This window comes from Lepus europaeus, chromosome 21, assembly GCF_033115175.1.
Source record: "Lepus europaeus isolate LE1 chromosome 21, mLepTim1.pri, whole genome shotgun sequence".
NCBI lineage: Eukaryota > Metazoa > Chordata > Mammalia > Lagomorpha > Leporidae > Lepus > Lepus europaeus.
Window position 1 is genome coordinate 52,064,001 of NC_084847.1, and position 52,661 is coordinate 52,116,661.

General features: G+C 61.6%; 2 protein-coding genes across 3 annotated transcripts; both read left to right on the forward strand.

Moving 5' to 3' along the window:
- Positions 1-9,627: 9,627 nt before the first annotated feature.
- SRRM3 (serine/arginine repetitive matrix 3) lies at positions 9,628-39,001 on the forward strand. Of its 2 annotated transcripts, XM_062179807.1 has the most exons (15): positions 9,628-9,860; positions 14,691-14,792; positions 21,171-21,299; positions 21,373-21,441; positions 21,699-21,728; positions 21,896-21,958; positions 22,060-22,095; positions 23,980-24,030; positions 24,545-24,649; positions 24,982-25,162; positions 34,284-34,648; positions 35,325-35,549; positions 35,640-35,779; positions 36,024-36,103; positions 37,191-39,001. In XM_062179807.1, exons 1-15 carry the CDS (start codon positions 9,628-9,630, stop codon positions 37,398-37,400), a joined length of 2,019 nt encoding a protein of 672 aa, XP_062035791.1. In that variant the 3' UTR covers positions 37,401-39,001. The 2 variants fall into 2 exon arrangements, with proteins under 2 accessions (XP_062035791.1, XP_062035793.1); XM_062179809.1 differs by lacking the exon at positions 36,024-36,103 and having other exon boundaries at positions 35,640-35,777.
- A 10,917-nt stretch (positions 39,002-49,918) lies between these two features.
- On the forward strand, positions 49,919-51,255 carry HSPB1 (heat shock protein family B (small) member 1). Its single transcript, XM_062179836.1, has 3 exons — positions 49,919-50,394; positions 50,789-50,852; positions 50,964-51,255. The coding sequence occupies exons 1-3, from the start codon at positions 50,034-50,036 to the stop codon at positions 51,151-51,153; spliced, it is 615 nt and encodes a 204-aa protein (XP_062035820.1). The 5' UTR covers positions 49,919-50,033; the 3' UTR covers positions 51,154-51,255.
- Positions 51,256-52,661: the final 1,406 nt, after the last annotated feature.

The following is a 52,661-nucleotide window of genomic DNA, read 5'->3' on the forward strand; positions in this document are numbered from 1 at the left end:
CGGATATGGGACGTGGGTGTCCCAAGGGGTATCTTATCGGCGTCACCAAATGCCAGTATTGCTTGCTGGTGCGACTCATGCCCGTAGCGTGGTGTATTTTATGAGAATCATGGGAGCTGACAGTCACAGAACTCACTGTGGGTTCATTGACTCCTTTGCGCCTCATCACCAGCCTGAGAGGGGATGCTTGTAGGTGCCCCATTTCACAGACTAGGAAACTGAGCCCAGAGGTTCACCCAAGGGCACGCGGCAGGAGGTCTGAGCCCAGGAGCACAGGGCTGGCTGTTCTGCTGCTTGCACACTGCACGGGTCTGTCTCGGTTCCTGCGGGCTGCGCCGTGCTTCAGGATCCGCCTTCTCCCCAAAGGGCACTGGGCGGCAAGGGAGCCCCTTTCCAAAACGCAAAGCTGACCGTGAACTCCCCCCGCCCCACGCTCAACATCCTCTTCTGGCTCCCTGTTGCCCGTGGGGTATGGTCTTAGCTCCTCAGCCTGGACTTGGAGGCACGGCTGGCCTGGCCCTTGCTGTCTTCCTTGTCCCCATGGGCTCAGCGTGCCCAAGCCTATGCTCTCTCCTCTCTCCCTACCCACCCCTCTCCTCTCTGCCAGGACACCTGTCCTCGCCACCTCTGCCCCACCCACTCCAACTCATGCTTCAGGACCCCTTCCTCCAGAAAGCCCTCTGGGCTAGGCTCCTCCCCGCACACTCCAGCTCAGTGCCCGCCTACCTCCCCTGTGCTGGCGTCCTCACACCAGTGCCCCTGCCCCTGCATTCCGCTCTTCTCTGGTGGGCACTAGAGCAGCCACCCACAAAACAGCTGTGACCCAAACGCGTAACCTAACCCGGAGCCGAGGGGTAGCTCCGGGCCCTGTGGCTCTTTCCTGCCAAGGCCACTCCTGTGGGTGGAGAGCACAGGGAGCATCCAGCTCATGGCAGCCCCCTCGGCCCCCTCCCCACGCTCAGGCTCGCAGGCTGGAGGTGAGAGGAAGGGAGGGATGGCAGGTAAATGCCTCAAGGGACATGTCCGTGTCAGGGGTGCAGCCTGGCCTCCATGGCCGGGGGACATGCCTCGACTCCTAGGCCAAACAGGGCGGGGGGGGGCACTTCTTTCCAGCTTTAGGGGACACCTGGCAAACCGCTGCTGTCCACGCTCGCTGTCACCAAGACCCAGTTCTGTTTCACTACCGAAGAACTGGGCTCGTGTGGGTTTGTCAGTTCCGTCAATGACAGGTGCAAAAAAAAAAAAAAACCATCCTCCAGAGAACCCAGGAGGCACATCCCTGCCCCCTCCTCCCTGGGCTCTCTCCAGAAGGTCTCACCCTCAGTGGAAGTGCAGCTTCCTACCACATACGCCCTTCCCACCCCAGCCTCTGGTCCTCAGGTCCCCAACCCTGCCACACCTCAGCCTGCACTGTCCCCCTGCTGGGACTCCCCAGGACTCACATTTTGAGTATCATTCCCTGCCCAGCCCAGGCAAAGGCAGCCCCTCTCCGGTTTCTTTTTGTTGCCCCTAGCACTGAGTTGGGGGCTGGGGTAGGGGGCAGGGCGACAGGGGAGTGGTTGCAGGATCTGTTTTTATGACAGGATTGTCACTGGAGTACTGCATGATCCCACCAAGCTACCAGGTATTGTCTCCATTTTACAGAAGAGAAAACTGAGGCCCCGGGGGTGTGTGATGGCTTTTCCCTGCCACCCATGCAGAAGTGGTAGAGCTGGAATTCAAGCCAACGGCTTCTCTGAGACCAGTGCTCCCTGGCTAACACCCCCTGTCCTGGACCTGCTGGGAGACTGCAGAAAGCACTCAGGGCGGGGAGATGGTTGAGTTGTGTGACCACAGACGGAGAACTTGCTGGAAGCAGTGGGGAGCTGTACCTGAGGGTGTGGAGGCCTGATATCACCCGGGGGAGGTAGGCAGGTCTGCAGCAGGCAGGGCCAGGGAGAGGAGCCCCTGGGGTGTGGGGTGCTGCCCCCAGCAGCAAAGGGGGACCCTAGGTTGGTAGCGTGGGTGCTGTCCGTGGTGCTGGAGACTGGAGTGCTGAGATGGGGAAGGGGGAGGAGGAGTTCGCTGAGGCCAGCAGGGGTGAGGGGAATCGGCCCAGGTCCTCCCAGCAAGCCCTCTGCATGCTGTCCACCCCTGCCCTGGCCCCTTCCCTCACCTTCTCCCTCCTTGCGCCCTCCCCAGTCAGCCACCTTGTGGGCTCTAGGCTTCAGTCCCCAGTTCGGCCCAGACCTGGTCTCTCCAGGGCCAGCCCCATGAGCTGAAGCCTCCTGGAATCCTCTCCTTGGATGTGCAGGGCCTCCTCGCACACACCATGTCCAAAACAGGACGGACAGTGATGACCACCCATGCCATTCAGGACACAAGCACTGGGGTGGCGTTTCACCTGCATTAGAATTTGCAGCACACCTCTCAGGGGGATTGGTTCCACTTGACAGGCAAGAAAACTGAGGTGCAGAGAGGTAAAGTCTCATGCCCAAGGTCACTCAGCTCATGACTGCCCAGGGAGCACAGCTCTGTCTCCCTGCAAACAGGGACTCCCAGGACAGGGCCAGGCCACCCCTTTGGACCTGTCTCTGGTCCGCTACTCAATACAGCCTGGTACCTTTCCTGCAGACCTGGCCAGGACACTGCTGACCTGGGCATCTTCCCCTCAGAGCCCCAGGGTGTGGATGACCTCATTAGGTGAGAGGGCCCCCCCGTGCCCGTCAACAGCTGAGTTTCCAAGCAGACTGGACCTTGCAGGACAGATGGGCAGTTTTACCTTTAGTTAGTCACCAGCAGGCTGGTCTGGCAGGTCCCTGCACCCAGGACGTGGCTCATCACGTCCATGACCAGGCCTGCTCAGGAGACCCAGGCTCGTACCTCCGGGAGGGGGGCAAGACCAGGGCCCCAGATATGAGGCTTGGAAAGCAGGCCCCTGGCCCTTGAACACCTGCTGGCTGGCAGCAGCAGGAGTGCTCCCCGTGGGCAGGCACCAGCACTTTCTGACTGTTATCTGCTTGCGAGTTTTCTGGGCTCAGAATCCAGGCTTGCTCTCGGGACCTGGTCCAGTGCTCGGGACAGCATCAGCTGACCTCCAGCAGTAGCCACTGGCTCTGGCCACTGGCTCCATCCCCCAGGGAGGGGTGGGCTCCAGGTTTGGGGGTGGGCAGTGAAGCTGGTAGGGAAGGATGGGTGGGGTCCTGGAGTCCAGCCTCCTCCTTGTCCAGGGCCTCTCAGCCAATCAGAAGGCACTTGCTTAGGGCCTCGGCCAATCAGCCGTAGACAAAAGGCTTCCCATTTGTTACTCTGCCTCCAGAGAGGAGCAATGTCGGTGGCTCTGAGAACCAAAGCAAGATGGAGTTGGGGATGCATCTTGAGGCTCCGTACCTGCCTGCTAGATCCCCTCAAGCCCCTCGCCCTCAACACACAGTTTTTCCTCCGTGTTCCCCATCACGATAAATGGTCAACCAAGCAGAGATCCAGTGTCATCCAAGACGCCTGCCCCGCCAGTGAACCCCAAGTCCCCAAGTTAACCCATTTACTTCTTGAATCCTGATCCAGGCCCAACCTGCTCTGCGTCACTGTCTCCTCCTGCCCTGACCAAACGTGTGGGGCTACAGACACACCCCACGTCCTGTGTCACAACACGTCACTGCTCTCCTGAGCCACCTGAGAAGTCCAGGGGGCCAGGCTGGGGGCTTTTTCATCTGCAAATCCCTGGCTTTTAAGAGGGTGGGGCCTGGGCAAGACACTGACGAGTGTTTGTTGAGTGAGTGAGTGATGGAGTGCCTCCTGTTTGAATAGCTCCTGGAACGGGAAGCTCACTCATCATAGTAGGAGAAGCCTCTCGGTTTTTAAAGAGTTTTTATCGTTATTAAACAAAACAACCCTTTCCTGGACTGGGCCGGAGTCGACTCCGGGTCCTGACCATCTCCAGCAGCCACCCTAATGCTTGGCTCTGCTTGGTATGGCTCCATGGACCGGCAGCCTTGAGTTCATTCGGGAGCTTGTTAGAAATGCAAATTCTGAGGCCCTATGCCAGCTCTACTGAATCAGAGACTCTGCGAGTGGAACCCAGTGATCTGTGTGTTTGGTTTTTGTATTTGTTTAATTTTTTACTTCAGAGATCCAAACCCAGAACTGGGAACTCCATCCAGGTCTCGCTTATGGGTGGCAGGGACACAACCACTTGAACCATCACCTGCTGCCTCTCAGGACTCAGGGCCCAGAGCCAAGGATGTGTGAGAAGGCGTCCCAGGTGGCATCTTTTTTTTTAAATTTTTGACAGGCAGAGTGGACAGTGAGAGAGAGAGAGACAGAGAGAAAGGTCTTCCTTTGCCGTTGGTTCACCCTCCAATGGCCGCTGCGGCCGGCGCACTGTGCTGATCTGAAGCCAGGAGCCAGGTGCTTCTCCTGGTCTCCCATGCGGGTGCAGGGCCCAAGCACTCGGGCCATCCTCCACTTCACTCCCGGGCCACAGCAGAGAGCTGGAAGAGGGACAACCGGGACAGAATCCGGTGCCCAGACTGGGACTAGAACCCGGTGTGCCGGCGCCGCTAGGCGGAGGATTAGCCTATTGAGCCACGGCGCCGGCCCCCCAGGTGGCATCTTAATGGCTAAGCCACACACATGCTGGGCAGTTCTGTTGCTCAACAACCTTCCCCACGGGTGATTCTGAAACCCAGTAAAGTTTCAGAAGGTCTGCTCTGGCCACCTGCTCCCCATCGTGGTGCCCAGGTGGGCTGTATCAGAATCCCCTGGGGAACCTCAGCACGCTCTCTCCGAGATTTCCATTCGGTGCATCTGGGAGAGGCCCAGGTTGGATTGACGTATCAAATATAGGACACCCAATTACATTTGAATTTCAGATCAACAGTGAATAATTTTTTGGTTGAAGTGTGTCCCAAATATTAAATTCAATTTCCATTGGACTGGGCATTCCATATTTGGCTCTGCCACGTCGGACAAGCCCCTTGTGACAAACTTCTCAGCGGATTCAGCCAGGCCCGACCTAAGCATTCTTCTGACCCTATGTGTTCTCCCACTTGCCCCCTCCCAGGCTTCGTGTTTCGGTCGACATCGCCCAAGATAACGCGCACTCCTGGCAGTCACACCATGATCTTGACTCCAATTGAGTCTGTGATCGCCGAAAATCCCTAAATCCGTCCTAAAAATACTGCTGCTCCACCACGTCTACCCAACTCCCATTTTAGAAAGTTGGTTTGGGACTCGCGCTGTCCTGTTTCCCCTTCCGATTCCTCCCGTCTTTCCTGTGCGTTGAGTTCCTCTGGATTCCGACCCCAGGTTTACAACCCCAGGTGGAATCCCCAGCGAATCTGCTCCTCAGGCTAGGAGTGTTGCCCCAGTTAGTCGTGAACAGACGGGACCAGACTAGGGAGAGGACAGAGCCCTGTGGCTCTCCGCTAACCACCTGTGTCTAATTTGACATTGATACATTAGCTCCTTGTGAGGATAGGTCGATCAATCAACCAATTACAACAGCACAGGATATTAGCACCGCCCACACAAGGTTGCCTTCTCCTTCTCCTTTTTTTTTTTTTTTTAAGATTTCTTTATTTATTTGAAAGGCAGAGTTACAGAGAGGCAGAGGCAGAGAGAGAGAGAGGTCTTCCATCCGCTGGTTCACTCCCAGATAGCCACAACGGCTGGAGCTGCACCGATCTGAAGCCAAAAGCCAGGAGCTTCTTCTAGGTGTCCCACATGGGTGCAGGGGCCCAAGGACTTGGGCCATCTTTTATTGCTTTCCCAGGCCATAGCAGAGAGCTGGATTGGAAGTGGAGCAGCCAGGACTTGAAACAGTGCCGGCCCTACAGGCAGCGGCTTTACTCGCTATGCTACAGCCCCAGCCCCGCCTTCTTCTGAACTCTTACTGTGGTCTCATAAAACCAGGGGACTGCTGCTTATGATGTTGGCACCCCATGTCGGAACACCAGTTCAAGTCCTGGCTGCAGCACTTCTGATCCAGCTCCCTGCTAATGCACCTGAGAAAGCAGCAGTAGATGGCCAAGTGTTTGGGCCCCTGGCATCCCATGTGGGAGACCAGGATGGAGTTCCTGGCTCCTGGCTTCAACCTGGCCCAGTCCCGGTCCTTGCATTGCAGCCATTTAGGGAGAGAATTCTCTCTCTCTCTCTCTCTCTCTCTCTCTCTCTCTCTCTCTCTCCCCCTCCCTCTCTCTCTCTCTCCCCCTCCTGTCAATGACTGCCTAGTTTCCTGCCTGGCGCCTCTGCAGCACACCAGGTGAGACCGACAGAATCCACTGTGCTGGCCGCATCCAGACTGCCTCTGCCAGCTCCCGTCTTCACCCCCTCTCTCCCCTCCAGGTCAACCAGCTCTGCAAAGAGAGCCCTCGGCAGCCAAGCAGCGTCGCCCCAGCACCCTCTGGGGCCAGAGAGAGACTTGCTTGGGGCTTGGAGATCTGCGTGCTCTCAAAACTACTCTGCAGCCTCCCCTCCCGCTCCCCAGGAGCCTGGGCCAAGTTCTAGGCTGCGTACAGAGCAGCGTTGCTCAGCACCTGGCTCCAAGGGCTCTCGCTGGAGCCGGAGTCCTTTCTCCCACACTTCCCCTTCCCCAGAGCAGCCCCCGCATTGCCTGTGCTGGGGCTCAGAGGAGCCAGGGTGAAGGCATGGCCCCGTCCCGCCAAGGGCTCACCCCTCTAGAGTGGCAGTCGGAGGCAGCGACCAGCATCTGACTGTTCTACCAGAGAGGCAGGGCCAGGGCTGCAGGAGCACAGGGAAGGGATGGCTCGTCCTTCCTGGAGGAGGCGATTTCTGAGCTGGGCCCCGAAGGGGAAGCTGAAGTCTCTTTGATGGAGAAGCAGGGACAGGGGGATTCCAGCCAGAGGAGGTGTGTGAACAAAGGCGCAAGGGCAGGAAGCAACAGCGCTTGTCTGGGGACTGCTGGCCCAAGCTGTGGGGCTGGGGGTGGGCGGAGGAAGGGGTGGACCCAGGGGGTAAAGTTGTGAGAGAGCAGCAGGGGCCACCTGGCCCTTTACCCCACCTCCTCTGCCGCTGTCTTTGACGTTAGGCAGGTACCTGCTAGGCACTTGGCTGGCACCGGGAGCTGAAAGCTGACCGGTCCTCAGTCCATGGAGAGCCAGACTGTGAAACGCAGTGACAATGGCAAGGGGCAAGAACTGTGAGAGTGTTTGGCCGGTGCCGTGGCTCAACAGGCTAATCCTCCGCCTTGCGGCGCCGGCACACCGGGTTCTAGTCCCGGTCTGGGCACCGGATTCTGTCCCGGTTGCCCCTCTTCCAGGCCAGCTCTCTGCTATGGCCCGGGAAGGCAGTGGAGGATGGCCCAAGTGCTTGGGCCCTGCACCCCATGGGAGACCAGGAGAAGCACCTGGCTCCTGGCTTCGGATCAGTGCGGTGCGCCGGCCACAGTGCGCCAGCCGCGGCGGCCATTGGAGGGTGAACCAACAGCAAAGGAAGACCTTTCTCTCTGTCTCTCTCTCTCTCACTGTCCACTCTGCCTGTCAAAAAAAAAAAAAAAAAGAACTGTGAGAGGCTGGCACCAGCCAGAATGGGGAGGGAAGGCCCACGGGCAGTGAGGAGTCAGGTGGGACCCCAGGGAGAGTCTGGAGGCTGTGACCCAGGGCACGACACAGTCTGATGTGTTCCTGGGTGGACGCGCCAAGCTGCCGACGGGGCAGAGGACGGAGAGGCCAGGCAGGACCTTGTGCTGGGGCCTGGACTGAGGCCGCGACTTGGGAGGGGCTGTGCTGAGAAGAGGAGAGAAGGGGCCAAGCTCAATGAGGGCTGGGCCGCAGGAAGCCAAGAGTCACACATGTCCCTGGCTCAAGGGGCCAACGGATGGAGCGGGCCCCCGTGAACCATGCTCTGTGGCCAGGGCAGGCAGGAAGCAGGGCTCCCGGGCCTCTGCTTTGGGCCTAGTGAGCGGTGGTATTTGTGGACCTTCCCAAGAAAAGCAAGCGGCAGCAGGTGCAGGGCCGGCGAGAGACAGAGACAGGAAGGACCCTGAGCCCAAGGACCCCCTGAGCTGAGGAGTTGGGGCAATGGTGCTCCTGGGCGCAGGTGGCCATCTGAGGTTCAGAGAGGGGCAGTAGCATCCTCAGGGTCACACAGCGAGTGGAGGGGATCCTTGGGAAAGGACGGATGAGAGGAGCTCGTGTCCTCATCACTCCTGTCTCCTCCTGCCGCTCTGTCCCCTGAAGAGCCTCGGGTGCCTCTCACAGTCCTCCCCCGACTTCCAGTGTCCGTGGCCCTGAGCCCTGCCCACTCTGAGGCCAGTAAAGGCGCAGGCAAGGCCCCATCCGGGAGGTCTGAGCACGCCTGGTCCTTGCCTCTCTTCCCCCCTCCCTCCATCCCACTCTCGGGGAAGGAGGCCTTCCTGTTGCTTAGCAACCAGAACCTTGGAGAAAGGAGATGAAAATAGCTCAGGAGGCGCCTCCCCTCCGTGAAGACAGAGGTCCTTGGGGTTTGTGTGTCTGTCTGTCTGTCTGCTCTACATCAGGGCTGCTCACCTCCAAGCCATGTTGACTCTCACCCCACCCACCTGAGCCCACAGGAGGACACGGCGGCCTGGAAAGCCGATGTCCGTCACCTTTGGTCACATCGACAGGGGCAGTGTCTCCAGAACAGAGCAGGGGACAGTCCTGTGGCCTTGGGAATGCTGACTTTGGAGACATCAGCCAGCAGCTGGTGAAAACTGTGTCTGTGTGGCAGCCCGGGTGCCGCCTGGGAACCTGCATCCCACATTGGAGGGCCTGGGTTGAGCTCCAGCTCCACTTCCGGTCCAGCTGCCTGCCAATATGCACCCTGGGAGGCCTCTGGTTATGGCTCAGGTACTCAGGTGGCTACCACCTCCGTGGGAGACTGGATTGAGTTCTGGCCCCTCGACTTTGGCCTGGCCCAGCGCTGGCTGGTGCAGGCATTTGTGGAGGTAACCAGGGACTGAGTGATCTTTGTCTCTCTGCATTTCAAATACCTAAAGCTCTTTGAAAGATTTATTTGAAAGGCAGAGTTACAGAGAGGAAGAGACAGAGAGAGAGAGAGAAGAAGGAAGAGAGAGAGAAAGTCTTCCATCCACTGGTTCACTCCCCAGATGGCCGCAATGGCCTGAGCTGCGCGGATTGGAAGCCAGGAGCTTCTTCTGGTCTCCCACGTGGGTGCAGGGGCCCAAGCACTTGGGCCATCAGAAGTGGAACAGCCCGGACTCGAACCGGCGCCCATATGGGATACTGGTGCTGCAGGAGGCGGCTTGACCCCGGTAAATGAATTTTTAAAAAGAAGAACAGATTTCGGGAGATGCAGGGATCAGGTATATGACGTGTTCCTACAGGGGCTGCAGACAGAGAGGTTTCTCCTAACTAGGACCCTGGAGATGACACGGTTCCAAAATGGGGAAAATGACACGGTTACAGACGGGGAGGGTCCGGTGTCCGACCCTGCCCAGGCCGGAGGTGTGACCCAGAGGTGCAAACCTGCCGTCTGCCCCCCTCTGCGGGCTGAGGGGAAGCGGATTAGAGCCACGCGTGGGCTTTTAAATCCCCGGGATTAACCTGTGCAGAGAGGGGCTTAGCAGGTGGCCCAGAAGTGACCACCCTCTTGGTGTCTGTGTCCGCAGGGCGGGCGGCCGAGGCCAGCGGTCCGGGGTCAGGCGCCATGTCCTCCACCGTGAACAACGGTGCAGCCGGCATGCCGTCCCCGCCCGACGCCGCCAACGGCTTCCCGCAGCCCGGCGCCTCTTCGGGGGCCTGGCCCCGAGCCGACGAGGAGCTGCGCGCCGCGGAGCCGGGCCTGGTGAAGCGCGCGCACCGCGAGATCCTGGACCACGAGCGCAAGCGGCGCGTGGAGCTCAAGTGCATGGAGCTGCAAGAGATGATGGAGGAGCAGGGGTGAGCGGGGCGGGGCGGGGGCGGGCGGGGGCGGAGTCTGGCTCGCGGGGGCGGGGGACGGGGGTGGGGGGAGGGGAGCCGGAGGGCCTTCCAGGCCAGGGGCTGGAATCTGGGCCAGTGGGGGTGGGACCCTGGCGAGTCCAGCCCACTTTTCATTCGTGGATTTATTCAACCGAGAAGCTGACCTTGAAGGCCAGCTCTGTCATGCTCTGGTCTGGGCTGCGACTCACTCCGTGCCCTCTGGAAACAGCCGTTCCAGGGCCAGGCAAGGCCTCAGTATCCCATTCTGTGAAATGGCTCTGAGCCGGTGCTCAGCCAGGTAAGAAAGCATAACAGGCCCTCCATTGTGTGTGAGGGAAGCCTGTGGGCTCTTCCTGGACAGAGCCAGGCACCGTGTTTGCAGGACAAGGCAGGGCCCAGAGCTGGAGTTCACTTTCTGTCATCAAAGACCACCCCGCACCCACTCGCCAGCTCAGAACAGAAAGCGACACGTTAGCAGCCAGCTCCGCCACCACACGGATTAGACACACAGCTGCAGGACAGGGCAGGAGCCGGCCCAGGGGCTTCAGGAGCTCGGGGGAGAGGCTGGGAAGGGGAGGGAGGGGCTGCCAGGGGAGGAGGCATTTGAGCGGGCTCTGAAGCATGAATAGGAGTTTGTGGGATTGAGAAGGAGGAAGTGTGTGTGATGCCCGGCCCCCAGTACATCCATCAGGCAGTGGGGTTTAGGACCCCTTTCCCAAGCCTAACAGAGGCAGAGAAGCGAGTAAGGCTGTCCCCGTGTGGGCGGCTCTCAGGAACCCCAAAAGAGTGGGGCACAGGGCCTGTTGCCCGACTTACACTGTCCAGGAGCTGGGGAATCAGAAGCCCTCGTGCCTGGGGCCACCTGGGGGCCGGGCCAGCCGTGTACAGCTGTCCTCCCAAGCCGCACCTGTGTCTGCCCCCCACCAGGCCTCGTGGGCTCCCCAGGAGACAGCCAAGCCGGGGGCCACCGTCTCTGTGAGGCTTGGGAAGACACCGAGGTTCACTTGCTAAAGGCCAGCAGGAAGGCAAGGCTGAGGTGAGCTGCTCCCAGAGACCTGGTGGTCACCTGCAGCTGTGGGCCAGGTAGCGGAGGAGGCGGGGAGGCTCCCTGCAGAGAGGGATGGACGCTGAGGTTGGCGAGGAGAGCAGCGGGTCTGGTGCACTGTGGGTGTGGGAAGAGGAACTGAGCACCCACGGGCCTGCAAACCCCGCTGAGTTGGGAGACTCAGGAGTGTGGCAGGTGCCCTAAGCAGAGAGCAAGAGAGGCAGAGACAAACAGGACCCCTCCCCCTCCCCCGGTCCCCCCTCCCCACCTTCCCACCCTGAACACCCTCCCCCTGGCAAAACCCCACCCTCTCACCACACGCTACTGGCCCTTCTGCCCCCTGGCAGAGGGCTAAGGCCTTTGGCCATGTCCTGATGTGGGGCCCTAGGGGCTGCCTCTCTGTAAAAACACCCACAAGGTCTCCAGACATTCAGCCAAGGCCCCCTCCCACCCCCAGGTCCTCACTGGAGGGGGTCTTCAGCCTGGAACCTGCCCCGCCCACCAAAGCGCTCCCCTCCCCTCCCTTCACAGCAGTCGGCTGAGGGGGTCCCTGCTGCACTGAGACCCTGCCCCCCAGTTTCCTCACCTGCGAACCAGGGACACCTGCCTCCTGGGGTTGTCCCGAGGATCCCCGCCCAGTGCCCCGTCCCCACCTGTCCCCACAAAGGGCTCCAAAGCACCCGGCCCCCTTGCTGCTTTATCAGCTCTGGTCATTCATAACCCACTCCCAGAAGCCCTGGCTTGCTGGCATTTATTTCCTGGGTTCTCGGGCATTTGACAAATATCCCCGCCAGTCACAGGAGCACCCTCTCTCTGGCCCCATTAAAAAGCAATCCTTTCCCTTAATAGTGACGGATGGCGGCCGACTCAGTGGGGACTGACGCTGCACGTGCAGCCTGCAATCGTGGGAGACGGCACGGACACGGCCCCCGCCTTCGTGCCGGGTGTGCCCACCCCAGTCCCCAACCCCGCACCCGTCTTCTTAGGAGTGACAGAGAACGGCTCTGTCCCCGGGTAGAGTGGAGCTCTGAGCCCTCCCCGCTCCTGGTCCAGTCTGCCCCTCAATGAAATGGGAACAACAAAGGGCACCTCCCCCCAACTTGGGGCTGTGGTGAACAGAGCCCTGGGTTCGGGTGAGGAGAAGCAGAAGTCAGCATTTTCTACTCCAGGGACTCCCAGAACTGCCCCCAGAGAGGTCCCCAAAACCACAGTAGGATGGGGACCGAGGGAGCCAGACAGGCGAGGGGAACATTGAGGAGCTAGGGGCAGGGACACAGATGCTGCTGCCCCACCTCCCGCCCCCTGCAGCCTTCGCCTTTGAGTCTGAGGTGTTGGCTCTGCCATCTCCCAAGGGAGCAGCCTCCCGCTCCATCTCAGCCTTCACCCCCTGGGAAAGCAGGGAGAAGCAGCCCAGGTGGTTCCCAGAGCCTCAGCCGGGAGGGTTGGCCTTGAGGGGTCTCAGCATGGTGGTCACATTGAGACCTCCTGGCTCAATAACCAGATGTCATCCCTGGGTCCCCTGAGGCAGGGATGCCCTCCACACTCCTCTGAGTTGGTCATGGAACCTCACCCCCTGCCGAGTCTGGGCTGCCCCAGGTCTTGCTGGGATCCCACATTCCACTGACCACACCCCAGGCTTGGGGACTTGGACCCTGGCTTGACCCCACTCTGTGTTGCTGGTGAATTGACCTGGGCTTGTCCTTAGCCGTCTCCTCCCCAGCCCTGCCAGGCCCAAGGCCTCACGCCATGAGCTGCCAGCCTCTGTCTTCCTCCCAGGGTTCTGAATCAGGGGCTGAGCAGGGTTCAGGGCCAGTGCTGTGTTGGTCCTTGTGTGGGTGACAATGACAAGCCAGTCTGCTGAGGAGCAGGTGAGGTGGGAGCCATTGTTCTCTGCCTCTACTGTTCAGAGAGGGGCCACCAGCACTTCTTTTTGGGGCTCCGGCTGAGGGGGGCCTGCACTCCCCAGAGAGCAAACCAGGTCAAGGGACCTCCGAGCAAATGCCGAGGGTCTGAGGTGACACAGAGGAGCAGGGGTCAGAGCTTGGAGAAGCTGGGGTGGAGTCCCCAGCACCGGGTGGCCCAAGCCACATGGGAGTAGGAGGTTGGAAGAATAGTGCCCCAACCAACCAAGCCAGGACCCAGCCCTCCCCATGCAGCTACGCAGGAGCCAGAATCCACAGTCGGGCTCCAGCTGGGGGTCCAAGGAAGCCAGCTCAGAGGCAGGGGTGCCCCTTACCCAACCCCAACAGATTCAACTGGACCCCAAGCCCCAGCCCTGCCCTTCCCTGGAAGATGTTAGGCCCAAAGCCGGGCTCCTGGCCTGCAGGCCGCTCTCCTCCTACCTGCAGCCACCAGAGTTGTCTTTCCAAGATGAGAATCCAACCTCCAGTGCCACTCCATCACCAAACACCGAACTGCCAAAGATTTTTGGATGCCCCCAACGTGGCAGGCTCGATGCCAGGCACTGAGGACGCCACAACAAACCAGACAGACAAGGCCCCTGCCCTCTGGCAGGGACCTCCAGGCCAGCACAGGATACAGGCGAGTCAACAGATAATCAGCAGAGCATAACCACCTGCCGGGAACCGGGAGGCATCGGTTGCCATGGAAACACACGCGCTGGCACTGCACCGAGGCCAGCCGGGAGGCATCTGTCCTGCCGTAAACATCCAATGAGTCAAGTCTCAGTGCTTAGCCATGAGCTTCTCCACAGGGTACACCTGCGAGTGAGCTGACGCGCCAAAGGATGTGTTTGTCTTCCCAAGGCTTTGCAGCAGGACTGCCAAGCCGCTCCCCTGCACTTGCTTGCTGAAAGAGTGCAAGGAAGAAAGGCAGAGAGAGGTGGAGGGGGAAGAGGGAGGGGACAGTGTCCCATTTTCATGGACAGGCTGAGTGGGGAGGGCTGGGCCTGCTGTGTGGACAGGCAGTGGATAGTGAACGGACGACCGGGACAAAATAGGACCCCATCCCTTTTCTGCCGCCAGAAATGGACGGTCCACTGTCCAGGACCACGACCTGCAGACCCGGGAGGGCAGCGGGACTCCAAGATTCATTCAGTAACAGCCACTAGCCACGTGCTGTGTGGCAGGCACAGGATGGGGGGCTGTGTGAGGGGGCAGCGTGGACACCACAGGGCCTGGGAGGCCAGGGCAGTGGCTGTCACTGTGATGCAATGCCTCGGAGAGGGTAGTGACTGACGCCAGGGTAGGAGATGAGGAATGAGGAAGAGATATTCTGGAGTTTGGTCCCTAGCCGGAGACTGGGCTCAGGGAGGCAGGGAGAGCCAGCAGCAGACTCAGTGGATCTAGCGCCGGAACCCCAGGTCAACTGCTTGACAACCTTGATCCCACTGGGGTGGGGGTGCTTTGAGGACCTCCCAAGGCTGGATCAAAGACGAGACAGCAGAAAAAGGCTGTGTCTGCCTTGAAGCCGGGCTTCTCACTTCTCCCCGCCATCTCTAGAGAGAGGCTGCACCCAGACGTGGGAGGGAACAGGGCTCAGCCTCCCCGGAGCCATCTCTCGCCACCTCCTTTGCTTTATTTATTTGGTTGGTTATTTGTTTAGTCGTGTGCTTGTGCAAAGTGAGCAGCTCTGGAGCAGCCTCAGGGCCCGGGGCTGCCTTGGTCCTGTGACCTCGGGCAAGTTATCACAAGCTGGAGTGTGGGCTTCTGACGTGGAGGTGGGGGCCCGGGCTTGGGCGGGGAGGGCACTCAGGAGGGGACCAGAGCCTGGAGAGCAGTGATCATGGAGTGTGCCCCCCGCAGGTACTCAGAAGAGGAGATCCGGCAGAAGGTTGGGACCTTTCGGCAGATGCTGATGGAGAAGGAGGGAGTGCTCACCAGGGACGATCGGCCTGGGGCCCACCTGTGAGTGCAGGCTTGTGGGGGCGGGTCAGGGGTGGGGCTGGGGCGGGACAGGGGCGGGGCCAGCACCAGGGCCCCTGGCAGTGCAGGAGGCAGTCTGGGCACTTCTTCAGGTGACTGCACATGGCAAGAAGAGGCGAGGACTCCGGGCCTGGCCCAGGATGCGAGGCCGGGCTCCAAGGACCATCGAGGGCCTCGCTGTGGCTGCCCCCGGGGCTTTGTCTGTGGCTCAGCTGAGGAAGGTTGGAGGGGGCAGCCTAGATCTCAGCGTGCAAGTCGGGAAACCTCAGAACTACCCCTGACTGACAGCGCGAGCCTCCTGACCTAATTCCTCTGCGCCCTGGCTATTGCCACCTGTAAAATGGGCTCAGCAAAGTTGGAGCCCCCTCACAGTGCCCTTGCTTCAAGGCCAAAGGCGCCAGGCAGAGGGTACGGACTCCAAGGCGGTCGTGTGTCTGTAGCCTGCCACAGGGGCAGGCTTTGGATCAAACGGGGAAGTTATGGGAAGGTGGCTTTTGTCTCAAAGCAGAAGAGCAGCATGGCTGGTCTTTTCCCCATGCATAGCACCATCTGGGGAGCAGGCCCCGAACACAAACCCCCAGCAGCACGGTACCATGGGCGCTTTTACCGCTGCAGCCACCTTAGGGCAAGAGGCATTGTCAGAGCAGACGACCCTCGATGGGAAGCGGGGAAGCCCCCTCTGCAGAGGGTACAGGTGGAGGGTTCCCCACCTTGCCCCCCACTTAGCCCTCATCTCTCTGGCCAGCGCAGGAGGAAAAGCAGTCTGAGGCAGCTTCGGGCTTGTCAGTGAGCTCCCGGGAGACCCAGGGAGCTGGGCTCAGCCTGCCTGGCCTCCTGCTCTCCAGACCCAATGTAGGAGTCCCGGGTTGGCTGCCACCAGCTTCTTCTCAGCCTCCCAGACTCGTGGCAGCCTGAAATTGTGTGAAAATAGCACTCCCAATAGGATGGCAGCAAACCAAAGGGATGGAGGATCCCGTGGATCTCGCCATGGCCCAGGAGCTGTCCTTGGTGCTGAACCTAAAACTGCCGTGGCCTGAGGTTCCTGGGACGGGGCAGGGATTAGGGAGGTCTGGGGAGAGAGCGGTCATCTAACTTCCTGAGGACCTGGTACCTGACCAGGTCTTCATGTCCTAGCTGTGGGGTAGTGGACAGAGCGTGCGGCCTCTGGAGTCAGACACCCCTCCTGTCCAAACCTCTGAATTCAAGGTTAACCCCCTGGACTGTGGCCCCCAACCCCAGTCCAGCCCAGCTGAATGTCTATGTAGAAAATGAGGGTGTTGGCCGGCGCCGTGGCTTAACAGGCTAATCCTCCACCTTGCGGCGCCGGCACACCGGGTTCTAGTCCCGGTCGGGGCACCGGATTCTATCCCGGTTGCCCTTCTTCCAGGCCAGCTCTCTGCTATGGCCCGGGAAGGCAGTGGAGGATGGCCCAAGTGCTTGGGCCCTGCACCCGCATGGGAGACCAGGAGAAGCACCTGGCTCCTGGCTTCGGATCAGCGAGATGTGCCGGCTGCAGCGGCCATTGGAGGGTGAGCCAACAGCAAAGGAAGACCTTTCTCTCTCTCTCTCTCTCTCTCTCTCTCTCTCTCTCACTATCCACTCTGCCTGTCCAAAAAAAAAGAAAAAGAAAATGAGGGTGTTAGTACATACCACTGCAGGAGGTTAAGTGCAACGGTGAGTGTAAGTGCGAGGAGCAGTACCCGGCAATGAACCATAGCCAATGCACACCTCCCGGGTGATCCCGCCACCACTCCTTGGTCCCCCAGCAATGGCGACTGCTCCACTGACCCTGACGTGTTCCCTCTGCCCGGCCATCTCCTTCCCTTATACCAGTCCCTGGGGGCTCCTCACGAGAATGTGAGGCCCTCTGACCACCTCACAGCTTTGCCTCCTGGCCACCATCTTCCCCCAGTTACGAACTGGACTTGGAGATATGCAGAAACCCAGTGCCCTCTCAAAGTGAAATGGCAAAGTCGGGTCCAGGTGGAAGGGTCTCCAGGCTGGGGTTTCTGATGGCCTGAAAGAGCCCCTGCCCCCCCCACCTTCACGACAGGAGTGGGCTCACTGCCAGCGCTTTTTGTCCCCAGAGATCTGGTCATCTCCCTTTCCTTGAGGTCAGTTTACTGGCCTGAGTGACAGTCTCCTGTGACAGTCCCCCCGCAGTCCAGCCTCCACACTGGACACCAGAGTGTCATCCTGCCAGAGTGTAGACAGGACCCCATGTGTGGGTTGGAGGAAGCAGAATGTGATCAGGTATTTGGGGACTGTCCCCTTTGGAAGAGGGATCAATGGGTGAAGTGGCAGGGAGCCCAGTGGTGTGCCCATGGGTTCCAGGGACATTGAGGTTTGACAACCTTTTGTCTTTGGGAACTGACTGGATGCAAGAGTCCCGTTTAGCCACAGAAACTGGTTGTGGTTCCTCAGCATCCAAGTGTGGCTCCTTTGCCTGGCAGCCAGGGCCCCCCACTCCCTGGACCCAGCCTGGCCTCCCACTCGGCCTCACCGGCAGGCACCTGCCAGCCACGTCCCACATGGTCCCACGCCCGGCCTTTGCTCGCAGTGACCCTGAAACACCCTGACCCAGTTCTACACAGGGTCAAGTCCACCCTCCAGTCAAGGCCGCCTCCAAAAGCCCCATTGCTGATATCCCTGGGGTAAAAGTAAGCTCTTCTTCTGGGGTCACACACACAACTCTCTCTCCTTCTTGTGGCCACCACCAAGTCTGTCTCTTTCCAGGCCAATGAGCAACCTTTAAGAACGCTTGTTTTCGTAGTTACATAACAAAACGTTCAGGAGAGAGGCTTCTGGACACCCTGCTTCCCAACACAAACACAGTTGGCAAATCCCAGCCAGCCCTGTAAGGAGCCAGAGAGAAGGCTCCAGGCCTGACCTGTCCCTGAGTCTCCCGCCACTGCCTTGCAGGCCTGGCACGCTGGCCCAGTGAACGAGCAGGGAGAGCTGACCCTTTGCCTGCATCCCCTCCTCTGTCTGGACTCACTCATCCGTCCACTGGTTGTGACGCTCCCGGCTAATGGGAAACAGAACCCATTAATTAACAAAACTGCTGGCGTGAGGAAGCGTCTGCAGCAGGCAGTCCTCACCCAGGTCAGAGCGCTGGCCACGGTAGCTGGTTCATCCCGTGTGCTCTGCCGGGTTCTGGGTTCCACGGTGACACGGCTGTCCTTTGTCTCTCTGCAGCAGGCCCTGTCTGTGCCTACTTCGGTCAGCCCTGGCTACTGCCTACTCCACCACATATAGCACAAAACACAAAACAGTCCAGCACTCAGTGCACAACACCCAGAACTGGATGTATAAAGGAGGGAGGGGACCACCAAGCTATGTAGCAGAGCAGTCAGCCAGCAAGTTCAAGGGCTATCCTGTTCTCAAAGCCAGTCTCATAGCTGAACTTCTATGCTTTACTCAAAGAGCCCAACACCACTGGGGCTACTCCTTTCCCACTCTGAGCCTCAGTGTTCTCATCTGTGAAATGGAAGAGGAGCAATCTCTCTAAATCAAGAAGCAGCTGAAAATGAGATTGTGGACTGCAGGGAGATCTTTTAAAAAAAAGTCATTTGAAAAGCAGAGTTACAGAGACAGAGGGAGATCTTTCATCTGCTGGTTCACTCCCCAAATGGCTGCAACGGCCAGGTCTGCACCAGGTTAGAAATCAGGAACTTGGAACTCCAGCCAGCTTTGCCATGTGGGTGCAGGGGCTCAAGGGCTTGGGCCTCTTCCATTGCTTTCCCAGGCGCGTTAGCAGGGAGCTGGATAGGAAGCGGAAGCAGCCAGGGCTCAAACGGTGCTCATACAGGATGCCAGTGTCACTGACAGCGGCTTCTTCCACCGTGCCACAGCACCGGCCCCCACAGGGAGCTCTTTAAGCATCACAGAACGCTGTTAGCGATGTTGTCATCCAGGAAAACCAGGCTGGGAGAAGCCAGGGCTCTAGACCCCACCAAGGAGACCACTGGTACCAGGCACACACAGTCAGCAAGACGCCTCAGTCCTTACATCTCGGCAGGGCCAGGACAAGTCTTCTCAGAAGACTCGAGAGCTCGCGCTTCCCCTGCCCCAGCCTGCTCCTGGTGCCCTCTGCCCCTGTGCCAGACCTCCCAGCAGGGGCGGGAAAGGGACAGAGACCCTCCTAGGGAGGGAGGCTGGGCAGTGCTGAAGTCAGGAAAGAGGGCCCAGGGAGGGAACAGAGCCGATGAGAGGAGCAGGGAGGAGGCCGCACCCCGTGGTGACCCCAGCTGGGACGTTAGGAGGCAAGAAAGGACCCTGCAGAAGGCACCCCCCAAGGCGAGCGTTTTCATTCTGTAAATAACCTTCACCATTTCTGTGTCCCACTGGCTCACCCGCCCACTCGGCGCGGCACCCTTGGTGGTGCCAATGTCTGTTTGATGCCTTGGGCCTTTGTGTGCTTCCAGAGCTGTGTAGGGGGTGATGGGTCCTGGGAGGATGGGGGTGCTGCACAGGCTCAGGGACCGGAGGTAGGAGGCCCCAGTTTCTAGGGAGGAGCAGAGAGGTTTGCATGAAGGGATGTGGGGGTGTTTGGGTGTGGGGGACAGGAGGATGACAGGAGCCCCTCCTCCTTCACCCCAGAAAACCCTCCCTACTGCCTGTGTGCCCGCCAGGCTGTCCAGGTCAGCTTGGTGTTTGGGAACCAAATGACACTCTTGAAACCAGCCTCAGGGTCTACTAAACTCGTTAGTATTTGGAATGCATTTTTCGTAAACACAAAATCCGTCGTTAAAGAGCGGATTCCTGGGTCCCCTGAAAATTCTCTCCGCCTGGAGCTGTGCTCCGCCTCCCTTGCTTGGTCTCTTTTCTGGACGGTGCTGCAGCCTCATTTCTCCGTGAAGAGGTGTTGGTATGTAAGCACCAAAAAGGCCTGTCTACCAACAGCTACCACGTGGGTGGGGCAGCGGCCACGGGCCAGGCTCCGCGTCATGGACCTCTCGGGCAGAATCCTACTTAATCCCTGAGCTGGGAAGGGCTCTGCCTGGAGATCCAGAGAAGGACCTCAGGGCTCAGGGCAAGCGGTCAAGCCAGATTCAAACCCCAGAATCCAAACCTGTGTCCCTAGCGCCCGGCCATCACAGCCCTGCCTCCCTGGCTCTGGGCAGGGAAGGGGTCATCAGGGAGGGCAGCACCTAAGAGTGAGAGAGCTCTGCAGAGGCCAGGGTAGACAGGACACAGAAGGTGGGGGCCAGCACCCTGGAGCCGGGCCTCCCGAGGGCCCCTTCCTGGCATAGCACCCACAACCTCAGTGAGTTCTCCCAAGAACCCGGTAACACCGTTATGACTCTCAGAAGAGGATTGGGGGGGGGGGGGTGACGGGGTGACTGGCGCTGTGGCAAAGTGGGTTAAGCCACCCCCTGCAGCACTGGCTGAGCCCAGGCTGCTCCACTTCCCATCCAGTTTCCTGCTAACACACCTGGAAAAGCCGCAGAAGATGATTCAAGTGCTTGGGCCCCTGCACCCACCTGGGAGACCCAGAAGTTCTTGGATCCTGGCTTTGGCCTGGCCCAGCCCTGGCTGTTGGACATTTGGGGAGTGAACCAGTGGTTGGGAAGATCTCTCTCTCTCCCTCTCTCTCTCTCTCCCTCTCTCCCTCTCTCCCTCTTTCCCTCTCTCCCTCTCTCCCTCTCTCCTCTCTCCTCTCTCCTTCTCTTTCTGTATTTCTGCCTTTCAAATAAATAAATCTTTTTTAAAAGAGAAAAAAGAGGCCAGGAGAGAGCCGCGAGAGGCACAGTCAGTGACTTGGGGACACAGTGACCAGGCCTGGTCTGGGCCCTCAGAGCTCCTGCTCTCGCCTCAAGACCAGAGGTTGGGAAGAAGCAGCAGCAGCGCTGAGAAGCAAACCTCGGTGGCAGGGGAGGGCGGGGGGCTTCTGAGTAGGAGCAGGGGCAGGAGGCTTCGGTCCCTGGTCCCCTGCGCAAGACGGATGGGCAGGGGGAGGCGGCAGAGCGCTGAGCCGGGCTCCCTCGAGCAGCGGGTGATGGATGAGGACAGCAGCGCAGCCTCTGGAGGCCACAGAGGGGAAGGGGAGGCCATGAATATTTCAGAGAGGGGATCAGGCTGGAGGGGAGGCAGGGCTGGGGGGAAGGGAGAGCTCAGCCAGGGGGAGGGGGCTCAGGGACAGGCAGACCTCAGGGAGGGGGAGGGCCCCTTGCCAGGGTCGGGCGCTTCCCTGTTAACCTGGTTAAGGTGCCCCAGGGCCCAGGGCCCAGTGGGGGACTCAATGGGGGAAGGGCCCGCTCTCTGAGGCACGGTGACCCCCCCCAGGCCAAGGCCAAGGCCAAGGGCACAGGCAGGGTCCGCGGGGCAGGGGGGCTGAACATGTCTGTCTGCCAGCAGCGCGGTGGAGACCCAGCGGCCAACCGAGGGCGTCGAGCCAGGGCTCGAGTACGCGCCCTTCGACGAGGACGACGGCCCGGTGGACTGCGGCTGCCCGGCCGCCTGCTACCGCGGGCACCGGGACTACAGGTCAGCGGGCGCTGGGCGGGGGCAGGCAGGGCGCGGGCTTGGACCCCCCTCATCCCCGCCCCTTCTCGCCCAGGTCCAGCAGCTCTGCGTCACCCCCTCCCAAGAAAAAGAAGAAAAAGAGAGGCAGCCACCGGAGAAACCGGTGAGAGCCCCGAGCACGGGGGGGGGGGGTGCAGGGGGTGCGGGGGACCCCGCGGGGAACACTGGCGAGATCCCCTCCGCCTTCAAGAAGCAAGGACCAGAACCAGGCCTCAGGGTCCTCCTCAATCTGAGTGGCCTGGGGGGAAGGGGGCTTGGCTGGGCCTCATTTGTGGTTCCCCGCACTCACCCTCGTCCTGGACTAACCCCGGCCATCTGTCTGTCTGTCCATCCTCCTTTCTCCCTGGCATCGGCCCTCAGCAAAAAGAGGAGACCAGAGTCTGAATGCAGGTCAGTGCCCACTTGGGCGCAGCCAGGCTGGGGGTGGGAGGGTCTGGGGGTGGGAGAGAGCCCCAGGCCCCCCCCCCAGAGGCAGAAGGTGCGGTGCCTCGGGGCAGGGGCCATTTCCAGCTGCCCCACCCCCCCGCCAGCTCACTAGGGGCCCCCTGTGTCCACAGCTGTGGGAGCTCCTCACCCCTGCGCAAGAAGAAGAAGAGTGTGAAGAAGCATCGCCGAGACAGGTACCCTGGCTGCCCATCCTCCCCGCGCGGGGAACAGGAGCAGGGCTGTGCCCACAGGCCACCCCAGGCAGGCTCAAGAGAACTCCTGTATCGTCCTGCAGGTCTAACTCTGGGTCCAGGAGGAAGAGGCGGCACAGGTGAGGGGTGTTCCGTGCAGGATGTGGACCGAGGCCCCCAGGGGACACAGTGATGGGCAGGCACTAGGAGGCTCGGTCCTCCGACGCCAGGGGCTGTTCCAGAGGGGGGCAGGACCCCGGGCAGGGGAGGAGCACCAAGATTCACTCTTCCTCCGCCTAGCGGCGCCAGCACACCGGGTTCTAGTTCCGGTCGGGGCACCGATCCTGTCCCGGTTGCCCCTCTTCCAGGCCAGCTCTCTGCTGTGGCCAGGGAGTGCAGTGGAGGATGGCCCAAGTGCTTGGGCCCTGCACCCCATGGGAGACCAGGATAAACACCTGGCTCCTGCCATCGGATCGGCGCGGTGCGCCGGCCGCAGCGTGCCAGCCGTGGTGGCCATTGGAGGGTGAACCAACGGCAAAAGGAAGACCTTTCTCTCTGTCTCTCTCTCACTGTCCACTCTGCCTGTCAAAAATTAAAAAAAAAAAAAAAAGATTCACTCTTGGCAACCCTTGCCTGGCCCAGCCTCTGAGGGGGGAACCCCTAGAACTTCAGACGCATGGCAGGTTCAGGTTCAAGGGCATCTGTGGAGGAGTCAGCTAAGGAGGAGGAAGCATCAGACCCTGAATTTGCAGGGCCAAGGCAGGAGGACCTTGTGAGCTGGGAGGCTCCGTGGGTAGGAGACAGGGTGGGCTGGGGCTAGCGGTGGAGTTTTCGGGGATGGGAACAGGTGCCAGCCCCCACAGCCCTGACTGCCAGGCCTTGGAGCTGGCCTCCACCCAGGCAGGGCTGGGAGCCAGCATGGAACTCCAAGCAGAACAAGGACTTGCTCTGGGGAACCCGGGGAGGGAAGAGTCAGGAGCCCAGGTCAAGAAAACAGAGAGGCTGAGGGGTAAAAAGTTAAACAGAGGAGGTTGTGGGTCGTGATCCCGACCTCGGCATCAGGGCCAGAGCCCTCCCAGCAGCCCTGAGGAGGGGCAGGGTCAGCAGTATTTTAACTGTCATGGGAACCACCCCTGCCTATACTCCCCTGTCCCAACCCCCACCACCACCACCACAACCTTCTCAGGCCTGTGGGCTCCTGCTGCCCTCTAGTGACCACCATCCGCATGCACAGACCATCCACCCAGCTTCCATCAGTACCCAAAAGGACCTAGAAGTGAGCTAAGGCTAAGATCAGCTGCAGAATAAAAAGCAGGCAGTGTGGTTCCTGCCCCCCCCCTCCACCGCCGGGGAGCACACTTCAGAGTTCCCGAGCGAGGGTCAAATGCGTGGGAGGAACACGGCGCCGTGGGGGAGGACAGGGTTGAGACACAGGGCTAGGAGCTGGGGGGAGGCCTCGGAGGCCTAATTCAAAGCTCTCAATCCTCTCATCAAAGGTGGGAGGCGGGCTGAGGAGTCCGCCCCAGACCGCTGGTGGGTGGGAAGTTTTGGGGGAGATATGGATCCAGAGTCCCTCAAAGGCAGAGAAATCAAGTCCAAGTGGAAGTACTTCCTCCCTAAACTTTCAGCCTGGTGAGCTAGCCAGGGGCTGGACCCCAGGCTAAGGGCAGGGGCAGGGGAGGCACAAATGGGGCGTGGAGGGGCCATCTCAGCACTGCTGACCCTGTTCCAAGACCCTTTCCGCCTGGCCCACACCTGAGGCCTGAGGCTGCCAGACCTCTGGTGCCTGGCCCACACCCACGGCACTCCTCGAGGGAGCAACATCTGGGGCGCAGGCAGGAGATGCTCGTGGGCCAGGACTCATACGAAAGGCACCAAAGCAGTGGGGGGTGGGATTGGGGCATGGAGCAAGTCCCTGCCCGCCCCAGAAAGGAACAAAGGCCAGGTCCACAGCTGGGTGCAGGCCGCGGCATCCCCTGCCTGCTGAGAGTACCCCACATCACTGCCATCTTCGCTTCTTGCAGATCTCGAAGCCCCAAGAGCAAAAGAAAGGAAAAGAACAAAGAGAGGAAGAGGTGAGCCCCCTCCCCACTGCTCCTGTCCCCTCACAGCAAGCCTGGCCCTTATGGTCTTAGCCTCAGGCCACAGAGGCTCACTGCACCCCCTTGTCCAGATGGAACATTTAAGGCCCAGAGAGGAAGCCGGGAGCCCTCAATGAGCCAGTGGCAGAACTGGAACCGGAACCCAGGCCTCTTGCCTCCCGATCCAGGGTTCTTTCAAGCTCCGTCCTTGTCACTCACCTGACCTCCCCCCTTATCCCCCCAAACCAGTATCCAGGGTGCCTAGTGAGGGGTGATGAGGGCTGACTGGGGCTACCTAGAGGAATCCTCCCTCAATAACCCATAGGGACCAGCTGGGCTCTGCCCCCAGCACCAAACCTTTTAGGTCATTTCTGACCCAGGAGGGGATGGGTCAGGGGTGGCTTCCTTGCATCAGGCCCCATGTCCCAGGATCCCTGCAGGCAAGGCTGGCCCCAGGGACCAGGGCGGGCAGACTCTGGATGCAGGCGGCTTCCCCCTCCCACCCCAGGCCTCACACGGAGTCCCCAGGCCGGCGGTGCCATCGCCATAGCAGCGGCAGTTCCCACAGCCCCTCTCTGTCCTCCCAGTACAGCGGCTCCAGGTCACCCAGCAGGTAGGCCGGCTTCAGCACGTGACTCACATGGGCTGGGGGCAGGGTCGGGGACACCTGCAGATGAACCAGCTCCAGGGGCGGCTCGTGCACGAAGTGTAGCAGGAGGGGTGGGCTGGTGTCCACCTGCAGAGAGAGCAGCCCTGAGGCGCCCCAGACCTGGACCTGGAGAGCAGTATGGGGCCAGCCAGCTGGGCTTGCTCTCTCTGTAAGTGGGCGACGGTCCAGGTTCGGTGACACGACGGGTAAGGGGCTGTCCCCGGTGCTGCGGGGCGGCCGCTTGCGGAGGGGGCGTCCCAGGTTCCCACCCCCAGGCTGAGCTCCACCACCCCCAGGCTGAGCCCCAAACACCGAGACGGCGGGCGGAAGACTGGCAGCCAGCGCTCCAGCGGGAGCCGGTCGGCTTCCCCGTCGGGCGGCAGCGGATGGGGGTCGCCCCAGCAGAACGGTGGCGGCGGCAGGCAGCGGAGCGCAGCGCACGGCGGCCGCCCGGGCCCGGCGCGCAGCCCGCCGGAGGTACGTACGCTTCGCGTTGCCCTGGGTTCCCGCGCCGCAGGTGCGCCGTGCAGGGGCGGGGGCGGCGAACGAGTCTTGGGGAGGTTGTGCCGCGCGCCTCCCTCGAAGCACCGCTTCCCCCGCCCCTGCGCCCGCCTGGCCGGGCGCAGAACTGCTGGGTGGCAGCGTGCCCCCGGCGCCGCTGGCAGGACGAGGGTGGCCCCGCAGGCTTGGGCCACCCTTGAGCTTGGCGAGCTGAAGACCAGGGAGGGGCTGGCCGTGGGGTGCTCGGCTGGGTACAGAGCTGGGGAGGAACCAGGGTCCCCTGCCTCCCCCAGGCATGGACATTGGTAGGGGTCACAGTCAGGAATAGGATTCAAGAGACAGGATCTCCCTCTGGGCAGCTCCTGGGCCCGGAGCCTCCCTCTCCCCACCAGGCCCCTGCCCCCTCCCTGAGCGCCCTCCCCTCCCTCAACTCCCCCTCTAGCCCCTCCCTCTATCTCAGATCCCTCCCGCATCCGGGTGCTGCTGCCGCCTCTGAGTGGCAAGCCCCACTCCCAGAGAACCTGCCCCACACTGGGCAGGAGCTCCCAGCTGCTTGCTCGAGTGCCCATAGCCGTCCCAAGAGACACACCCACTCCCTCGGAGACTCCAACTCCGCCCCCGAAACAGCCCCCCACCCACGCTCCTGGAGGGGCACGCACTTCCGGTCACCCACAGGCAGGCTGGCGCTGCAGGAGACAGGCTTCTCGGGGTGGGTGAGCCGGGCCAGGGTTGGGGCTCTCCTGTCTGTCCAGAGCGCAGGGTTGAGGGCCCTCAGAGAGAGGGGGCTGTACAGTGCTGGCAGGGGCACTGGAGTGGGGAGTGGGAGGCATGGGGCGGGGAGGCCGGTGGCTTCCTCCCCAGACCCGCACAGCACCCAGAAGCCTCAGCCAGGACTGGGAGAGCCGCTGCTCCCCGACCTCAGGTCTCGGCAGCAAACATGTACGTGTCGGTCAGTTTCATTTTGATTTTTGGCTGTGTTCTTTCACTCCCTTTCTTTTCTCAAACACCCCCCCTTACTCCCAGTGGCCTCAGAGAGGACAGTCAAGGGCAGCTGGCCAAACGCTGTGGGAGTCAAGGTCAATGGCTATTGAAGGACATCACCCATCTCTAAGTCGCTCCCCCTGGACAGGGGGCCAGGCCGTGGGGCTGCGGGAGGACAGTTGGGCCACATGGGCAGGCGGGCATGGATCCTGTCTCGGGAGCCAGAGGGCACGCAGAGGCAGCTGAGGGTAGCCACGGCAGGGACCGGTGCCATAGGCCCTGCAGGTGACCGGCACTCCTAGAAGACAGCTCGCCCTCCCCTCCCGGTGAGCACAAGGCCCCAACCCCCTCGAAAGCGTCACAGCCTCCTGGGCCTCCCAACAGGTGCAGGGAGTTGTGAGCTTCCCTGGAGGCCTGAGCAACCCCCCCGCCACTGCAGCCCACCCCTTCTCTCCTGGGCTAATGCTGACCCCATGGCCTGAGAGAGAGCAGCCAGGAAGCATGCCGGGCCTCCAGCAACACCCACACCCCACGTCCCTCCCCCAGGGACACTCCCTCTGCACGGGGCCCCAGGAGGCCCTGGCGACCCCTTCCACAAAGCAGTGTCCCCAGACCCCACCTCGGGACCGCACAACGCTCAGATCCCTTCTTTGCCCAAAAAAGCCCCTTTTCTCAGGTGCAGAGAGGTGAGGCCAGGGCCCCGGTGTCTCAGACTGGACCTTGAACAACAACAAAAATGTCTCTGGGGAAAAGGACTGGGGGCGGTATTCTCGGATGCTACCTTTCTTTTTTTAAAAAAAAAAAAAAGAGAGAGAGAAACAAACGAAAAAGCAAAGGTCAACATTTTTTAACCCCGTCTATGTTTTTGTTTGTTTTTTAGCCTCCTACTTGAAACGTGGTAATATTGTGATTCCATTTCTTGCTTAGCTGGCAAGGGGAGAGGGTGGGAGAATTCATGTGTGTTTTCCAGTTATTTCGTTTCTGTTCGTATTTCTTTTTTTTTTTCTTTTGTAATGTACAGAAATGCAAACTATCTCTCTGGATTGGTTTGTTTTTGTTTTCCTATCTTCTATGTTGTTCTAGAATTTTGCTTTTGTGTGTGTTACTGTGGGAACCTGTGCCTCTTACCGCAGAGAAGAATTTTGGAACTAGCCATGGACATGAACCCCATGCATAGCTCTATATACTTATTGGTTCTCCTTTGTAATCAGAATTTAAAAGGGAAGGTAACTTTCAAAAAAAAAACCCCATAGCTACCGTCCCTGGGGTGGTCTGCCCTCTGACACGCACAGGAGAGCTGCTGCTGTTGCTGCCCCCTGCAAGGGACCTTCTAAGAAAAGCTGGGAGGCCTGGGGAGAGGGGCCCTCGCTTCAGCTCAGTGCGACAGGCCAGGCCCGACAGGGACCGAGGGCCGAGGCCTGGACAGGCTGCTGCACACCTACAGGGCTAGGCCTCAGGTCCTTCAGAAACCCCGGGGGGGGGGGCATGAAGACTCCTGGGAGAGTTTAGAGCAAGGAGAGGCTCCAGGGCCAGGGCCAGATTACAGACAAGAGAGACACAGCATCCTGGCCCCAGCCTGCGGCCACACAGGGTAGCAGCACCCAAGGTTGCTTGCCCAAGGGGAAAGTGCAGCCCAGAGAGGGCAAGAGACTGGCTCCGGGCCACACAGCTCCCCAGGTAGTTTCCCAAAGCAGCTCCACTGTGGGGAGAAGTGCAGATGGAAACCACACAGCAGGAGCCCTGGGCCAAGTCTCAGCTCCCATGTGCCCCCCACCCCAGGACCCCACCATAAGTCTGGGGCTGATATCCAACTCTCTCAACCACCTACACTGAGAGACTGGGGTACAGGTGGCCCCCAGTCATGGAAGCCCACTTGGTACGATTGCTGCTTCAGCAACTCGGCCCTCGTAATTCAGACACACAGGCAGAAATCAACGAGGCCCAGAGAGGGACGGAGGCACCCAGGGGCACACAGCATGGGTGAAAGAGTGGATGCCCAGTGGGAGACCTCACAGGACGTGTGCCTCCATCCAGCCTCCCTCCCACCCCCAAGAGCACTGGCCAGTGCCAGCATGGCCCTCCCGGAGTGCAGAGCACCAGGGCCACCTGCCGTGCCTACACCTGTCTCTCGAACTTCCAGGACCGGTGAGGCCCCGGAGGTGGCAGGCACCACGTGGTGAGGGTGGCAGCGTGACTGATGAGCAAGCCGCTGGACGCACTCTGACCACCTTTCTTCTACTGATTTACTTATTTGTTTTATCTGAGAGGCAGACAGACAGGGCTCCCATCTGCCGGCCCACCCTCCAGATACAATAACCAGGGCTGGACCAATGCAAAGCCAAGATCTGGGAACTCAATCTGAGTCTCCCAGGGAGCTGGCTCCCTGTGCACTTCAGCAAGAAGCTGGAACCCGGAGCAGAGCTGAGACTCAGGCCCACACACAGCGATCGATGCAGGACACAGGTGTGCCACGCAGCGTCTGAACTCTTAGGCCAAAACCTACCCCTTTGGCCCTAATTTCAGCACGTCACGGGCAGCCTAGGGTGACCCCAAGGAGAGGGGCGGCACTCCCTGAGTTGGCTCACCCGGGTGTCCCCAGCACGTACCCCCAGGAAATGGCCGCGAGCACAGCTGCAGCGAGTGGCCGTCTCTCCCAGGGCCAGGCCCTGGAAGTATGCAGACGCCAGGCAGGGGAGGGAGCAATTCTCCAACTTGAACCTGCGGTTGGTTGCCTTCCCTTTTAAACGCACAGTCCCCTGTCCGTCCCATCTGTCCACTCCCACCGGCCTTGTTTAAACGCCTTCTCTCTGTCCTCGACGTCTGGGTCCACCTCTCCACCGTCCCGCCTCTCCCGGTCCGTGTCTCCCCTGGCATTGCATCTTCCTGTTTCCCCTTCTCCCTCTCTCCCTGTTCCTCTTGCTCTGTGGCCGTCTGTCTCTCTCTCTCTCTCGTCCATCTCTCTCCCCTGACCTGGGCCTCTCTCCTGTGCTGCCAGCCCCTTCTCTTTAGCCATCTGTGGCACTGCTTCCATCCGTTGCTTCCCGCATGCCCTATGAAGGTCTTTTGTTAACAGGGAGTTCAGGAAAGCTTGGCTATTAAGGCCTGTGCTTAGGGGAAAAAAAAAAAAAAAAAAAAGCAATCCCTTTTTAAAAAAGCAAACAGAAATAGCAGGGCAAGAGCCCCCTCCCATCCCCGGGACGAGACTGAGAGCCCCCCTGCACACTGGCTGCCCATGTGCTGGCCCAGGGCGGGGGCGCAGATGAGAGCCGCTGTCTCTGCCCCTCCTGCCTTCCCCATGCGGAGACCTTCTTTCTTTTCTGTTTTTGCACTCCTGCCCCTGACCGCGAGAAGGTAGGTACCCAGCTCAGCTGTGTGCGTGCTGCCCCCTCTCCAGACGAGCCCGCCACTCCGCTTGGTTTGAATGTGGTTTTCTTTCTCTCAGCCTCGCTCTGGTTGGTTTTTATCCTCCTTTTTTCTTTCTCTCTTTTAGCGACTACTCATTTGTTAACTCGCACTCTCTCCAAATGAGCTCCAAAGCTGTGTCTCCTGGTTTGTCTCGTTTGGTTTCCTCGACTTCCCCACCCCCGCCCCCGCCCCCTGACGGCCGCTCTGGTCCATCTTCCCGCCCTTCCACCTGCTGCCCGCCCCCAGGCCCCCTGCTCTCCCCCTCTTCCTCATTTTGTTGTCCGGATGCATTTCTGTGTGGTTCAGCATCCCCAAGTTTGTGTCCCCTTCCTGGGTGGAGCCTTTGACTTGTGTTGTCTGGAGAGGCTGCGAAGTCCCTCGCTCTCATCCCTGCCAGCCCCTGGGGATGGGGGTCACGCCCTGGCCCTCAGGGTCCACTTGCGCAGTAAGCAGTGCCGGCGGAGGCCGCGCTGGGCCTCCTGGCCTCCAGATCCCGGGGGACGTTCTGGCTAAGGTCAAGCTCAAGCAAAGGGGCCAGCCCATCCCCCGAGGCCCATTGGGCCGGGCAGAGGCCTGGGCTCCCCCAGCTGGGGGCTGCAGGCACAGGGGCAGCAGCTGGCACCAGGGCTGAGCCTCCCAGCTGCACCTTCTGGGTGGGTCGATCTAGCGGCCTGAGTCGGCCAGCAGGGGGCACTGCAGTTAGAGGGTCTACAGTCTTTGGGGTGACGTGCCCCCCTCCCAGACAGGGGCTCCCCTAAAACTTTGAGCTTCCTTCCATCTCTCAGGGCAGAATGATCCTGAAGGTACAGTCCGTAGGGACCAAACCAGCCCAGATCCTGGGACTGGTGACCCCCAGCTCAGCGCTCATCCAGCTCCACTAAGGGTCCTGGCAGCAGAGGCGAGGCGGCTCCTGAGGACCCACCTCTCCATCCCCACCCTCTCAATGCTTCCTGGGAGCAGCCACGGAAGGTGGGCATCCCAATTCCGTGAGGCCTCCGTGGGCCTCTGTGCTCCTGTGTGAAAGGAGAGCGTTGGCAGGTCACCCCTGCCCCACCCCACGCTTGTCCCAGGTCGGGACCAGGAACCCAGTTCTTTCTCCTCAATGCTGGGTGGTGCTGGGAGGGCCAGGGGAGACCCTACCAGCCTGGTAGGGCAGTGGGGGCTCCAATCCCACCCCCGCCGGGGCCGCCTTGTGTAACCAGGGACTCACAAGCGGGGCCTCGGATGCTGAGTGCCAGGCAGGGAGTATCTGAGCCCTCCGGGTGCTTTCTTGTTCTTGCCCTTGCGAGTACCTGGACCAGGTGAGCACACCCTCCCCACTGCTCCTTTCCCTTGTCGCACACATTTCTTAAGGAGCAAAAGACAAGGCACCAGGTAGCAAATGGGAGCAGGGCTCCGAGGTAGGCCAGGCCCAGCCGTGTGGCTTCCACGCCAGGAGAGGCAGGCTGGGCTCGTGCCCCGCCTCCCGGGCTGCAGGAAGGACAGAGGCCACTCAGCCCCACGACAGCGGGGGAGCTCAAGTGTACAGGAGGAGCACCTGCTGGCCCGGCGGCCCTGGCCCTGGCGGGAGTGCAGATGGAAGGAGGGGATCACCCTGGACGTCAGAGGAGGCCCCTGGAGGGGCGACCTCAAACCCAGGGCGGAGGGGCAGCAGGCATTAGCCAGGCCCTGAGTGGGCAGTCTGGAGAGGGAGAGGGCAGATGGAAGCCAAAGAACAGGCTTCTTGGGGGTTACCAGCACCATGGCCCTGTCCAGCTGTGACATCCCTCAATTCCCGGGAAGAGTGAGAGCCCCAGCCCCGCGGAGGCTCACCCCCGGGGCACCCTTCTCGGGGATCTCCCAGAAAAGCTTGTGAGGTTGGTCCAAGGACTGTTGCCCCAGGGAGGGCCCTGTCTGTCCTCCTGCCCATCTTCCAGGGGCCTCCCAGGGGCCCTCAGGCCTTCCTGCACTGCCCTGTTTATCTTCAAGGGGACCGTAAGTCAGCTGGGTTCTGAAAACAACCTCTCCACCCCTCTAGAGGCCCACCCAGCAAAGGCTCCACTGATCCCCATTTTACCAGTGGGGCGACTGAGCCCCCCACCCCGAGTTAGGACCCTTCCCTGAGGTCACACAGGACAGAGTCCAGGGTGTTTCGCCTTGCTGGTTACTATGGTCTTGGGCCATGGCAGGCCAGGTGGCTTGCAGGAGCTGAGAAGGAAGTGTGTCAAGAGCTTGGACTTTGGAACGTGCCAGGAGACAAGCGGCCAGGCCGGCACAGGGGATCTGGCCCGGGGCTTGGATCTTAGTGGTTGCGGCACCCCCGCTGGCCATAGGCAGCCATCCAACCAAGACCCCCATCTTCCTACTACTCTGCCCCACTCCTAGGCCAAGGCAGGGGCCTGGGAAGTCAAGGGCCTTGGTCTTCCTCCCTTATTGCCAGCCCCTTGGCTTGAGCCCGAAGTCGCTGGCTCAGATCAGAATGTGGGTTGAAACCAGGCTCCATGTCCAGGCCCTGACTGCTAAGCGTAGCACTCTGCCCACTTGCTTGGTGCCCTCTTCTTAAAAGAGGGGATCAGCATCACCAAGTTTTGGGGTACTGTGTGTTGGCTCCCACACCTGTCCACTTTCTACTCTGCAACCCAGGGCGTAGGGTAGAAACCCCAAACTTGAGGTGCCTGGAGCCGTCTTTCTCTTTTGCCTCCTATTCAAGGAAAAGGATGCTGAATGAAAGAACCTAGGGCTGGGGTGGAGGGTCTCCCGGGGATGAAACTGCCACCCCAGGGGGCCGTGGCTGAGCTACCCTGCCTCCAGTACTCCTAGCCTAGACGGAGGGATGACCTGCTGGCCAGGAACGTCATGGGTGCTCAGCGAGGCACCTCACTACCAGATAATACCCACTCTGTCCACCTGCGCCTGCCTCTGCCCCAAACGGAGACATAGCTCCCACTGGCCCGCCCCCCCCCCTTGGCTAGAGCTCATTGGCTAGTACAGCCTTCCATCACGAGCTGCCTGTGCCTCTCCACCAATGGGCCTGACTTCCTGGCTCTCCCTCCCTGCCCAGGTTGGATCTAGGTTTGCAAAGAACACCCAGGGCCATGTCGTGGAAAACAGGACCCTTCCAGTCCCTGGCAGCAAGGCGCTGCTCTGAGGGGTGGCAGCAACTCTTGTCTTCTTATCCACACAGCCCGCCCCACGAGCTCGGTCCGGCCCCCGTCCTGTTTCTGGGACCCCCGGGTCGGCCTGGGCCGTGGTGGTGAGGGCACAGTCTCCTTCCTCAGCAAAGCCTACGGAGGCCTTGATTGGTGACCAAACTCTGAGGTCACAAAGCTGGATCAGGCACCACATCTGCCCTGGAGGGCTCTAAGTCAAGCTGGTGACGGGGTGTGGGGGTGGGGCAGACAGGTGCAAATCCAAACAGCAGGGGACAGGCCTGTGCAGGGAAGGGGCCGGGAAGGGGGCCGAGGGGCACGCAGAGGGGACATCAGGCAGCAGAGGCCGACTCTGTCATTGTGTGGATGGGGAGACAGAGGCCCAGGCTGGGGAAGGGCGCTCGGTGAGGTAGTGGCAGGCTCTCGGACTCCTGGTCCCCAGCCAGGACCCTTCTGACCACACCGCGTGCCCCTTCTGGTTTTCTGCGTCCCGATCCTTGTGTCCACTTTTGGAAGAACACTGGACATCTCTCTCCCACGGTCACCCACGAGGTGCCCGCCCAGGCCCGGGAGCCGGGCACTGCCAGTCCTCCGTGCAGAGGTGGCATGGCCTCCTCTTAGGCCTAGAATGGGGTTGGTTGCGTTTTTCTCTCTCTCTCTCTATCTCTCTTGCATTTTTGTGAATCTAATGATGAACTTATGCTACTACACTTTTCCCTTCTCTTACACACCTTACCTACTAAAGGAGGAAGTGCCACTTTATTGGTAAGTGGACGTTAACCAAGAGGGACTTAAAAAAAAATCAGAACTTTAAAAAAAAAAAAAAGAAAAGAAAAGAAAAAGAAAAAAGCAAAGAGAGAAACAGAAAGACAGTCGGGTGCTACTGAAAGCTCCACAGCTCTCTGCAGGGCCGGAAAACAAAGAAAAATATTAACAGAAAAACGTCAGGTTCCCCAGGAGTTCAGACATTGTTTTTGATTTTGGAATCTAATGACATTTGTGGATTTTTTTTGGTTGTTTTTTTTTTTCTTTCTTTTTTTAATTTGTTTTTCCTCCCTTTCTTCGGTTCAGTTTTGAGTTCAGTTGTCCCGCCCCGCCCCCCCGCCCCATCTGTGTGCCGTGTGATCCCTTCCATCCCCCTCGCCCACCCCCAAGCGCTGGGGGGCCCGGCCCGGTGGGCTGGCCCTGGCCCGGCCTCCCGGTGCCGCCCTCTCTCTTCTCTTTGCCGGGGGATCGTCCGTCCCCGTCCGGGAGGGGGCAACGCCAGCCCCTGCGCCCGTCCTGGAACCCACCCCCCACCCCCACCTCCCTCTTGTGTTTTGCATGCCGAGAACCTTGCATGAGCTGCCCTGTGGAGGCCAGAGGTGGGCACTCAGGAGAGGTAGAGGCAGGGCAGGCGCGGGGACCGTGTGTGCGATGCTCCGGGACCGGCCGCCCCCGACCCGGGCCCGGTGAAAGCCCTCTCTCCCTCTCTCCCCCTTCCCGCCCGCCCGCCCTCCGCCTCCCGCTCTCTCTCTCTCCGTCTGTCCCCCCCCACCTCCGCTGCCTCCCCGCCCGCCCCGTCCCCGCCTCTCCCCCGTCAGAAGCCCAGCTCGCCCTCGCCCAGGGCCCGCGACAAGGCGGCGGCCGCGCCCACGCCGCCCGCCCCCGCGCGGGGGAAGGACAGCCCGAGCCCGCGCTCCGCGCCGTCGTCGCAGGGCCGCGGGGGCCGCGCGGCGGCCGGGCCGGCCCGCAGGAGGCGGCGGCGGCGGCGGCGGCGGCGGCGCTCGCGCTCCTCGGCGTCCGCGCCCCGCCGCAGGGGCCGCCGGCGCGCCCGGCCCGCGCCGCCCCGGGGCTCGTCGCGCTCGCCCAGCAGGGTCCGCTCCAGCAGCGACTCCGGCGGCGGCGGCGCCCCGGGCCCCGGCCCCGAGCCCGGCTCCGAGCGAGGCCACGGCGGACACGGGAAACGGTGAGTGGCGCGGCCCCGGGAGCCCCCCGCGCCGGCCCCACGCTGCCCCTCACGGGACGCGGCCGCCCCGCTGCCCCCTGGCTTCCCCCCGCCACGGAGCCCCCTCGGTGCGCGAGCCCAGCGCCCCCACTGAGCCCACCCCCCCCAGCCGCCCTCCCACCTCATGGAGCCCCCCACTCAGGCCCCTCCCCCCACGTTCTGCTACGCCCACCGAGCGCCCTCTGCCCACTGCGCTACCCCCACCTCGCTGACCACTCCGTTACCACACGGAGGACCCTCGCCCCAAGTTTCCCGCCACCCTCGAACGGTTTGGCCCCGCCCCTATCGCCAGGTCCCGCCCCGCCCCCTGAGCCGTGAGCTTCTCCTCGTGGCCGGCCCCCACCGCGCAGGCCCCGCCCCGCCCCGCCCCCTCAGTACCTCCAGCCACTGAGACGCGAGCATCTCCCTGTGGCCGCGCCCCCACCGCCAGGCCCCGCCCCGCCCCCTGAGCCACTTCCCCGTGGCCGCGCCCCCACCGCCAGACCCCGCTCCCGCCCCGCCCCCTCAGTACCTCCAGCCACCTGAGCCGAGTCTCCCCGTGGCCGCGCCCCTACCGCCAGGCCCCGCCCCCGCCCCGCCCCCTGAGCCGCGAGCCCGCCGCTGAGCCGCCTCCCCGTGGCCGCGCCCCCTCCTGCAGGGCGAAGGAGCGGCCCCCGCGCGCCCGGCCCGGCAGCACCTCGCCGTCCCCCGGCGCTCACGGCAGGCGCGGCGCCCCCGAGGGGAAGAGCTCTTCGCGCAGCCCGGGCCCGCACCCCCGCTCGTGGAGCTCCAGCCGCTCGCCGTCCAAGTCCCGCTCGCGCTCCGCGGAGAAGAGAACCCGCAGCGCAAGCCGCTCGCCGTCACCCAAGAAGCCCGTGGGCCGGTGAGTGCGCAGCCGAGCGCGGGGACCCGCGAGGGGCCGGGCGGCGGGAGCGGACGGCCGCGTCGCTCACCGCAAGGCCGCGCCCCACAGGGACAAGGACGGCGAGGGCCGGGCCAGGCACGCCGAGACCGAGGCCGCCCGCGCGCGGCGCCGCTCCCGCAGCTACTCCCCCATCCGCAAGCGGCGTCGGGACTCGCCCAGCTTCATGGAACCGCGGCGCATCACCAGGTGCGGGGCGGGGGCCCGGGCCGGGGCTGGTCCTGGGGACAGCGGACTGACCCAGGCGCGGCGCGGGCCGGGCCGGGGGACGCCCTCGTCGAGGTGGAGGAGGGGAGGGGTCCGCCCCGGGAGGGAGGACGCGCGGTGCGGGGCAGCAGCTGCAGGCGCCGAGTCCAGCTCCGGAGGATCCTCTCCCGCCCTCCCTCCCCACGGCCGTCTGCCCACAGTGATGTCTGCTTCTCTCCTTCGTCTCAGGGTCCAGCCTGCTGAGTGGCCTGTGGCCAACCCGGGGGCCAGGCGGACCCCTCCCCACAGGCTGCGGGGGAGATGCCCATGTGAGCTGGTCTGGCTCTGGTCAGCCGTCCGTCTGTCTGCCTCTGCTCTTCTCACTAACCTCCCAGCTCCCCACCCCCAGGGACATTGGAGGAGGGGGCACAGCAGTGTGGTCCCCGGGGAGCCTGCCCCTCCCTCTCTCCCCCTCACAGCCCTCCTGGGCTGGGCCCAGGGTGCGGCTGGTTTTGCAGCTCTCTGGTAGGACCGGAGGGGGCTGGGCCTGGGTCTCCAGATGTGAATCCCCTGAAGCCCTTGATGGCCCTGGGGTGGGCTGGAGGGCCACAGGCAGAGTTCTGAGCTGGGCAGCCTTGGGAAATCCATGTCCCTCTCGGATTAGTCCTTGGTGATGGAGGGCACTGCCCCCCACCTCCACCCCAGAGCGGGAGCCAGACCCCCAGGCTCGGGGCACCTCCACAGGACAGTTGGCACAGCACACCGTAGGCTGCAGGGTCCTCAAACGGCCAGACCCCCTATTTTCCAGCCTCAGCCCCTCTCCCAGGCTGCCTCCTCCTCCCACTAACTACGCCTGTTTCTTCCTCAGAATTAACCCCAGATCGGGCCTCGTTGGCTCCTTAACCACTCTCTTCTCTTCTCTCTGGGTTGTAGCCTCCTGCCTTCCACTAACTGCGGGCCAGTGGGAGGTAGCTGAGTGAGGCGTGGGGCCAGCGCGGGGCTGGGCCGCGCTTGGGGAGTGGGCAGCAGTGGCCGGGGTCTCCCCCTCGTTCCCTTGGAGTGATCGGAAAAGCCCAAGCTTTGTTGCATGGGGAATGGGAACTGAGGAGCCGGGCCAGGCTGATACACGGGCACTTCCAGGCCCGGGGCCAGGGCTGGGCTGGGTTGACTGGAGTGACGCATATTTAAACGTTTCACGCATTCCGCTAGTACTTCTGAGCTCAGACTGAATCAGGCAGACGTGGGACTCCTGTCCCTGCACACAGGTGAGGGAAACCAGAATGACCGACGTGGGCCAGTGACAGCTGACCCTCACGGCCCGGAGACCAGGGGAAACTGAGGCAGGAAGCCCCGGCCACTGCTCCGATGGGACCCGGGAGCCCGGCCGGCCCTTAACCCGCTTCTCCCTCTCGGCAGTGCCCGCAAGCGCCCCATCCCCTACTACCGGCCCAGCCCCTCCTCCTCCTCCAGCTGCCTGAGCACCGACTTCTCCAGCCGCAGCCCCAGCCGCAGCCCCAGCCCGGGCCACAGCCACGGAAGCTACAGCAGCCGCAGCCGGACCCGCAGCCGCACGCACAGCCCCTCCCGGACCCCCAGCCCCAGCTACCACAGCCGGAGCAGCTCTGAGAGTGGGGGCTTCTGAGCCTAGACGGACCCAGCCTGATACCCCGCCCCCGCCTGGGGGGGGAGGCGATGTCCCAGGACTCGAGGGGCGAGGGGGCTGCATCCCCGCACCCCTACTGCGACAGAGATCCTGGGGCCAGCGCGGGCAGGGGGCACCCGGGAAGACCCTGAGGGTGGACGAGGAGGAGGAGGCAGCCTGAGCTGCCCACCCCACCTCCGGCCCACACACCGCGTCCAGGGAACAAAGAGCCGTGTGAACACAGGCCTCGCCTGCCCCTTACCGCTTGACGCCAGCTTCCCAGGCTGCGGACACGCTGCCCCACGGCCTGCCGTCTCACTCACAGCTCAGCATCCCCAGGCACACCTCGGAAGGTGCCAGACCTGGGGGCCCCCTTCCCACTCCACTGGCCCCTCCCCTCCTCTCTGCCACCGGGCCGACGAGGAGCTGGACACCAAGCAGGAGCTACGCTAGACACAGGCAGAGCTGCCTGGCTTTGGCGCCCCTCCTCCAGGCCGTTCTGAGCTGGCTAAAGGAGGACCCCGGCTCAGGGCTGGCAGCTGGGCCTACAGCTTCCCAAGCCCTGGTCCTGGCCCGGGCCCAGAAGTACCTGGACTGGGTAGCCCCAAAGTCCCAGCCTGAGGGTCACCCTCACCCCCTGGCCTGGGCCAAGGCCACACCAGCCAGGGTTTCTGCATGACAAGAGGCCCGGGGTGGGGGTGGGGGGGTTCAGGCCACAGCTGCACCTGACCCTGAGGTCAAAAGGGGTCAGGAGGTGGAAGAGGAAGGAAGGGATGGACTGAAAAAGGGAAACACAACGCAGGTGCCCAAAGTGATGAGCGAACAGGCCAGGGGAGCTGACGGGGCGGAAACCAGGTCAGCGCGTCCCGGCCCCAGGACAGCTCAGGGCCACAGGCACAGGAGAACGTGCGCTTTGGGGCCTGGCTGAGGGAGCACCTCCTCCTTGGCCTTGACTGGTCAGCCAGGGAGTCCCAGATCAGAGGAGAGAGGGCGGGTTCCGGGCCCTGGCCTTGGCCTGGGGCTCTGGGGGGAAGTAGCAGCTCCGGTCCTCCTCTGTGGCTCCCAGCCCCCTCCTCCTGGGGCCCTCAGGGATCTCACAAAGTCTTCCTTGGCCCAACAGGGCAGATGCCCTGGGCTCAGTGGGGGGAGGGGTCTGGGGTCTGACCGGGTTTCCCCTCTCTCCATTTCCCCTCCCTCTTTCTCCGCGGTGCGGATAAAAAATAAACACTTGGTGCCCGGATGGCAGGTGGTGAGACCAGGCCTCTGTGATGGGGGGCACCTGGGAGGTTGAGGGGGTCCTGGCGGCTTCCCCTGGAAGAATGAGGGGGACTGGAGGCCCCTGGACGCCAGGGAGAAGAGCCAGGCCCCTGGACGCCGGGGAGAAGAGCCGGCCCCCAGGAGCAGGGGCCTGCGCTCCTTCCTCCTACTCAGTGCTCATGCACGGAGGAAGTCGGCCGTCAAAGACCCACCGTCCTCCCGGGCTGGGGCCCCTGAGGGGTTCAGAACGCTGATGGCCTGGCCCAGCTCACCCAGCCTGGCCTCAGCAGCTGGGGCAGAGGGAGAAGGCAGCGAGGCCCTGCACTGCCCCGTGCAGTGTCCAGAGTGGTCAGAGCACTGTTGGTGTGACCCTGGGGCCCTGGCTTCCCAGCTTTGCAGCACACAGGGCACAGACACTGGCATAGAGCCAGTCTCCGAAAGATGGCCACGGGGGGGGGGGGGGGGGGAGGGACGCTGCCTGGAGGGGAGGGTTTAGAAGCAGGGGTGCAGGGGTTCCCCTTGTTTATTTAACAGCTATTCCCATTGCTTTTCTTTCTTTCTTTTTTTTTTTTTTTGACAGGCAGAGTGGATAGTGAGAGAGAGAGACAGAGAGAAAGGTCTTCCTTTTTGCCGTTGGTTCACCCTCCAATGGCCGCTGCGGCCGGCGCATCTCGCTGATCCGAAGCCAGGAGCCAGGTGCTCCCATGTGGGTGCAGGGCCCAAGGACTTGGGCCATCCTCCACTGCCTTCCCAGGCCATAGCAGAGAGCTGGCCTGGAAAAGGGGCAACCAGGACAGGATCCAGCGCCCTGACCAGGACTAGAACCCAGTGTGCCAGCGCCGCAAGGCGGAGGATTAGCCTGTTGATCCATGGTGCCAGCCCCCATTGCATTTCTTAAATATACATATCGGAGACAGAGATCTCCCATCTGCTGATTCACTCCCCAAGTGGCCACAGCAGCCAGGGCCAGGCCAGGCACTCAGCTAGGTCTCCCACGTGGTGGCAGGGACCCAGGGACTCGAGCCATCCTGTCTCCCAGGTGTGCATTGGCAGGAAGCTGGAATGGAGAGCGGGAGCGGGACTCTGACCCAGGCAGTGCAACGGTGTCCTAACTGCTGCCTGTTGCATTTCTTTCTCCAACAGCAGAGCTACAAACAATCAGTCCTCCTCCTCTTCTTCCCCCGCCCCACCTTTTCTTTCTCCCTTTTTTTCTCTCTCCTAGAAGGGTGACTTTTAAGTGTTTTTTGACCCACATGTCCTTTGCGAATCTGACGAAGGCTGAAAACCCTTCGCCCACGGTTTGGCCTGTCACACTGGGTCTCAGGGTCACTCCGAAGCCCAGGAGGGCCCATGGTTCAAGAGCTCTGGTCCAGGGGCCAGCGCTGTGGCACAGCAGGCAAAACCACCGCTTGCAACTCTGGCATCCCATATGGGTTCCAGTTCAAGTCCTATCTACTCCACTTCCAATCCAGCTCCTTGCCAATGCACCTGGGAAGGGAGTGGAAGATGGCCCAAGTGTTTGGGCCCCACCACCCACATGGGAGACCTGGATGGAGTTCTTGACTCCTGGCTTTGGCTCGGCCTGGGCTGTTGTAGCCATTTGGGGAGTAAACCAGCGGATGGAAGATCTACTCATTCTCTCTCCCCCTACTCTCTTTCTCTGCCTTCCAAATAAATAAATCTTAAAAAAGAAAAAAAAAAAAAAAGTTGTGGTCCACCTCTGCTAAGGGTGCAGCCTGCTTTGACCATGGCCCCTGTCTCTCCATGAGCCATGACATAGGAGACCTCCGTGGCCTGGTCCCAGGTCCCCAGAACCCTAGGCTGTATCAGCTCGTGACCTCCTTTCTAGTTTCTCTACCCTCAAACAAGACAGCACAGGGCACAGCCTCTGGCCAGCTGCTCTGCTTCTGAACCCAGGACACTGTTCCTGGTGATCCCTTCAATCCCTTGTTCAAATTTAGCTAATTGGGGCCAGCATTGTGGCGTAGTGGGTAAAGCCCTGCCTGCAGTGCTCGCATCCCATAGGGGTACCAGTTCAAGTCCCGGCTGCTCCACATCTAATCCAGCTCTCTGCTATGGCCTGGGAAAGCAGTAGAAGATGGTCCAAGTTCTTGGGGCCCTGCATCCACATGGGAGACCCGGAAGAAGCTCCTGGCTCCTGGCTTCAGATCGGCACAGCTCTGGCTGCAGCCAACTGGGGAATGAACAAGCAGATGGAAGACCCCTCTCTCTCTCTGTCTCTCTGTCTCTGTCACTCTCTCTAACTCTGACTTTCAAATAAATAAATACATCTTTTTTAAAAAAGTAACTAAAGTTAAAATCAGTATGTTCTTTAAAAAAATAGGTTAGCATAAAATCAACCCGAGTCCCACAGAGCCTGGCGCTGGCCTCTCTGCTGGTTCCCCCACTCCCAGATCCCGGCCCACCTGCCTTCCTCTTCCACAGCCCACAGCCAGGCTGTGCCGGCAGCTGTGCCTGCTCCCGTCTCTCCCACCCCAGCTCGCGTCTGCCTGCATCTTGCCCTATCCAAGCCCTGCACCAGTGCTACAATGTGAACCACCGTTGATTTGCCGGCTGCACCTGCTACCTGCCAAGCGCTGCCCCTGGCTCTCAGAACACGGTGGTGGATGAAGGGTGGGCCCTGCCTGCCGTGATGTCCACCGGCTCCCGGGCCTTGGCAGGCCCTGCCGGAACGTGCCGTCCTCCACCCTCGGCTCCTACCACTGCCATCTGGCACAGTCCAGCTGGCCACAGTCCCTGCCCCTCCAGCTTTAGGGAGCCCACGGTGTGCAGCCCAGTTTAGCTCCCTCCTACTCCATGGAGCCTTCCTGCCCCCCTGCCCCAGCTGCCACACTGCTCCTGTCTCTGGATTCCTCCTCCAGGAACCTGCTTTTAGGCCCTCAGTGCCTCTCCCTCTCCCTCTCCCTCTCCCTCTCTCTTTTTTGAGAGGTAGAGTCACAGACAGAGGGAGACAGAAAGGTCTTCCATCTGCTGGCTCGCTCCTCAAGTGGCCGCAATGGCTGAAGCTGCGCCGATCTGAAGCCAGGAGCCAGGAGCTTCCTCCAGGTCCCCCTCGAGGGTCCAGGGGCCCCAGCACTCAAGCCATCTCCCGCTGCTTTCCCAGACACATTAGCAGGGACCTGGATTGGAAGAGGAGCAGCCAGGACTAGAACTGATGTCCATAGGGGATGCCAGCGCCACAGGCAAAGGATTAACCTACTACACCACAGCGCCGGCCTTGCCTCTCTCTCTCTCTCTCTCTCTCTCTCTCTCTCTCTCTTTTTAAGATTTATTTATTGGCTGGCGCTGCGGATCAATAGGCTAAATCCTCCGCCTGCAGCGCCAGCACACCGGGTTCTAGTCCCAGTTGGGGCGCCAGATTCTGTCCCGGTTGCCCCTCTTCCAGGCCAGCTCTCTGCTGTGGCCCAGGAGGGCAGTGGAGGATGGCCCAAGTGCCTGGGCCCTGCACCCACGTGGGAGACCAGGAGAAGCACCTGGCTCCTGGCTTTGGATCAGCGTGGTGCGCCGGCCGCAGCGGCCATTGGGGGGTGAACCAATGGAAGGAAGAACTTTCTCTCTGTCTCTCTCTCACTGTCCACTCTGCCTGTAAAAAAAAAAAAAAAAAAAAAAAAATTGAAAGAGTTACACAGAGAGGAAAGACAGAGGGAGAGAGAGAGAGGTCTTCCATCCACTGGTTCATTTCACTCCACAGTTGGCTGCAACAGCTGGAGCTGCGCCAATCCAAAGCCAGGAGCCAGGAACTTCTTCCGGGTCTCCCACGTGGGTGCAGGAGCACAAGGATTTGGGCCATCTTCCACTGCTTTCTCAGGCCATAGCAGAGAGCTGGATGGGAAGTGGAGCAGCCGGGACTAGAACCCTTGCATGCATAGGATGCCGGGGCTTCAGGCCATGGTGTTAACCCGCTGCGCCACAGCGCCGGCCCCAGCCGTGTTTATTTGTTGACACGTCTGTCTCTCCCCCAAAGCTCTGAGCTTCTCGACACCAGGCCATGTCTTTGTTTCTGCCTTCCCCAAACAGGCACCTTTGGAACGTTTGTTGACTGAATGATTGGGAGAGGGAGCCAGGGAGGGAACCGGTCCAGCAACCACATGGGGAGGCCTGAGACCATGGTGGCCGGAGGCAGACACTAGAGGGCGACAGAGAGCGAGGAAACAGACGCAGCTCCCGAGAGACCCCACCACCCGCTACTTGTTGGGGGGAGAGGGGCCGGTTCCCTGGGGAAGGAAGAGGAGCAGCCCGCCCACCAGCCGAGGGCTCAGCTTGAACTCTGCTCCGCAACGTGGGGGAAGGGAGAACAGGCAGGAAAACAGGAAGCCCAGTCTGGCCAGAGCATGGAGGGGAGAGGGGAGAGCGGTGGGGTCTTTTTCCTCCGCGGTCTCTGTGTCTGGGCCCGGCTCTTCTGGTCTTGGGCGCTGCAGGTCCCCTCCTGGCTGGCTGCTTCTTCAGATGGGGTCCCCGAGGAGCACCTGCCCCACCGGCCCTGCCCCCCACACATACAGCAGCTGGGGGGGCTGGGCTGGGGCTCTTGCTTGCCTGGCTGCACGTTCCCTTTCTCTGAAGTTCCCGGCAACCTCAGGCTAGTGTGTGTTGTCCAGCACCCCCCCGGGGGGGGGATGGGCACGTCCTGCCTCTCTAGATGCTTCTGGGAAGCTCCTGGCCCTGGTGCCAATTCCCCCAGCACCCCCTCCACCTGGGAGCCTTCCCAGGAGACCCCAAGACCTAGGGTGTCCCAGCGTCCAGGGCTCCCCCCTCCAGCACCTCCTGCAGGCTTGGTTGGACTCGGCCCCACCCACTCCTCTTCCTCACCATCTTGGAATTCCAGTAAAGCCCCTAAGTCCCGCCCAGGCTCAGCAGGCCCAGGCCCGCAGGGAGGAGATGTCGCATCCAGGGCCCGGTGAGTGTCTCCTCCCCTCCCGCCCCCTCCCCGACTGTTCTAGAAGACGTGACTGACAGCGTTTAAGCATGATAAGGACGATTCTTTTATCCGGGACCGGGACCACCGTAAGACGTGTGCACGGAACGGCAGTGGGATCTCACAACCCAGGACCCCAGGACGTTTGGGTTCAGGTCTGAATACCCACGGGCACGCCCAGGGGCAGGGCTGGGCCAGTGGGTGGAGGAGGACTGACATCAAAGGGAAGGACGAGGTGGGCGGAGATTCTGGCTAAACCCACCTAACAGGACCTGGGGACGCTGGAGGATGAGGAGTTGATCAGATCCAGAAGGCAGGGGCTCCTGCTAACCTGACTTACCCGGATTTTACGAGAAGGTGCACGGATCAGGAACCCAACTCGTGTTTGGTTAAGGGGCGGGCATTTGGCCTAGCGGTTAGGGTACCGTCTGCCCATACCCAAGTGCCTGGGTTCCATACCTGGCTCGCTCCTAACTCCATCCCTACCAACGCACACCCTGGGAGGCACAGGTGACTCTGGGTTCCCGCCACCCACAGGGGAGAGCTGGAGGGAGTTCCGGTTCCTGGCTTCAGCCAGGGACAGAAGCAGCAAGTAACAGCTCTCCCTATATATCTGCCTCTCAAAGAAATTTTAAAACAACAACAAAAAAATAAATAAATAAATAAATAAAACAAAAACAACTATGACCAAGCAGACTCTTGGCCACCACTCTCCATATTTTTTTTTAACTTTTATTTAATGAATATAAATTTCCAAAGAACAGCTTATGGATTACAATGGCTTCCCCCCCCCCATAACTTCCCTCCCACCCGCAACCCTCCCACTCACCATAGTTAAAGAGATCTTCAAAAAGTTCGTGGAAAAATGTGTATTATGCAAAAAAAAAAAAAAAAGATTCTGGGATTTCAAAAAAAAATTTGGGGGGTACCCAAAATAAACTTCTAACTCCATTTTCCATGGACTTTTTGGAGTGCCCTGGTCTACACCCGCCACACATACACACATAGCATTTAGACTGCGAAGCAGCCGCTGGCCCGGGGGCCCCCAGGCGTGGGGAGGGGGCAGCGTGGGGAGAAACCTGATTCACCGTTCTGGAAGGAGCCTTCGAGAACATCCAGTCCGACCGTCCTGGCCGACCGTCTCATTGTACAGATGAAGAAAATGAGTCACAGTGCCGGCCACGGGCCAAGGTCACAGTCAACAACCTGAGGTTCCCAGGCTGTCATGGTAGCCAGGGCCTCTCCGCCGGACAACTAGCGTGGGAGGAGCAGAGGGGCAGCGGATGGAGCCCCAGCCCTGCACGCCACCCTCTCTGCCCAGCCTCCCTGCCCCCAACCCCTAGTCGGTGGTGCTGGGGACAGGGTGACCCTGGAGGCCAGCCGGAAACCAGACAGCGAGGGCAGGCCAGGCTGGAGAGACAGACCCTCAGGGAGGCACTGTCTAGATCTTTCCAGAAAGCCCCGGCACCCCCACCCCCATGCACCACGGCCCACATTTTCAGTCGCTGCAAATATAATCCATCAGCTGCCCGGCCTCTCCTGGGGAGAAGCAGCTGCTCCAAGACTCTGGCAAGTTCTCTGGAGGCCGGGCCAGCGAGGGAGGGGCTGGCTCCCGCATGTGGCAAAGGCTGGCTGGCCAAGGGTGTGTGCAGTGGGTGCAAGGCCGGAGCCTCCAGAATGGTGCAAGGGGCTGCGTGCGTGCGTGCGTGAGTGTTGGGGGGTAGGTGGCCATGGTCGCCAGTCTGCTACACAGTGCCCCAGGTTTGAGGGCTGAGGGAGTAGGGGCTCACCCATGGAGGAATCCCCAAACCCTGCAGGGGTGAGGACCTTCGCCCACCACACACACACACGTGCACCGTGGCTTCTGGAAGATCCCTAGGGAGTGGAGTTTCCTGGAGGAAGACCATCTGGTTAGAGCAGTTAGGGCCCCCAGACAGGCAGCTTGGCTCAGCCCCTGTGCCCTGGGAGCCCACAGCCCACACGCCTGCTTGCACTGCCTGAGAATTTTTTTTTTAAAGATTTTATTTATTTATTTCAAAAGTAGAGTTACAGGCAGTGAGAAGGAGAGACAGAGGGAAAGGTCTTCTGTCCGTTGGTTCACTCTCCAAATGGCCGCAACAGCTGGAGCTGTGCCGATCCAAAGCCAGGAGCCAGGAGCTTCTTTCTGGTCTCCCACGCGGGTGCAGGGACCCAAGGACTTGGGCCATCTTCTACTGCCTTCCCAGGCCACAGCAGAGAGCTGGATCAGAAGTGGGGCTGCCAGGACTAGAACCAGTGCCCATATGGGATGCTGGCGCCGCAGACGGGGGATTAACCTACTGCGCCACAGCGCGGGCCCCAATTTTTTTTTTTTAATTTATTTGAAAGGCAGAGTTATGGAGAGACACAAAGAGATCTTCAATCTGCTGGTTCACTCCCCAGATGGCTACAATGGCCAGGACTGGGTCAGGCAGAAGCCAGGAGCCAGGAACTCCATCTGGGTCTCCCACGCAGGTGCAGGGGCCTAAGCACTCGGCCATCTTCCACTGTTTTCCCAGGCACATTAGCAGGGAGCTGGATCAGAAGTGGAGCAGCCGGGACTCTAACCAGCGCCCTCATGGGCAGATGGCGGTCTAACCCGCTGCACCACGGCATTAGCTCCTTCCTGAGACCTCTGGCCCCTGTTGGACAGAGACCTGGCAGCCCCCCACTCCGGGCTTTGCTGCCTTTCCCCAGCTTTGTGACCCTGGGGCCCTTTTGTCAGATTCCTTTTCTCTTAATGCCCCCTCTCTGAATCCACAATTAAAAACCCTCATGGTGCTGGCCAGCACTCCTGGGCACCAGGCACCTGCCATGCATACTATTGGGTTGCACACTGACCACAGTCCTGAGCGGCTGGCTGCATTACTCGCCCACCCCATTTGCACACAAGGACGATTTGAGCTCAGAGGGGTCACCAGGCCAGAGCTGGCAGCAGTGCCCAGATACAAGCCCAGCCCTGTGTGACCCCAAAACCCAGTTTCCCCACCCCCACCCCTGCTGCCCAGCTCCCACGTCCCCTCCCTGTGACGGGCAGGGCGAGCTAAGCACCATCCCACTGAAGACGGATTCCGAGAGAATGAGCAGAGCCATTGCTGTGCCCTGGATTGCCCAACTCCTGGCTGGGGCAGCGTGGAGGCAGCTCCCCGCCCTGGCTTCGGGCGAGATGGAAGCCGCGATGAAGGGAGCCTGTGTCCACAAAGCAGACAGACAGGCAGGCAGGCAGCCCCACCGCCGCCAGCAGCGGCGTGGCTGGACCGGGCAGGACCGCACTTGAAAGCATCCGTGACCACACCTGAAGGCTCATTCCAGGGTGGGGCGCCCTGGACTCAGTCTGGGCCAAGGTGGGCGAGCAGGGCCGGGTGAGAACCCTCCCTGGCTGCTGACCTCATGGGGCGTTTATAGAGCTGGGAGTGCTGGGGACAAAGAGCCTGGGCCTTCCAGAAGCTGAGACCCCCGAGGGGGTCCCCCAGCAGCAGACCAGCAAGGGAGGTGGGGCAGAGACCCTGTCTGCCTCCCCCCGCCCTTTTCATTCCCTGGACCCTCAGAAGCTGGGCAGCTTTGCTGGGCAACCTCAGATCCACGGCCCAGCCCCAGGTGCTCCCTGACAGGGAGCAGGCAGGCAAGAGCCAAGAACGGCCGCAGTTAGGTGCTGAGGGACAGTGGGCTAAGTTATAGCTTGTGACACCTGCATCCTGTATCGGGGCGCCAGTTCAAGTCCCGGCTGCTCCGCTTTCAACCCCGCTCCCCACTAATGGGCCTGGGAAGGCAGCAGAGGGTGGTCTGAGTTGCTTGGGCCCCTGCTACTCACGTGGGAAACCCGGATGGAGTTCCTAGCTCCTGGCTCAGGCCTGCGGTCATTTGGGGAGTGAATCAACAGGTAGATCTCTCCTCCTCTATCTTTTCATTCTGCCTTTCAAATAAATAGAGAGAAAAGGAGAGAGACCCTCCATCTGCTGGTTCACTCCCCAAATGGCCACGACAGCCAGGCTGAAGCCAGGAGCTTCTACGGCACAGCACCAGCCTCCAAATAATTAAATTAAAAAAGAAAGAAAACAGGCTCAGAGAGGGGAGGGGGCTTCCTGCTACCCAGCTTCTCAGTGAGTGGCCGGGGTCTGGCTGCCGGGTGGGGAGCCCCAGCCCCCGTGTGTGTCTGGGAGAGGAAGCCGGGAGAGGCAGGGCCACAGGCTGACCCTGCCTGAGTTTTAGGGGAGACCAGGGCTGTCACCCAATTTCTGGGACCTTTAGGTTCCTCTCACAGGACGTCCACCAGGGGAGAAGGCAGGCTGGACAGGGGGTGCCCGTGAAGTGCACAGAGCAACTATGGAGTATAGAGGATGGTGGGCGGAGTCAGGGGAGGGGGTGTCAGAGGGAGGAGGCAGGTGGGGTGAGGGGTGAGGGGGCAGGTGAGGGTGGGGTGTGTGTCAGATGGGGGCAGGTGGGGGTGGGGTGTGTGTCAGATGGAGGAGGCAGGTGGGGGTGAGGGGTGAGGGGGCAGGTGAGGGTGGGGTGTGTGTCAGATGGGGGCAGGTGGGGGTGGGGTGTGTGTCAGATGGAGGAGGCAGGTGGGGTGAGGGGTGAGGGGGCAGGTGAGGGTGGGGTGTGTGTCAGATGGGGGGCAGGTGGGGGTGGGGTGTGTGTCAGATGGAGGAGGCGGGTGGGGGTGGGGTGTGTGTGTCATGGAGGAGGCAGGTGGGGGTGGGAGTGTATCGGAGGAGGCAGGTGGGGTGGGAGTGTGTCAGATGGAGCAGGCAGGTGGGGGTGGGAGTGTGTCAGATGGAGGAGGCAGGTGGGGGTGGGAGTGTGTCAGATGGAGGAGGCAGGTGGGGGTGGGAGTGTGTCAGATGGAAGAGGCGGGTGGGGGTGGGGGGGTGTGTCATGGAGGAGGCAGGTGGGGGTGGGAGTGTGTCAGATGGAAGAGGCAGTTGGGGGTGGGGGGTGTGTGTCAGATGGAGGAGGCAGGTGGGGGTGGGAGTGTGTGTCAGATGGGAGAGGCGGGTGGGGGTGGGGGCTGTGTGTCATGGAGAATGCAGGTGGGGGTGGGAGTGTATCGGAGGAGGCAGGTGGGGTGGGGGTGTGTGTCATGGAGCAGGCAGGTGGGGGTGGGAGTGTGTCAGATGGAGGAGGCAGGTGGGGGTGGGAGTGTGTCAGATGGTGGAGGCAGGTGGGGTGGGGGTGTGTCAGATGGAGGAGGCAGGTGGGGGTGGGGTGTGTGTCAGATGGGAGAGGCGGGTGGGGGTGGGGGCTGTGTGTCATGGAGAATGCAGGTGGGGGTGGGAGTGTATCGGAGGAGGCAGGTGGGGTGGGGGTGTGTGTCATGGAGGAGGCAGGTGGGGGTGGGAGTGTGTCAGATGGAGGAGGCAGGTGGGGGTGGGAGTGTGTCAGATGGAGCAGGCAGGTGGGGGTGGGAGTGTGTCAGATGGAGGAGGCAGGTGGGGGTGGGGGTGTGTCAGATGGAGGAGGCAGGTGGGGGTGGGGTGTGTGTCAGATGGAGGAGGCAGGTGGGGGTGAGAGGGGGCAGGTGAGGGTGGGGTGTCCAGGCTCACAGCCAGCTAGAGTGAACTGTACCATGTGGAGGCCCCTTGCCCTGCGCCCCGAGGACCATCAATTGCAGAAAGGGAAACTGAGGCCCAGCAGGGAGATTTTGCCCCCAGTCGCGCAGGAAGCCAGGGAGCCAAGCCCCGCCTGCTCTCAAGTTTGCTGCACTGGAGGTTCCAGGCCAGGGTTTAAGGGAAGCCGGGTCCCAGCAGGGAGCCGGGACGAGAAACTTCCTCCAGACCCCTCTCTCTCAGCGCTAGGGCTTGGGGGTCTCTGGTCCGGGTAGGGGGGAAAGGCCAGACCCCACCAACTCCGCCTCCTCTTCCCCTTCCAGGTGGATGACATGACGCAGCAGGCGCATGACGTCACCGCATGCCCTGCTAACCCAATCACCAAGCACTTTCGCTGCCAGATTTTCCAGATGGAGAAAGTGAGGCAGGAGCCTCACTGCCACAAGCCAGCCCGCCCGGTGGCAGCAGCATGCGCCCCGCCCCAGGGACCCCCGCGGTCACTCTGGGACCACCCAGCCTCCTGGGCCCCCCCGGGGTCTTGCACAAAAGACTCGGGCTGGCCGCGGGCCACTGCGCTTGAGCGCGCAGGCTGCAGGGCCCGGCCGTGGGCGCGGCTCCAGCCACGCATTTCGCTTCCCTAAACCGGAGAAGGTTCCAGATGTGGGCAGAACCTTCCACGGCCCGCCCCCCTGTAATCACGGGGGAGGAATTCAGGGGGCGGGGCAGCCCCCGGCTGGTCATTGCCATTAATAGAGACCCGAAGCACCGCCTGCTAAAAATACCCGGCTGGAGACCCATAAAAGCGCGTCTGGGGCCGCAGCCCCGCACTTCTCCGCGCCCCGACCCCGCGCACCGCAGCCATGACCGAGCGCCGCGTGCCCTTCTCGCTGCTGCGCAGCCCCAGCTGGGACCCGTTCCGCGACTGGTACCCGGCGCACAGCCGCCTCTTCGACCAGGCCTTCGGGCTGCCGCGGCTGCCCGAGGAGTGGGCGCAGTGGTTCGGCGGCAGCGGCTGGCCGGGCTACGTGCGGCCGCTGCCCGCCGCCGAGGCCCCCGCCGTGGCCGCGCCTGCCTACAGCCGTGCGCTCAGCCGGCAGCTCAGCAGCGGCGTCTCGGAGATCCGGCACACGGCCGACCGCTGGCGCGTGTCCCTGGACGTGAACCACTTCGCCCCGGAGGAGCTGACGGTCAAGACCAAGGACGGCGTGGTGGAGATCACGGGTGAGCCCTGGGCCGGGGGGTGGCGTGGAGTTACAAGTCCGCCGGCAGGGGCGCAGGGCACGGCGGGGAGGGGTGCGGGCTGCCCCTGAGGGCCCCTCTATTGGGGGCAGAGGCGCTGCTTCCAGCCAAGACCCCCGCCCCAAATCAGCAGCGCCCAGGGCCGCGCAGGGAGATTGGGGTGGGGGTGGGGGCGTGGGCGTGGGCCCCGCCCCACGCGCGCGCCTGCGCGGCTGGCCACTCCCCAGACTCGGAACTTTCCAGAAGTTTGAGGGTCCCGACAGTCAGGCGCTCGCCACACCCCCTGCCTGTCTCCAGCAGTTGCTGGCTCAGGCTGTGCAAGTGGAGGGGCCCCCTTCCCGCGACCTCTGACCTCCCTCCGCTCCCCCCAACACAGGCAAACACGAAGAGCGACAGGACGAACACGGCTACATCTCCCGCTGTTTCACCCGGAAGTACACGTGAGTCCTGGCCCCGGCCAGCAGGGGGGTGGGACCCCTGGGAGGAGTGACCCCTGCCGCCCAGCACTGTGTTAACTCTTTCTTGCCCTCTTCCTTCCCTGCCGCGTCCAGGCTGCCCCCCGGCGTGGACCCCACGCTGGTCTCTTCCTCGCTGTCCCCTGAGGGTACCCTCACCGTGGAAGCGCCGCTGCCCAAGCCGGCCACGCAGTCGGCGGAGATCACCATTCCGGTCACCTTCGAGGCCCGCGCCCAGATCGGCGGCCCGGAAGCCGGGAAGTCCGAGCAGCCTGCGGCCAAGTAGGGCGGCCTCGCGCGCCGCCCAGCCCCCAGCACCCACCTGCGTGCCCTTTTGATACTGTTTAAGCTTCTGGTCTTCGCAAATAAAGTTCAAAGTAGCTGCTTGCTCCTGCCTGGGACCCTGGTGTTTGGAGGGGGGAGGGGCGGGTCACATGGCCTCATTTTGGCACAGAGGGGTAGATGACCCTAGGGGGTCTCTTGTCCCTGGAGAAGGGCAATGATAGCAACCAGGCAGTTAACACTTAAAGGGCCAGGTGTGGGAGTCTGCAAAACCAGGAGACGCACCTCTCCCAGGGGAGGGGGAACGGAGCAGGAGTGGGGGGTGGGGCGCTTGCCTGGAGCTCCCAGACCCTCTGTGAAGCCAGCAATTCCAGGTGACTGAGCCCACCTGGGCAGCCCCTTGGTGTGGGTTGGGCTCTGCCCCTGGGCACCGTGCACAGGGTGAAGGGGGTGTGGCCCAGGTGTTGTGATCTTTAAGCAGAGCTGTGGGGACTTGCCCGGGTGGGAACAGCCACACCCCCTCAGCCCTCTCCCTCTTCTGCCTGGCCCTCCCTGCTAGCCTCTTCCCCAGGCTTAAGGAGAGGGTCCCGACGGATCTGAAAGAGGCAGGAAGCCAACGGGGGCTTTGGAGTCCAGTCTCAGTCCGCAGGAACTTCAGGGACCCAGCATGGTACCTTCGAGGTCTCCCGGCTGGAGGTGTGGGCGGACACGCCCACTGTTTTCCATATCCTCCGCCCTCCTTTCCCAGGGCTGCTGCTCCTGGAACACACCCCACACACACACACAGCTCCCGTTACAATGCCCACGTCTGAAACCAGAGCCCTCTGAGGCTGGCTGGACCCGGAGGGCAGCCAACAGGGAAATAAACACCGGAGGCAAGAATTGTGTCTGCCTGGCCAGCGGCCCGGGCGTGGCCTCGGCTGCCCGCCCTTCAAGTCTCAAGTCCAGGTGGCTCAGCCTGCCACCCCTCCTCCCCACGGCCCCCACACTCCCATGGGTGCCAGCTCGCACCCTGGCTCTGCTGGCCAGTTCCCTTGCCGCTGGCACCAGAAACGCCCAGGCCTCCGGGGCGTGGCTGCACGGCAGTTGGCGGTGGGTGAGCCTGCCCCACGGTGCCCCTACAGGGTAATCCTCACAGAAGAGCTACAATTACTCCAGCTTAACAACTGGGAACAGCATGTCTCAAAGTCCCAGTCCTGGAGGGGCCGGGAGGGGACACGCAGGTGGCCACAGTCAGGGGAGGGCAGCGATGCAGCTGAGCCTGGCGTTTAGGGCTGCTCTGGGGACCCAGGGGGCAAAGAGCTGCCAGGGGTCTCAGGCCCACACTCCTGGCCATGGCCTGGAGTGGGTGAGGGTCAGCAGCTTGGGTTCTGTAGGTGCCACGGTGGGCGAGTCCAAGGGCTTGGAGGCTCTGGGCATCCTCTGGGGGCGCCAAGGCCCAGGAAACAAAACAAGGAGGTGGGGAAACTGAGGCAGGTGCCCAGTGGGAGGAGGAGAAAGCCAACGGCAAGT

Excerpts from the sequence above, each read along its gene's own strand:
- SRRM3 (XM_062179807.1), top strand. The coding sequence starts at position 9,628 with ATGTCCTCCACCGTGAACAACGGTGCAGCCGGCATGCCGTCCCCGCCC. Across the intron at positions 21,729-21,895 it reads AGACCAGAGTCTGAATGCAG|CTGTGGGAGCTCCTCACCCC; the intron begins GTCAGTGCCCAC and ends CTGTGTCCACAG. Across the intron at positions 24,031-24,544 it reads AAGAACAAAGAGAGGAAGAG|GCCTCACACGGAGTCCCCAG; the intron begins GTGAGCCCCCTC and ends CTCCCACCCCAG.
- HSPB1 (XM_062179836.1), top strand. The coding sequence starts at position 50,034 with ATGACCGAGCGCCGCGTGCCCTTCTCGCTGCTGCGCAGCCCCAGCTGG. Across the intron at positions 50,395-50,788 it reads CGGCGTGGTGGAGATCACGG|GCAAACACGAAGAGCGACAG; the intron begins GTGAGCCCTGGG and ends CCCCCAACACAG. Across the intron at positions 50,853-50,963 it reads TGTTTCACCCGGAAGTACAC|GCTGCCCCCCGGCGTGGACC; the intron begins GTGAGTCCTGGC and ends TGCCGCGTCCAG.